The sequence below is a fragment of the Rosa chinensis genome, chromosome 4 (genome assembly GCF_002994745.2).
Source record: "Rosa chinensis cultivar Old Blush chromosome 4, RchiOBHm-V2, whole genome shotgun sequence".
Taxonomy (NCBI): Eukaryota; Viridiplantae; Streptophyta; class Magnoliopsida; order Rosales; family Rosaceae; genus Rosa; species Rosa chinensis.
This window is the reverse complement of record NC_037091.1, coordinates 51,586,019-51,657,245: the sequence shown is the minus strand read 5'-3', so window position 1 is coordinate 51,657,245 and position 71,227 is coordinate 51,586,019. Positions and strand designations below refer to the sequence as shown.

At 38.3% G+C, this 71,227-nt stretch overlaps 5 protein-coding genes, 2 long non-coding RNA genes and 1 pseudogene across 8 annotated transcripts; 6 read left to right on the top strand and 2 right to left on the bottom strand.

Moving 5' to 3' along the window:
* Positions 1-12,704: 12,704 nt before the first annotated feature.
* On the bottom strand, positions 12,705-13,593 carry LOC112198292. The gene is made up of 2 exons (XR_002935929.2): positions 13,455-13,593; positions 12,705-13,358 (listed from the first exon to the last, which is right to left on the bottom strand). It is a non-coding gene; the product is annotated as an uncharacterized LOC112198292 (long non-coding RNA).
* A 24,389-nt stretch (positions 13,594-37,982) lies between these two features.
* On the top strand, positions 37,983-42,453 carry LOC112196765 (beta-glucosidase-like SFR2, chloroplastic). The gene is made up of 10 exons (XM_040519300.1): positions 37,983-38,224; positions 38,740-39,097; positions 39,188-39,326; positions 39,623-39,789; positions 39,966-40,187; positions 40,484-40,652; positions 40,755-40,988; positions 41,064-41,213; positions 41,324-41,453; positions 42,004-42,453. Exons 1-10 carry the CDS (start codon positions 38,053-38,055, stop codon positions 42,192-42,194), a joined length of 1,932 nt encoding a protein of 643 aa, XP_040375234.1. The 5' UTR covers positions 37,983-38,052; the 3' UTR covers positions 42,195-42,453.
* A 568-nt stretch (positions 42,454-43,021) lies between these two features.
* Positions 43,022-45,839, top strand: LOC112196766 (protein AGENET DOMAIN (AGD)-CONTAINING P1). Of its 2 annotated transcripts, none has more exons than XM_024337192.2 (4): positions 43,022-43,648; positions 44,120-44,329; positions 44,933-45,435; positions 45,569-45,839. In XM_024337192.2, exons 1-3 carry the CDS (start codon positions 43,214-43,216, stop codon positions 45,431-45,433), a joined length of 1,146 nt encoding a protein of 381 aa, XP_024192960.1. In that variant the 5' UTR covers positions 43,022-43,213; the 3' UTR covers positions 45,434-45,435; positions 45,569-45,839. The 2 variants fall into 2 exon arrangements, with proteins under 2 accessions (XP_024192960.1, XP_024192961.1); XM_024337193.2 differs by having other exon boundaries at positions 43,026-43,648; positions 44,132-44,329.
* A 760-nt stretch (positions 45,840-46,599) lies between these two features.
* On the top strand, positions 46,600-48,290 carry LOC112196767 (F-box protein At5g49610). The gene has a single exon (XM_024337194.2). The coding sequence runs from the start codon at positions 46,934-46,936 to the stop codon at positions 48,017-48,019; it is 1,086 nt and encodes a 361-aa protein (XP_024192962.1). The 5' UTR covers positions 46,600-46,933; the 3' UTR covers positions 48,020-48,290.
* A 1,517-nt stretch (positions 48,291-49,807) lies between these two features.
* LOC121052549 lies at positions 49,808-51,002 on the bottom strand. The gene is made up of 3 exons (XR_005809409.1): positions 50,753-51,002; positions 50,401-50,457; positions 49,808-50,019 (listed from the first exon to the last, which is right to left on the bottom strand). It is a non-coding gene; the product is annotated as an uncharacterized LOC121052549 (long non-coding RNA).
* A 4,716-nt stretch (positions 51,003-55,718) lies between these two features.
* On the top strand, positions 55,719-60,647 carry LOC112197536. The gene is given in 11 exon segments (XM_024338262.2): positions 55,719-55,924; positions 56,528-57,028; positions 57,030-57,452; positions 57,778-57,907; positions 57,993-58,444; positions 58,661-58,741; positions 58,842-58,940; positions 59,263-59,421; positions 59,578-59,664; positions 59,885-59,956; positions 60,069-60,647. Coding segments are annotated over 10 exon segments (2,208 nt in total). The 5' UTR covers positions 55,719-55,924; positions 56,528-56,632; the 3' UTR covers positions 60,378-60,647.
* Positions 60,648-63,586: 2,939 nt separating this feature from the next.
* On the top strand, positions 63,587-66,230 carry LOC112197843. Its single transcript, XM_024338740.2, has 5 exons — positions 63,587-63,948; positions 64,306-64,360; positions 64,483-64,539; positions 64,855-64,932; positions 65,672-66,230. Exons 1-5 carry the CDS (start codon positions 63,658-63,660, stop codon positions 66,067-66,069), a joined length of 879 nt encoding a protein of 292 aa, XP_024194508.1. The 5' UTR covers positions 63,587-63,657; the 3' UTR covers positions 66,070-66,230.
* Positions 66,231-69,107: 2,877 nt separating this feature from the next.
* On the top strand, positions 69,108-70,352 carry LOC112199510 (annotated as a pseudogene).
* Positions 70,353-71,227: the final 875 nt, after the last annotated feature.

Sequence of the window (71,227 nt, the reverse complement as noted above, 5' to 3'; positions counted from 1 at the left end):
GCGGCAGAAAATAAGAAAAATGTTTTTTCTTCTAGGGTTTTGATTTTTTCTTTCGGGAAGAAGAAAGAAACTAGAGAATTGAGGTTTTTTTCTTTGGCTATTGGCTCTGAGCGTGCTGATAACGTGTTAAACTAAAATGCAATTGGAATTGGTCTACTCATTTCATTCATAACCCCTTTATATAGGGATAGGATTACAATGGAAATATCAATTACATTGATGATACTAAATGCTGATTGAGCTGTGATTTGTAATTGCTTGATTCCCTCTTCGTCTGTTTCTTTGACGAAGGCACATAATGTGTTTTTCCTTTAACATTTTTTGTATTTTAAATTATTTTTCTCTCCTTTTTTTATTTTTCTCTCTCTTTTTATTTCTTATTTTTTCTGCTTCTCTCTCTCAGCTTTCTCTCTCTCCCCTCTCTAATCAATAAGCCGATCAAAATCCAAGCCTTCTTTCAGTCAAACAAGCACGCAATTTAACCCTGCAAAATATAGTTGTCAGTATAGAATAAGTAGGGATCGTTCTAGCCGGGGATTGATTGTACACCTGTAATTGTAAAAACAAATAAAGAATTTAAAAAAGTATAAAATATTATTTACAAAAATAAAACAAAGAATGAAACTATACACATGAAATTAAATGGGGGATTAGGATTTTTAAATTAAAAAATAAAATAAAGAAAATCTAAAAACACATGTACAAGGGTGGAACGCAAGGAACAAAGATCAAAGCACAATCATATGAATGAAATCCAATTACAATTCCTATAGTTGATTATCTATGTCATGAGAAAGAAGTTGACCATGTGAAACGTTAATAAGCAAACGATTTCCCATATTTTACTTTCCTTGAATAATTAATCTAAGTGAAAGCACCTAAATTAATCCTATTGAACATGCAATCATAGTCTAGAAAGCTAGCTAATCAAAAACACATGCATTCAACACATTAAGAACAAAGAAAGGATGTCAACCAAAGAGAACAACCTAGTATGAAAAAGTTCATCTATTTGCAATCCTCCTTAATTGATTTCGACTTTTGTCCAAAGCCTTTACTACTTATGAAATAGGTTCACAAAACTATTAGGTGAATTGTTTACCTAAATCTTGCTCCAATTACATGCATATATCCTAAGTTGGCCACCAAAGAACACATACATATAAAAGTTTTCTGTAATCCAAAATCAATCAAGCAATCTCACATAAGCAACATAAAAATCAACATATAAAGAAATTGCAACTTTATTTCAAAACATATAAACGGGCATTAAACTTTGCCCTTAACGTCATGTTAACTAGAATTCATAACTCTACAAATTAAACAAAGGAAAACAAAAGAAAGTATGAAATATACCGTGAAAGATGGATGACAAGCCTTGAGACGAAGAACTTGAAGATCCTTGAAAGCAAGCAATCTTCTAGGGATGACACAAGGGTGGATGGTGGCTCTTGATGTATTGCATGACTTCTTCTCCTCCTTGCTTGAGACGCAGAGCTTGAAACTAGAGAGTCTAGAGAGTGGAGAGAGAGAGAGAGAGAGAGAGAGCTCTGATGTTATGGAAAATTTTCTGAATGAGAGAAGGTGTATGAAGTTGTGTAGCATAGGGGCGTTTATATAGGGGGAGGGCCAAGCTTCATGAATCTTCTTTTTAATTTCTCAAAGAATTATCTAGTCATGCCACACAACTTCGACCAATCATAGAATGCCATGTCAGCTCTGTTGAGTCATCCAGCCAATCAAAAGCCTCCAAAATAAGTCCCTAATATATTGTTGCCAAATTTTAAGGATTTTATTCTTAAATTTCGGCCAAATATCTAGGCATGAACCTAGATAATGTATCTGGACGCATTTTGGACCTTTTCTCCCTTAAATCTCTCTATGACATCATTATCCTTGATCCTCTCTTGATCTTTGAAATTAACTCCATGATTTCTATTTATTTTTCACAACAAAATATATTTTTTCCCCAAAAATATCTCTTTTACGTCCAAAATTGGGCTTTTTCCCATTTTGCCAAAATCCACATTTAATCTAGAAGGATCTTGGGCTTTCTTGAGTCTTCTTCAAGCCATGTGGTCTCCTAGTGCCTTTAGGACTCCTCACATTTCACCATTTTTCTTTATTTCTTCAACAATGCTTTCCCAGATGACTCAGGAGTCTTGCTTTGACAAAGTTTCCTCTTCTGAACAGGATTTCCTAGTTGAATCAGGATTTCCTGGCTGGACCAGGAAAACTTCATTTCTTCTTTTCAGCACATTCTTGCAGCCCTTGTGCCTTGCCTTAGCCCTTCCCAACGTTCTCTAGCTTTTCTTTCTCCTTTAGGCTCATTTCAGCTCCATTTGCTCCATGGGACCTAAAAATAAAAACTTTTATTAAAATTACTAAAAATAGAAACTTTCCTAAAAAAGAAACTTATTGAAAGAAGAAGGATTTATTTAAGGAAATAACTAAATAAATATGAGGAAATAACATTTAAAACGTCGCATTAAAAGACACTACTAGGGCTGGATATGGAGGTATTTTTAGGAATGCAGATGGAACTTTTATTGGTGCTTTCTCGGTCGGAGTTGATGTTCCTAGTGATATTGATGCTGAGGTGCTTGTTGTTATTGAAGCCATTCATGTGGCTTGGGTTAGGCATTGGACTCACATATGGTTGGAAACAGACTCAATGCTTGTACTACATTATTTCTGTGCCCCAAGTCTTATTCCTTACAGACTTAGAACTCGATGGTACAATTGTTTGCTTCAAGCTAGCCAACTTACTTTTCATGTATCCCATATATATAGAGAAGGCAATAGTGTTGCAGATGCGCTAGCTAACTATGGCGCTTTAAATGAAGGATCTATCTGGTGGGCTTCTCTTCCTTCGTTCATCAGTACTCAGTATAGTCATGATTATAATTCACGTGCTAGTTATCGATTCTTTTAGATCTATCTTTTTATTTGGGCTCTTTTTTAGAGTTCCAAGTTGTACGAACTGGTCTTTTTTTTTTTTTTTGGGTTTTTGGGAGTGCTCTTAGTTGAACCTCCCATTCCTTTGCTCTCTTTGTATGGCACAGGTTTTATGTCCCCTCCGTTGCATAATTTATCTATAATAAATGGAACCGGGCGTGGGGCTGAGCCTCCTAGCTAGGCTGGGTTCCAAACCCTTAAAAAAAAAAAATTCATCATTTGGGTATTCAATTTCGCCTTCTTTTCCTTCAACAATCGTCATTTGGGTATTCAATTTTCTCGATCAAGAATTGGGGATTTTTGAAAAGGGCTATAAATCCATCTATGGCTACCAATTCATGTTCTCTCTTCCGAGAAGGTGAGATCGGCGACTAGCATCTCAATCGACTCACACATGAGAAGGGATAGGTACCCTAGCTTGGAAGCTTCCGAAGGACTCTAGTAAATCTGTCGAGGCCAGGTTGATAACCAACCTCGTCAATGGTGATGTTTCGATTGAGATAGATGATCTAAACCAGAACAGCAACGAGAGCTTCGAGTTCGGAAATTGACGAGGGAGGCGATACCCGAGAGGACAGGGAGGGATGGATGAGCACAGATCCCGATAAGGATAGTCCAGTGTGGGATGAGAGTCACCCCATTGACCCAATTAATTTTGGATAGACTGGTGAGGGATGTGAAGTTTTTTAACTTGTGAACAATTTGTAAGCATTTTGGTTCAGTCATGGAAGAAAGTGGAATAGTGATCTAAGTAATGGAGTAGTGATTTGAGCGGCGACAGTGACCCTACTGTGGCCAAGGACCTCGTCAACCGAGCAGTAGAGACAGAGAGAGAGAGGGGCACAAAAAATTGATTAAAAAAGAGAGGAAAAAAAAAAAAAAGGAAGTGAGGGTATAATAGTCATTTTAGACATGTTGTGAACCTGTAATGTGAGAATTAGAGAGAATAAGGACTATCCAGTTTAATTTAAAATGCGAGGGACTAAACTGTTTTTCAGAGAAAAGTTTGAGGAGTAACAAGTATTTAATCCTATATATAAAACCGCCAACACCCTCTGCATGCTTCCAAGCACCATTTGAGTTAATCTTCACCCACCCAATGATCGGAGGATGCCAGACAACCTCAATTACTCTAGGGGTAGTTATGAATGCCTTAACGATTATCAATTTGGCTAAAAATTTGTAGAGGTTATCTACTCATATAGACTTAAAAACTAAACAGTTGAGGTGCAAATATGTGATTGAAAAGTTAGTCTAATAAGTTATCCCTTAAAATGACAAAAAAAAGGGATCCCTCATATATATCACTTTGGTTGTTTTTCTTTTTCTTTTTCTTTTATGAAGTTTTGATATATCGTGAATGCCCCACCTTAAATCAAACTTTGGCTCCGCCATTGCTCAAACTCCCATCTGTATCCTAATAATTTGTTTAGTTTAGCTTAGTTTACTTTACTCGCTTTAGTTGTTTCAATTTGACTCGAAACTATTGCCAACATCAAAATCAAATCACTACACACCATCTTACACATACTCACAATGAACTTGGGTTAACTTGTGAGTCTATGTTTTTTATTGTATATTTGCATAACCTTTCTAGTTTTTCCTCTAGGTCTTTCCTAGTTCGAGTGGGATTTACCAATCCCTTGGGTACGATACAACTTACTCTAAAGTCTAAACCCCCTACACTGTAACTTGGCCCTTATATATATATATGAGGGTGACTTCAATGATAACAACGACATTCAGAAGAACCATCGCTTACTGTGGTTTTATTGATTTAGGCTTTGTAGGCAGCAAGTTTACTTGGAGCAACAAATTTATCAAAGAGCGATTGGATAGAGGCTTCCAAACAACACAATGGAGGAGTTGGTTTTCATACAGCCAGGTTATCACCATGAACCCTGCTGAATCTAATCATTACATGCTGTTGATTGAAGGTAGTACTGTTGAAAAACTCTAATACCAAAAATCCAAAAATGATTCCTGTTTGAAGAGATTTGACATGGACATGAAGAATGCAGTGCAATCATAAAGAATGGGCAAAGCTGTCCACTGGTAATGCTTTACGGTTGCTAGAGTTTAAGATCAAAACAACGGGTAGAAACTTATGCAATGGCTTAACACATAATTTAATAAGCAGAAGATTGAAATGCCTGTGGTGCAAAAAAAATTTGAACGATATCATGAAGCAACCTTTCTATCCGGTGCAATATGAGAAGCAAAGATCGTTACATATTAGATATAGTCAGCTTCTTACACAACAAGAAAAGTACTGGAGACAATGCTCTAGGGAGTGTGACTCAAAGATGGAGATAGAAATTTTGCCTTCTTTCATCGCTGTGCTAGTAACAGGAAGAGTAGAAACATAATCAAGGGTCTCAATGATGAACATGGTGAATGGCAATCTGAATCCGTAGATATTAAAAGACTACTTCTGGACAATTTCAGCAGTGTCTTCTCTACTGCAAGCACTGACACCGAAGCTATCAGGATTGTTATTGATGCTACACCTGCAATGGTCACTGAACATATGAATGATGACTGTGTGAAACCCTACATAGTTGATGAGATAAAAGCCGCTTTGTTTCAAATGCATCCTTCCAAAAGTCCAGGACAAGATGGTATGTTCCCATTCTTCTTTTTTTCAGAAGTATTGGCATGAGTGTGTTGTAGTTCAGAATTTTTTAGAAAAGGGAGAGATTTGGAAAAAGTCCAGCTTTACTCACTTGTGCTCGATACCTAAAATCTAAAATTTTGAAGATGATACGCTCTTTAGGCAATAGCCTTGTGTAATGCAATTTGTAGAATCAGCTATAAAGTGGTGGAAAATAGGTTGAAACAGTGGCTGCTTGACATCATATCATCTCTGCAGAGTGCCTATGTTCTAGCGCATTTAATATTAGTTAATACACTTGTGGCTACGGAGGCAGCACATTTTATGCATCAACTAAGGCATAAAGAAACACGTTTCTTCTCTCTAAAATTTGACATAAGGAAAGCTTATGACCGTCTGGAATGTCTGTTTTTACGGGCAATGTTGACCAAGTTGGGATTCACTTCTAAATGGATTACAATGATTATGAATTGTGTTATCTTTTGTTAGTTATTCCATCTTTGTAAACTAACTTCACAGATTATACCTACAAGAGGGATTAGACAGGGGATCCACTTTCACCCTAGCAACCTTTTTATCCTCTATGCAGAAGACATGTCTGCATTAATAACAAGGGCAGTTGAGAACAATGCCCTTTCCTGTCTTACTTTTTGTCCTCAAGCTCCCTCTCTGCATCATTTTTTCATTTTTTTTTTGTTGATGGCAGTTTCTTGTTTGGTATAGCCACAGAAGAAGAATGCTATAGTTAAAGAGAAATTCTCAACATCTATGAAAGAGCATCTGGTCAGAAGATAAACTTTCAAAGTAGCAGTTAGTGTGGTGTTCAGTAATAATCTCAAGCAGGAGAAGCAAAACAGATTGGCCTTCAATTTAGAAGTGAAGCGTGTTGATGAGCATGACATGTACCTTGCTCTGCCTCTAAGAATTGGCAAGTTGAAAAAATCAATTTTTAAGTTTATCAAAGAGAAGTTGACAAAGAAGCTGATCAGTTGGAAGTCAAAAATCCTTAGCAGCGCAGGTAAAGAAATTTTAATAAAGGCAGGTGCTCAAACCATGCCTTTGTATGCAATGAATTGTTACTTATTGCTGAAGGGTTTATGTGATGATATTAATCAATGTTGTGCATCCTTTTTTTGGAGTGATAATGATCAGAAAAAGAATATACACTAGAGGAGTTGGGGAAGAATGTGTCTTACCAAGAATGAAGATCGCATGAGGTTTGAAAATATTTATGCATACAATCCAGCAATTCTTGCGAAGCACGGATGGAGAGTTGTCTCCAATCTTCAGTCACTTATTACTAAATTATACAAAGCCAAATATTTTCCTCATATATTGTTTCTTTTGGGATGCAGAACTTAGGGAGGCTCCATTTTTCTCTTGGAGAAGTATTGTGAATGGTAAACCGGTGCTAAAAGCTGGGGTGCAGTGGAAGATTGGTGATGAAAAACATGTGAACACATGGAAGGATAGGTGGATTCCTGATCGTCCACAATTTTTAATTCGCAGGCATATAAGCACAAAGTTTGAAACGGTGGCAGACTTGATCAATGAGGACACTGGAGCTTGGGTATCTTTGTCCATGCTCTCTTCCCTCAAAATATTGCGGAAAAAATTCCGTGTATTCCCTTAAGCCGGCTCCTCCTCAATGACAAGCTTATATGGAGCTTTGAGAAGAATGGCTTCTCTTCTGTTAAATCAGCATATTGAATTGCTCGTGAACATGTGCTTGAAAATGTCCTCACTTCTACCTCCAATGGGGAGCCTTTCAAGGAATTGTGGAGAAGACTTTGGAAGGCCAAAGTACTTGACAATGTACACATTTGCATTTGGAGAGCTTGTAACAACTTTTTGCGTACAAGAGAGAGGTTACTTACAAAAGGCTACAATGGAGACACTAGCTGAGTGCTTTGCTCTCACCGACTTGAAGACTCTGCTCACCTATTTTGTAAGTTGGGCTATTGCTATGCACATATTGTTTGCTCCCATTTCAATTTACAGAATAGTCCTCTACCTTCTATAAATTTCAAGGAATGGATGCTTGAAAATGCTTTGCATCTCATACCGAATATCTCTGACAAACTGTTAATGATCATATGGGCAATTTGGAGAAACAGAAACAACGCACTATGGTCTGGTATTGCATGGTTAGAAGAATTAAGGCCAAAGTACCATAACCTAAATGGGTAAAGAAAGGCAGGAGAAAATGGCAGCCGGCAGTTAATGGAAAGTGGAAACTTATGTGGATGGTGCATTCTTGCCTCAACAAACACATGGTGGAGTGGGAGCCTGGGAGGTATGCTTCGAGACTCATCAGGGTAGGTTAAAGCTGTGTTTGCTTGCCCTATCCAGCATGCTGTTACACCAAAACAGGTCGAGCTTCTAGCCATCAAGGAAGGCTTAGATTTGCTTCATTCTAGAGATGCAGTACTAGAAGGTGATTGTTTGGAAGCTATGTTAGAGGTACTGTGTACCGATCAGTGATCACGAACTAATAGCTCATGGAGGAATTATTGATGACATAAAGAAAGCTTTGAAAAGAATTAAAGGAGTGCTAGTTTGCCACGTTCCTAGATCATGTAATGCAGCAGCACACCGATTGGCTAGAATAGCTAGCCTTTGAAACTAAACAGCGAATTATTAGGATTGATCAAGCACCAGAATGCATTCTTGATGTGCATCTATCGGTATGATTGTAATCAAATCATTTGAGTCCGTTCAATGAAGTTTTTTCTTTGATTTAAAATATGTAGACAATTCATTTCTCATTTAACCCTAAAATGGTTGACAGTTGGATGGTTTCTCCCATTTTTTTTCTAAGTACTTACAATGAACAAATGACCAACCCAAAAGATCAAAAGCCATGACTAAATAAATTATTTAACAAGTCCAATAGTCCATGCAGTTTGTCAACTATCAAAAAGAAAAAAAGTCCATGTAGTTTGTCCAATGGTTACAAAATAGAAAAATGATTGTGACAAATGTGCGCACGAGATTAAGACATGCATCCATGGGGATGTCCTTTTCGTAGGATATCTTGTTATTCAAATGCAGAAGTAAATTAAGATAAGTCATCAAAAAAAAGTAAATTAAGATAAACATGATCTTTGCATTTTTAATATATACACTATCGGCACGATGGTGATGCATTGATGCTAATGGGTACATAATTGACATTAGAGCCCCTTTTTCTATATATCTTTGTAGAATCCATTCAGCTCCCTTTTTTTCTAAACACTAATTAAGCTTGATCCACCAAAACTTCACATGTCTAACAAGTTAGATCGATTTTAAAGTGTTCTATTCATAGAAATATAAATTACGTACCCTTTTCAATTTCCTATTGAGAGAAACTAATCATATTGATGCATCTGTTTTGTCACTTTGTGTTGAAATCAATGTCCATTACAAATTAGCCGAAATGACTCGAGATGAGGATATTATGATGTTTTGTTTTGGCAATCATACACTATAGCCGTTAGACTTTTTTTTATTTCCCCAACTTGAAGGGAAAGAGAATATGAACTTGAGAGAAAACTACTACTTTACTAATTTGAAATCATACACTAATAGTTATATTGTGTTGTTACGTTGACAAAAAATGAAAGTTCTACCAACCACGTGATGTTTTGGGATTTTTTATTATATTTGATGAAAGAGTAGATAATACAATAATAATTAAATATTACTCAAAGTATCACATACACTAAAACATAATGGAAGTTATCATTAACAAAACTATAGATTTCTAAATGATTTGAGTTAACAATTTTTTAAATCCAATGACTTAATCAATAATCTTGATTGAAAAGTGAATGCTAGTAATCCCAAACCCAACACTTGAATATTTGATTAGGGAAACTGGACTCATTTGGAGCACTAGAAACTCCTTCACCTTCTCCCAAAAAGAAAAGGTGCATGGAATGAGCAATTATATAGCTCTAACAATAGACCAAAAGCAAAAAGAAGTGTGTGGGTGTGAATCTCACCATATATGTATATAAGTTCAGACAGGAGAATTGTCAGTCATGTACAAATTTGTTCACAAAAGGTAATCTCAATTAGACATGTTCTTAGGACTGTTCAATAGATTTACTTTATTCTTCCTTTTCCTTTCATACTTTTCCTTTTAAAACTCACCATAAACATTGGCTGGGTTCTCAGCAAATAAAGGGTTGGTTGGATTGGGTCCCTTCTATACCCCAATTATAGATTGGGCGTTCATTTCCAATGTACAGTAAGTGGTCATTGGAGGCCCAATCTAGACTAATGAGCTACATTCAAACCATATCAAATGGGTTTATTGTGTTTTTGGTCTGATTTGTTTCATAACTTTCATTATTATTGCTTCAAGAGGGTTGGTAACTTGGTATCATCTCGTATCTTTTAGAGGTTATTTATGGGGTAAGGTGTTATGTCCTGCTCCTTCATGTGGTATATTCAACATTACAATAAATGGCAGATGAAGGACCTTTCAAAGAATGGTGACCTCTTTAGGAAGAGGGTTTGTTTTCATTTTCCTTTTGTGAAGAAGGATGTTATTGAACTAGGTGGCAACGTGAAAAGATGATTTCACCTAAAGCTCTCTTTACCGAGAAGAAACTACTTCTTTTCTAGAGTCTCCTTTATGTACTCAACTGAGCTTCATTTCTCTTGAATTCAAATATAACGGTGAATAGATTGAAAACCGCATCCTAAGCGTGAAGGGGGTAAAGCTTCATCGTGATAATCAATATCAAGGCTAATTCTTGACCATAGACTAAAGCGATAGAAGAAGAGGTTCTCACCAGGTAGAGCTAATATTTAGAGCGCCATTCAAGCCTAAAATAGATCGCACTGAAAACTTTTTTCTTTTAACCACACTAATTTTTGAATAAATTAAAAAGTTATGTGATATTAGCTCCTTTATAATAGTTAGGTAGTTAACTTCGCTTTTTTGAAGATTAAAATATTTGGGCAATTCTAAGTTTAAGAAAGTTTGAGAGGGTGAAATAATTTTATCATTTGGTCAAAGAAACAAGGACAAAGCAATATCAATAAAAAAATACTATAATTCTTTGAAGTCATGGCACTACTCGTCCACTCACTTTTTATGAAGTTGTAACTTGTAAGCAGATAGCTCAAATTTGCTTGAGGCTAGCCTCTTTCAAGGCATTATTGAGAGGTCATTCCCCTCTACTTTTCATTAGTCTTCAAAGGAATGATTTGAGAGAAAGCGAAAAATACCCAAGGCGAGAGAGAGAGAGAGAGAGCCATGTTAGCATGTCACCCAAAGTTGGAAAAAAGCTTGAAGCAAATGGACCCAATGTTGGTCATACCAAACACAAAGAAAGCTCAAGTGGGATATGAGGGAAATCATGAGTTTTTGCCTCTATTCAAGTTCAACTTTTGTGTAGTCACGTTCACATTCCTTCACTACTCTCTCTCTCTCTCTCTCTCTCTCTCTCTCTATAAAAGGCCAGAGAGCGTTTTGGAGAAGGTTAAAAAGGATTTCAGCTTTTCAATGCCCACTTGTGGACACCATCATTTTGTGCTAGAAAGTCATCCCCAGCCTCTGACCTCCCTTTTAGTCCTCAAACAACCTGTTCACAAGCTTATGGCAACAATTAGTACCAAATTTGCGTCGATCTTAGAATTACTTTTGACTGTGCAATTTGAAATGCATGACTGCGTCGGCCAAATTGAATTTCTCACCCCTTTTTATGTATGTTTTCGTGCTCATATGATTCAACTACATTAGTTACCTTTTACATATTTTCATTCTCTTCATTTAAAATTGATTTTTAATAATCTTCGATAAAGAGTACTATTTACATTAATTTTAGGTTCTTGCATTCTTATGCGGACTTAAACTACTTACCCCGCATAGGAGTGCAAAATGTTGGTGAGATAATGCTTTCCGACCTTACTAACAATTCTTATCCCCATGAATTCGAGTGTCTAGTACTCTGTTTTTGCTGTTGTTGGCAATGCGGTCTGGTACTCTAGGTAAGGCATCTTCAGCCTAATTGCTTGAGATAGAAATATAGCACACTGTGCTCAATAATGACATTAATGAAACATCATTTTCCTGACAGATGCATAGGAATGAAATGTACACGAAGAGGGGCTAGTAGTGTATGCAGTTGCCAACTAATGATTTTATCAAATAGGAATGCTACCTAAGTTATTATAATGTGGTCTACAAGGCCTACAAAATTTTGCATATGATGCTAACATGTTCCCAATGTAGTATGGGAATCTAGATCAATAATATGCAAATTTTAAGAAAAAAAGAAATTAACACATGCAGTTAAAGAAATATTTTCTTAAATGATGAATGATCATCATTTTGACCACAACATCAGTCGGGTAAAACCTTCAATTTGAACCATACATTGTTCTATGTAATATTATTTATGAACTTTATATCTTATCAAATAGCAAGCAAACCCTAAATTTAAGTGAGTTCCGATCCATCAAGGTTTTCCATCAATTTTGACCAAGACTTTTAAAATTTGTGAATAGCTGAATGCCTGAATTTAGGTAAAGGAGTTTACAGAGCCCTTAAAGAACACGTGAAACTGCCAAATTACTGTGCTCCTCACCCATTTTTTCATGTCTTGACGTCTTCTTGTATGATAGGAACTTAGGAAGAAAACATGTCAACATAAATATCATAAAGGAAATTTAGAAATCCTTTCTCTCTCTCTCTCTCTCTCTCTCTGGGATTTCCTGACTCTCATATCAGACCTCAGAACATTCATGAGGTATATATGTATATATATCTCTCTTTCTCTCTCTGAGAATACTATATATTAAACCCTAAAGGGTGATCAGCTTTTGTAAGATCACAAACTTTGTTGAGGTTGAGATTGAGCTAGGTCTCCCTCCAATTATAAGTCTTCCCATTAACAACAATAATACAGCGGATATTTTTTTTTTCTTCGTACAATATTGGAGCAGTCACGAGTGGGAAGGTCTCACACACACAGATCTGAGAGAATATTTATTCTCTCTTACTTTCTCACCCCAACAACATATAAAACAACCAGCCCTGTGATATTTTTCTGCAGCAGCATATTTCGACACTGCACACAGTAATAATAACAACAATACAATTCGAAATTCATGATGGCCTGTACAGAATATATAGCAAGAAAGAAACGAAGCCACATCTTTTTTATTCTGATTTCAATTTCTTCTCATAATAACAACAAGATAGAATGATATATATGTCATTAATATTCTGCTAGTACTACACCTTTTTCACTGCTCTCTAGCTACTATGGGAGGACCACATTACAATTAGCATTTTCATCATCTCAGTCCTTCCCAGATTTACAGGCGAGCATTGATGCCTAGCTATATCACACCTTTGATTCGTACTTATGTCGGTATCGGGGAGTGTGACAGAATTGTATATATAGATATATAGTTTCCGAACAGCTCAGGAGGGATAGACAAGGAAGGAGAAGAAGGGTATGGAGGGAACGGGAAGAAGCGGAGGCCAAACTCTACATCGGAGAATTCCGGTGCAGAGTTTGTTAGAATACGGATGAGAAAGACAACAGACCCGGCGTGAGATCTTACAAGGTCAAGAAAAGGTCTTACAAGGTCAAGAAGAAGAAAATGGTTGGATGAAGGAATAAGGATGAAAGAAAAAGGAAGAATCAAAGCTCAGGTAGGATAGCACCCAATTCACATCAAGTCGAACCCATCTCACACAACAAACTCTCAGCACCCCCAAATTCAAAGCCTTCATGCTTCAAGCTTTCACTTTGGCATGAGACAGATGAGTAGCCACCTGCATACATGTACGAATGCGACAATTAGGTTTTAGCACAAAATTGGATACATATAAAAGCGAAACGAGTACACTTTGGGATATAGGGTTATATACCTGGTAGAAATCGTTGTCTGGCTTTTATAGCCTTCATGTTAGGTGAAAGCTCCTGACCTTCCCGCATATATATAAAACGAGAGAGAGAGAGAGAGAGAGAGAGAGAGAGAGATAGATGAAGAAGGGAAAAGTATATGGCATTGAAAAAGTGAAGGGGGGTGCGGCGAGGTTTTATATAAGGAGGGAGGGAGGAATCGGTTTGGGACTGGCAGTGGGCTGACAGTGACAGGTCCGAAAGGCCCAGAAAGAATGTTAAAAAAAGGGACTCTGGGGGTGACGTCAGCCAGAGAGCGGCTTCTGCCCGGGCTGCCCGGCCGACTGACCTCTATGGGTGGTAAAAACTGTGAAATGGTATCGAAGGGGGAGTAAATAACGGTCGGTGAATATTTACCTCATTGGGAAAGTGCATGGTGTCGTGTCCGTACACCGTCAAGAGGACCCATTTTGATTTTGAGCTCTGCGTTCCACACGTGGCGTTTTCAGGACCGTCTCGTGAAACCGCAGGTGGGATTCGCTCGTGTGGCTCCTAAATTTTCACAGGCGTATTCACAATTTACCCCCGGCCCCCGGTAGGGTAGAGCGTACTGAACTTTGACTATTAGCCGGGCCATCTCTCTCTCTCTCTCGTTTTACCTAAGGTTTTAAATTTATCTGAAACTGTAGAAATTTCCGTCCAATTTTCCTTAATTTTGAAGTATTAAAACAAAATTCATATGTTATATCATTTTCGTTAGAATTTTCTCGAAATTTTCCTTACATTTTCTCGAAATTCTTAATTTCCTAAATATCTACACACAAAATATATTTAAAAATTCACACCGAAATTTTGTCCGAAATTTCTGTGAAATTTGTATGTCACCGACAAAGAATTTTTTATTTCATACTTTCATAGAGAAAATATGAAATTTTGATTTTGTTTTTTGCAATCAAGTTGAATACAACAAAAAACTTTTTGATTTTATCTGCTACAAAGTTGAATGCTCCAACCACAACATGATTCCCTTTTTGCTTAGTCTCAAATGTTGTATGCTTCATACAATGAAACACCATATTGGGTAATTCCACAATATCCGATATATGGATTGCATGTGGAAATGGATCAGCATATGCACAATACTCATGTGATGAAGTACTAAAATAATTTCCAAAATTCATGTACAATTTTCTAATTATTGGTGAAAAAGGGGTGATGGCCAAGCCTCCCACTTGGTTCCAGCTATAAAAATAATAATCAAATAAAAGTCAAGCATATTCACATTATCAATATACAACACATTTATAATTACACATAAATAAAAACACTAGTTTAGCAACCTACTACAGTACTAGTTAATTACTCGTCTATATTAAATATCACAATTCTATTATAAATGTATAATTTTAAAAATGCTACATTGTAAATAGGTTTACTATAGGTTAGTTTAGTCTATGTAAAAGTTTTATTTAAAAATATTATTTTATAAATGCAATTAATGTGATTTCTTTATTATTAACCAAAATTTCCTTAAATAACCGAAACAGAAATTTGAATTCTTGGTTTTACCAAAAGGAGCTCAATGGTTTAATATATATCTTTGGCTAATGTTTTGGTTTATTTCGTTGATTATAAATTGGGTTAAATACTGCTTACTCCCTATACTTATAGGGTTTCATCGTTTCAGTCCCTGACCTTCGAATTTCACCTAAAAAGTCCCTGAATTCCCAATTTCCTCCCAATTGGTCCCTGCCGTCAAGCATCTGTCAAAAACTCCGTTATCTTCCCCTAAAAAGTCTATTATACCCTCATTTACTTTAAAAAAAAAAAATCACTTCTTCTCTTTTTTTATTATTATTATTTTTTCTTTTTACCTCTTCTTCTTCTTCCGGCTCTCTCACCTCCTCATCAAGATGGTTCCAATCCACAGACCTTCAAGAGGTGAAATGAAAAAAAAGAAATAAAAGAGAGAGAAAAATAAATTTAAAAAAAACAAAGTAAGTGAGGGCATAATAGACATTTTTGGCAACTTTAACAGAAAATTTTGATGGCATGGACCAATTGGGAGGAAATTGAGAGTTTAAGGACTTTTTAGGTGAAATTCGAAGGTCAAGGACTGAAACGATAAAACCATATAAATATAGGGAGTAAATAATATTTAATCCTTATAAATTTAATGGTCAAGATGAAGAAAACGCGTACTATTCTAAAATTATAATTGAGAGATCATTATCAAAATTATATAAAATATTAAGAGATTTGATGCAAATTATATAAATAATTTTTTTATTACTTTATATATAAAAGACATTAATCTCATATTTCTATGGTGATAACCATATAATCTAAGATTGAGTGTGATTACAGAAAAATATTGAACATTAAGTAGATTTATACTAACAAATTGTAAAATGTCTCAAGTTCGAATTTTACTAATGTGATACACAACAGAAATAAAGAAACAAAAATATATCGTACTTCCACTATTCACTATTATTGAAACAAATACGCACAGCTAGCACTGTGGCCTGTGTAGAAGTCTGGAGTTGCGAAAAGAGGAGAGGGGACATGGAATCTTGGTAACTACAAGAAACCCTTAAATTGAGCACCATGCATATTGAACTTGAAAATCTATGTAATTTTCCTTTCACTTCTCTAACTTAAACTAATCAAATGCTTATAGAGAAAGAGCTTATTATATTAGGGTTTGTGGGAAATGGAACCTGCAAGGGCGTGCGGGGAAGAAGAAAGCAATACACTACAAAATCACAGTCTCCCAAGATGTGGTCAAAGTAAGGGAACTGGTGAAATAATCACAGCTTCCTTCCCTAGTTTCTTGGCCTGCGTTTTCTTCATTATATTAATCCCCTAATGTTTCACAAAGTTTGACTCCTCTCAGTCTCTTACTGGCTTGTTCTTTATGGAGCTGGCGGCAACTTTGAGCCACATAATTCAGGATTGCTCCCACTGTAAAAAACAGGCATAACCTGCAGTGATTTGGTTCTTGTATGTAGAAGATAGAAACACCTCCATTGTTTATTGTCTAAACTCAGAGTTTTTTTTTTGAATATTCGAGTTCAGAAATTAAGTGCACGCCATGAAATTCTGAGCTCAAATTCTCTGCTTGCAGTTGCTTTACAACCATGATCAGTGTATTTGACAACAATGAATTCATGAATTTTTGTTTTTTTAGTAGCAAGTACATCATAGTTTTTTTTTTATTTTTTGCTTTGATTATTCATCCTTGCATCAAATGTATAGAAATTAATTGAATGTTAAATGACACTCGATTACTTAATTATTTATATTGGTAATTTAATCTCCGAAATTATAAATTTTTTAAAATAAAAAATCACTCCGGAAACTCTAAATTTTAAAGTAATACAACTATATATATATATATATATATATATATATATATATATATATTAGTTTATGAGCTGCCTCTAAGGCTCTAAGCTGGCTTCTAAGGACGGCAGCAGGAAAATACGGTTGACCGGCCTCTTCCACCACCTTATATTCCTTCTTGCCATCTCTCAATTTAACTTTTATGTCTTGGCTTTTACCCTAACTATTAATGCCATAACAGAACTCTCCTAATTGGATATTGTTGATTATTCAATTTTCATTAGTTACAAACTCAGTGACTTGGTAATCTGCATGTTATATGATTAGTGGCACCAAAACCTGGGCACCACTTATACCCTTTTAGCTATACGCCAATTCCCAAACCCTCTAAACGATATCCTGTGCTTAGAAGCCCTTCATCGAAAACACGGGGTGCTTAACAGTGAAAATCTACACCAGCCAGCTACCTATAGACTCTGAAATAATCGAAATCGAATATCCTCTTTGTGCTAACTGGTTACCTTCACTTTTCCCACACTAACACCTTTACGTCTGGGTATACGTACGCGAAAATGAATGAGTGGAGAGGGCTGAGGCTGTACAAACAGTGGAACTTCGACAAAGGCCATGAACAGTTTCGCTTGCCTAGCTCAGAAGAGGAAGCTGATATGACCAATGAGTCGTATGATCGACATGATTGATGATTTAATGTAGAGACGTACAAGGAATCACAGGAATACTAGGAGACATGCACTAACTGCGGAATTTTGTCAAACAGTTGGTGTGCATTGGTCATGCAATAAGCTCGTATATATTATGGAAGGGTTGAAATAGTGTGAAGCAGACGAGGCTTTTGCGCCAGTGAGGTGCCTATATAGATATGTATAACCATCTGAGGAAATTAATCATGTAGAATTTTGGGGTAAAGCAGATGGTACTACTCGATATGTCCAAGGTGTGGAGCTGTTTTGGTATAGTATTAGTCTTGGACTTAGTTAACTTTGGTGAGGAAAGATAGGAACAAAAAAGACCTGCAAAGATTCTGCAGAGATTGAAAGAGAGAGTGAATTATTTGAATTTGGGTTCATCCATGGCAGGTCCACCTAGAAATTTCCAGGTAAATGGATGACACCCATTTCGTTTTCAATTTCATTGTGCAGAAGAGAGCTCTCATACTCTTTTGAGATACTTGTATAGTAAATGAAATAATGTTACAAGTAACAAGTGGTAGGAGTACCAAGGAACAAGACAATACTGATGCATCCATCAGTGGAATAGATTATCACCATACTGTGTATGGGAATTGACAAGATGATGATTTTGATAGCTAGGTCCTATATATGTCATCAAGTTACCTGTTAATTAATGGGTCTGGATAATGTTGATTTGGGGTTTATCATTCATTATGATCATCATGGTTTTGCTTGGTGCTTTCGTTTTCTCAAGGGTATTCCAAGGTGTTTGTTGAAGGTGAATTCAAATAGATCAGATCCATAACAGGTTGGTTGTTCCTTGGCTTGTCATGTGCAAAAAATAGTTGAAGATTTACAAGATATATATCTCATTATCTCATGTGTGGCATGATGCTAACATTTTGGAGCTCAAGCGTTTATATAGATTGTAATTAGGAGTTCTCTCTCTCTCTCTCTCCTCTTTTTTTCTTTTTTCTTTTTGTTTTCTTAACCCAAAAAAAAAAAAATTAATACAGAAAGGCACCCTTAACATAATTTAAACCTAGGGTTTTTATCCATTCACCCCATTTCTAGAGATTCTTTTTCCACTTACCTCATTAAGTTTTTTTAATTCTCTCTTACCCAAAATACTCTAAGGAGGTTTTCCCTAATACCCCATTAAATTTTTTTTTTTTTTTTTTTTTTTTTAATACCATTTTACCCTCACCCCTTTGTTACTTAGAGAGAGAAACCATAGGTAACTTCGCCGGAGCCCGTTCACATGCCGCCGGAATCCAGTCACCATCCGGCGAAAGTCCGGTCAACTTTCGCCGAAATCCGATCACAAGTCGCTGGATTACGGTCACTGGCCACCGCCCACTAGATTTTTCAGAAAACCTCACCGGAAAGGTTTACTATCCTAATAGACATCTATTGCCCCCCAATAGAGGCAATAGAGGGGCTATTGCCCTCCTCCAATAGAAGTCTACCAATCAACGTCTATCAGCCATGTATTGCCCCCCAATAGACATCTATTATCCTCCAATAGAACTTTCGGCTGCCAGAATATGAATAAATCTCCCAAAATTACATAAATAAAATTTTGATTAAAGAAAAAAATAAGGTGATTACATCAATTCAAAATGTCTATTGCCCCCCAATATAACTCTTTCTTTTTTTTCTTCCTTTCTGAGCTTCTGTCTCCATTTACCAAAAAAAATAAAAAAATAATTACATTTAAAACAGATTGGGAAAAGAAAGAACTTCAAAGTTGCAAAGATAACTGAAACGCTGCCGTTCTGGTGGTCTTGTGGTTCTCGTCTTCTAGGTTTGATTCACCACTCCCTTTTGCGGTGGACTGGCCATGCATAATTTTCGTCTGCCCACTTTCTCCAAAGCCAAAGCAGATTCAACAGAATTTGAGATGATTAATCAAACAGTGGAAATTCGAAAGAGAGAGAGAGAGAGAGAGAGAGAGAGAGAGAGAGAGAGAGAGAGAGAGAGAGAGAGAGAGAGAGAGAGCAAAATTCGGATCGGCGCGGTCATTGCTCGACCCGAAAGAGACAGTGAAGTTAAACTCCCCCTCCTCACTGTCCACGTCAACGTCATCATCATCAGATTCATCGTCTTCCCCATCTAGTATCTTACTGCACTTCCACGTCTAGTCTGCCTGACCGATCATAGTTGACCGATTTGGACCTCTGATTCCGACGTCATTGACCAAGTTAACCAACGTGAATGTCCAAGCTGAAGAAGCTCCGGCTGACTGGGCCGATCCTGACGAGTTGACTTAGTTGGAGGTGGAAACCTCGCTCTTTACTAAGAACAATTTCGAGGGAGTTTGCCGGCGAGCATTGCTGACTCGTCGAACCTATATGGAGCTCCGAGCTAGCTGCACGGAGGCACGAACTCGTTGTCGGCTGCACGATCAATGGTGCCGCCTCACGACAATCGCCGGCTGCACCTTCACGGCTGAGAGAGAGAGAGAGAGAGAGAGAGAGAGAGAGAGAGAGTGTGTGTGTGTGTGTGTGTGTGTTTCAGGAGGAGAGAGAGGAGAGAGAGATCAATGGCATATGGTGTAGTTTATTGATTTGGCTAAGGGTAAAATTGTCTTTTTATGTTAAATTAGGTAGCTGGGAATAAAAATATGTTGATGGGGTAAGTGAGATAATTTTGACTAATTTTGATGTTTTGGGTTAAGAACCCTTAAACCTAATTGGTCAAGATAATTATGTAATATGGCATATATGGCAAAAGATTTCGCCAAATAAACTTTTGGACATTATATCCAATATTAGCTAACAGTTTACTGCAAAGGTTGCTTCCCTTCAGATGTGCTTGAATTGTATAGAATGATTTCTTAGATCCAATATTTTGATATAATGATCCCAAATTTTGATTTTCCAATAGCTATAGATCTTTTAATTAATACTATCAAAAGAATTTTTGAATCTCCTTGAACTTGAATTTGACTAATTAAAACCTTTAATTTATCAATGACCTGCCTTACACCTTCCCTAATAGCATAGCTTCAACCGTTAAGACATCGAAAAATCCATGAAATTGTCAGATTGTGCACGTCTAGAAGTGTGTCTCAAAATAAAACTACATGCAGCATGGTTTCTTGCATAAGGAATATGGTAGCAAAAAATAAAAACATTAATTAGCAAGAAATTCTTTTTTGTTTGGATCATTAGAATGAAAATAGAATCCAACCAGTTAGTGAAAGATTCATTCCAGTTCAAAGGATTAATAAGAGGACCATATATGAGAAGTAAAAAAAACAATTAAATGAGAGTCTGTTTTACTTCAGGAGAAAAAATATCGAGCTTCAATTCATGTTGGGTTTGAGTTAGGTATTTTCTAGGGCTGGCCATAAACTGATCCGGATGTGTAAAACCGGCCGAACCGGCCGGAAAAATCGGATCGGGGACAGAACCGGATGAAATACGGTAGAAAAGCTCTCTATTCTGAACCGGATCGGATTTTTCCGGTTCGAGACCGGGTTCAGCCTCTGAACCGACCGGACATAACCAAACCGGCCGAATAATTAATTATTTAATTTTTATTTAAATTAACATTAGTTTTTATTTAAATTAGTTGTCGAATTCTCATTGGATGCAATCAGGTTGCACATAAAATCTATTGTACTTGATTCCTCTCAAGAAAACCCTAATCTCTCTCTCGGGTTCTCATCTCTCTCGGGTCTAGACTCAAACGACCCTTTCACATCCGTGGACCAACGAGACCAACGCCACCGACCAAGCCGGCTAACAACGACGCCGACCTGCACAACGTCGAGCCTAACCTTCAAATTCGATCTGTACTTCTAGGCAAAGCCTTCGATATGCACAACGTCGAGCCCAACCTTCAGCCTTCGACCTTCGATCTGCACAACACCGACCTTCAACCCGCCTTCGATCTGCAGTTCTGCACAGTGCCACCGTTGCCAACAAACACCGAAACCGCACTAGGCTAAACTGAAAATTCAGGTAACCCGAATACGTCGGCCCAGTCCATTATAAAACAATTGTCGGTCCAAATTTTAGCCCAACTGATCAATGCAGGTCGAACTCGGGTTGGGCCCAAAACAGAGCCGGCCCGACCTGCGCCCACCCTTAGTATTTTTTATCGAAGATGAATGGTTGAATTCTAGATCGATCGTGCATGCGGTTCTTAATAAGTTATATTGTACTTTTGGATTTTTTGGTGGTTTGCGTAACGATCCCCACTCGTCGTTGGCAACAATCTATTGCTGTACCGCTTTACAGATTATTGGTCACTTTTTTAATGTGGGAGCTTTGCTTTCCAATAGTTTTAGATGCAGACATAAGTTGCACCTGCAATCAATGCAAACTAATTCTCACATCGAAAATTAGGTAACTATATATCCTAAGTTCTATATCGAAGACTTGATCAATCAAGTAATAATCCAATCAAAATCTTTCTGCTAACCAATTTAAAGAACCCAATTTGGGTTACCACGTCTTCATGTAAAGAGGGATTCTCGTTCTGATACCATGTTAACTAATGAAAAACCTACATAGTGAAAACAACATATAATTTAATTTGGATCGACTCTATCTATTTTTGTGTGTGCATGAGAGAGAGAGAGAGAGAGAGAGGGAGAGATAATTCAGATCTTTTTAGTATAGTCTCTAACTCGTGATGTCTTTAAAGTTCATTTTTGATTGTGAAATCAATTTGTTGGTCTATGATCATTCTTTTTCTTCTTCTGGCTACTTTTAACAAACATCAGACCAGCGTGTCTAAATTAACTTCTTATTAGTCTGAAATGACACTAATGAAGCTACAACTTCTCAAGTATTGACCATGGAGTCTCTGAATCCAACAAAAAGTCCGATCAATGACTAAAGGAACATCGACATACCAACTAGGTAATGGCTCTGAGTTCATGAAAGAAGTACATGTGCTCAGGTCAACTTCGTCTTCTGAATAGTGTATACACGTAATAATTTCGGAAGTAAATCGTCATCACTCATCAACAATATCCTGTAATGAACAAAAAAATTCTCTCAAATCATAGGAGAATGGTAATTAAGGATGTCCTTGGTTCGTGTGCTTAAGAGTGATAGCTTGCTTGCACCTTTGAGTTGACGTGGGTTTAATCTTGATCTCTAAATTTGTATTAGTTTGGTTTTATACTTGTTCTTTCTGAGTTTCTGCTGTGTTATGTGGCTTTACTTTTAATGAGTATTTCCTTTGTCCAAAAAAAAGGGGGTAATTACATATATAGATTTTTAAATTTGTTTTAATCCTTTTATAATTCAACAGGAGTACACAATACAACCCACCCACGCGGGACCGACAAAAGAGTTATAAGTTATAACCTAAGCAAACCCAATTTTTCAAACTGTTAAGCACAGTCAGAAAAACACTTTACAAAACCCATGAGTACCAAGAGGCATAGGAAATGGAGTCTTGTCTGTGACATCTCTTCTAAGCAAGCAGAGAGGCCGTAGACGCCCCATCCATCCTGAAAAATTAGAAAAGTAAAAAGAAAACCTACAGTTCAACCCAATTAGAGGCCCAAACCCATTGATTAATATCACCCACAGGTTTGGGCACCCCATTCACACTGTAGCCGGCACCACCAAGGGAAGATCCACTGCCCACCACAGGGCATCCACCATCGCATGCAATGCCATCGAGGCCACCACTTCTATCGCCACCGAGGCCACCAGATGCAGTCCTAGGTCCAGCTTGGAGGATAAAGCCTTCCTTAGCCAGCCACAATCCCCGCGGTCGACACCCTTCCTCTGACAGTCTGCCACATACCAGACACTGCGTCACGGGACCTCACCCTTCCGCCGTCTTCTGCACCAGATGGGAACAAACACTACTAGCAAAATAACAATACACACGGATTTACTGTAGTTAAAAGCCACAAAAATCCATGTGAAATAGAAATACTAACAGAAATCCGTGTGAAATGAGCATAATCGGGCCCACAATAATTTATACAATAACAATATCAACGGAAATTCGTGTGCATAAACAACAGTCACAGATATCTGTGTAAAAACTAAAACATTTTCACACGGATATCTGTGTGAAAATCAATTCACACTGATTTCTATACGTATTATAAATTAGTTTATTTCGAAATAATTAATTTTTTATGTTATGTGAATTATGGAGGGACAGATTTCCGTTACAATAAGTATTTGATACAGATATTTGTGTGAAAAGAACATAATTGAGCCCTACAGTGATTTATACAATAACAATATCGACGGAAATCCGTGTGAATAAACAATAGTAACAGATGTCTGTGTAAATGATAAAATATTTTTACACGGATATCTGTGTGCAGATAAATTCACACTGATTTCTGTGTGAAAATCCGAAATTAGTTTATTTCGGGATCATTAATTTTGTTTGTTATGTGAATTACGGAGGGACAGATTTCTGTTATAATAAGTATTTGATACAGATTTCTGTGTGGAATGAGTAATACACACGGATTTCCGTGTGAAAATATTGACACAAATATGTGTGTGAAAAGTACAATGAGCTACAGAATTCCGTGTGAAAAAGGAGACTACACACAGAAATCCGTGTGAATAAACAACAGTAACTGATGTCTGTGTAAAAACTAAAACATTTTCACACGGATATCCGTGTGAAAAGAACAATTAGCTATAAAATTCTGTGTCAAAAAGTATAGGTATATATAAGGTTGACCACTTATTTGATGTCGAAATAGCGGCGGATTGAGTTAATTTTTTTACACAATACCTATTAATACACTATAAATAGATGGGTAATGTCAAATTTATTGATTTTCAATTTTTATTTTTTGGTTCGCACAAAATTCTTATATGTCTACTAATGTGATATAACTAGTTTATTAGTTGTAAATAGAAGTATACCTTCTATGAGCAACAATGTGGAGGAAATAGACTTTATCAAAATCGACCGTTGGATGTTTTCATGATTAGAATAAATAGTTATGGTCAAAATTTCAGCTATTTTTGTTATCGTTTAGGTCTCGATCTACTATATCAACCCTGAACCCTAAATACCACATAAAACTACTATGTTCATAACCGCTCATTCGCAACTTATTTTTTCGATCTGTCAGCTCTCATACTCTCATGAATATGAGGTATACCAAATAATGTAAAATTTTGAAAAGTTTATCTCCTCGTGGTTTTACTCCCCTTAGAGAAGTATAGGTGTATATAAGGTTAACTACTTTATTTGATATTGAAAGAACGGCGGATTGAGTTAATTTTTTTACACCATACCTATTAATACGCTATAAATAGATGGGTAATGTCAAATTTATCAATTTTCAATTTTTATCACATGTATGGCACAAAATTCTTATATGTCTACTAATGTGGTATAACTAGTTTATTAGTTATAATGAAAAGTATACCTTCCATAAAAAACAATGCGTAGGAAATAGAGTTTATCAAAATCGACCGTAGGATGTTATCATGATAAGAATAAATGGTTGTGTTCAAAATTTCAGCTATTTTCGTCGTCGTTTGGGTTTCGATCTAGTAGGTCAACCCTAAACTTTAAATACTACATAAAACTAATATGCTCATAACCGCTCACTTGTAACTTATTTTTTTGATCTGTAAACTCTCATGCTCTCATGGGTAGAAGCTATATCAACTAATGTAAAAATTTCTGAAATTTTATTTCCTCAAGGGTCGGCTCCCCTTAGGGAAGTAGAAGCGTTTAAATGGTTGACCGGTTTTTGGTACAGACATCTGTGTGAAATGAGTAACACACAAGGATATCTGTGTGAAATGTTAACATGGAAATTCGTGTGAAAAGAACCATCAGCTACAAAATTCCGTATGAAAAACTCTATTAGCTATAGAATTCCGTTACAATAAGTGTTTAATACGTAATTATCTGTGAAATGAGCAACAGACGAATATTTGTGTGAAATGTAGACACGGATATCTGTGTGAAAAGAAAAATTAGCTACTAAATTCCATGTGAAAAAAATAGAATAGAGACAGAATTCCGTGTAAACAATAATTAACATGACAGTTATATATTACCGAGATAAATACACACGAACATCAGTGGTAAATATATATGTATCTCACACGGATTTTCGTGGTAAATTTTTTCCCGCTCACATTTTTGGAACAAATTCAATTTCCCTCCCCTAGTAGTATTACACACGGATTTCTGTGGATTTCTGAGGTATATACACACGGATATCCGTAGCAAAGGTAAATGTATTTCACACAGATTGGCGTGGAAATTCCGCTTATACCCAACAAATTGCAATCGAATGACAATTATTTAGTTTCAAAAAACAAGGACGGGCCAATTAATTTATTCCCGCTCAATATTTGGATATTCCCACGGATTACTGTGGGTGCTGTTGTAAATATTTAAATAACAATAGATGATAGCTATTGGGTTACCGAGGTAAATTCACACGGATATCTGTAGTAAATGCAAATGTATTTCACACGGATTTCCATGTGCAATACTATAAACACACAGATTTCCGTGCATAATGCTGCTTAAAACCAGAAAACACTTGACCAAAATCTAAAGCCTCCTCCGAATTCTCTCATGTCTCCCTCTCTCTCTCTGCTCCTCCGCCCACTGCTCTCCCTCTCTCTGCTCCTCCGCCCACTGCTCTCCCTCTCTCTCATATCCCAGCTCCTCTTCTCTGCCTCCCTCTCTCTCATCTCCAAATTTTTTTGGTTTAATGGAGGACAGAGGAACTAGATCTGTTTTCTCTCTCCTTCGACACCCACTTCCGGTCACCACCGTGACTCACCTCCACCATCACCGACCTCCAACGAGTTTAACGCAGCCTCCTTGAGTCCCTGCAACAACCCACGCACCGACTCTGCTCATTTCCACTGTCAAGCACCGCCTCCCTCCACTCCATTGGCATAGTCGACCCAGATTGCTCGCCTCCAGCGTCAAGCACCGCCTCCGATTTCATGTCTGTTTACTTGATTTTACTTTTCAATAGGCTATGCGTTTGTTTATGTGATCTGCAGTTTTGGTCTTCAGTTTTAATTGTGAAACCTTGTGTTATGGTTCAATTGTGAAGATTCTTTGCATTGTGAAACCTTGTGTTATGGTTCAATTGTGAAGATTCTAGTTAACCGGTTGCATAATATATTGAAACATATGATCATATTTTCCCCAGGTGGTTCATGGGATGAAGAGAACTGGCGATCTCAATATGGTCAGGTCGTTCAAGATGCAGAAGTGCCAATCCCAGAGTCTTCACTGATAAGTTTATGGGACTGGGAAATGGTCACAAAGCCAAGAAATGATGGAAAATGTGAGGTACCAAGGCCAAGGCTTGTTGGGAGGTTAGCGAAGCAGTCTGCTAAGCTGCATCCTTCTCTGCCATCTGGTGGTGATCTTTTAAAAACTGCTAAATTGCAACAGACGAATTTTTTTTTTAACATGCTGTCACTATTACACACTGAAATCAGTGTGAGTTAAGAGTATAAGAATTTCACATGGAAATCCATGTCAATAGTTATAAGTTTTGACACAGAAATCAGTGTGAGTTATATCCCGCACAGAAATCACTGTGAAATACAGTTTATTTCACACGGATTTCGTTCCATTTCGGTAATTTATATTTATGGAATTATAGTGGGGCCCACGTTAGTATTTCACACAAACAACATAATCCGTGTGAGATGAGTACATATTTGACACAGAAATCCGTGTGAGATAGGTACATATTTAACACAGAAATCCGTGTGAAATAGAGTTGTTCACACGGATTTCGTTTCATTCCGGTAATTTATATTTATGGAAAGATAGTGGGGCCCACGTTAGTATTTCACACGGACAACATAATCCGTGTGAGATGAGCATTACCCCCCCTCCAAACCGCACGGTAACACCAATCTGTGCGTGTACTGTGTGTAAAAGTTATCACACACTGAAATCTATGTGAGAAAGTCTTATTACCCACAGATTAAAATCCGTGGGTAATTGTTGTTTTGCTAGTAGTGAAACATATCCTCCAAAATGTGAAACAAAACAGTGGCAATAACATCACCATCGCCCAGCCTCGCACCTATAACGCGATCGCACTAGATCGCCCTCCTTGATCAACTGCTCGACGGGGCCAAACCTGATGAAATCCCAAGATAGGGAAAGCATCCAAAACCATGGATGAAGATGCAAGAATGAAAACCACGGTTTTCAACTCCAACCCTAGTAGTGCAGCTGCTACTTTTTTTATTTTTTTTAGAGGCAGAGTATATGAAAGAGATACATATATAGGTGAAAACTCTCCAAATGTAATAAGCATCAAGAACAGAAGAAATAAAGAAAGAACTAAAACCAATGTTCTAAAAATCACTAGCTAGTTGGGGGTAAAGGTGGGCTCGCGAAATTGAAAAAAACTGATTCGAAAGCCGAGCCGAAGCTGAAAGACCGCACCGAAACAAAAAAAACCGAACTGAACAGAACCGGTTCGGTTCGGTTTTCAATTTTAGGGTGTCAAAAACCGGTTCGGACCGAACCGAACCGAACATACTAAAACTACGTCATTTTGCCATTAGGTCGAAAACAAAGCTTAAGGTCGCTATATAAAAAGTCTCTCACACAGCCGCACTGCACGCCCTCACTTCTTTAGTTCCTCTCTCTCTCTCTCTCTCTCTCTCTCTCTCTCTCTCTCTCTCTCTCTCTCTCTCTCTCTCTCTCTCTCTCTCTCTCTCTCTCTCGTCTCTTCGATGGTTCTGCACTTCTGCCTCTCTTCCTCTCTTTCCACTAAGAGGATTACGCATACAAGGGAGCCTGGAGACGAGCCGTGATCGTTTGGTGCAGTCGATCCTCATCTAGAGTCATGCTTTTCCTTCTATGGTTTTATTGGATCTGCTATTGATCTGCAAAACCTATCGGATAGAAGATGCTGCTGCTGGAAGCCTGGAACAATCCAAGCTTCAGGTATGTTGTATCGAATTTCAGTTAAACATTATTCAATCATTCTGATGTTGTTGATGGTAATCCTGGATTTGTTTTGTATGTTCATAGATCAATGGCTAAACTTCCTCTGAGACTTTGGGAGTGGTGGATTTGAGGCTGATTTAGGCAAAGGCGGTAACTTGAGAAGAATCCTTATGTTTGTGCTTCTGCAATAAAGTAAGTAGCTTTCTCTCTAGTTCAATTTCTTCTGTAGATGATTAAATGCAAAAAGAGTTGTATGCTTATGTTTCACATTGTCTTCACTAATTCTGTAACATAATCTTAATCATATCTTAGTTCAATTGTTTCACCATGTCATTTCAGGGGCAAAAGTCCAAATCTGATCATGTTCTTTCTGCATTTTCAAAGATTAAGAGTGATCTGGAGTGGGTGCTACTGGTATGCTTATGTTTTCCAGATTCCCTACATGTGATGCAAGATTTTGTTTTCCTTATAAATTATTGTTCAAATGCTCTGTATATGTCATATTGGGAGACAAGCCAATGTTTCAGTTGCAGTGACAGATGGAAAACTGTAAGTTATACTCACTACCTGATCCTCTTCGTAGCCTAGTACTATTTTATCTTCCGAGTAATCAAATTGTTAATTTCAGGTTCTACCTGAAACACCTTTAACATTTTATGGGCCAAAAAGTCTTCAGATTCATATGGTACCCACTGATGAGGCAGATGCATTTTACCAGGTAATCAAGGTCCCACTTGAGATTCATATTCTCTGATTTCCCAACTAGAGCAGACTTATGAAGCATTTGAAATATATTGAAAACATTTAGCAATCAAATCCTACTGGCAATTAAGTTACGTTTCCAATTTTCCTTTATACTATGTTTTCATGCTTTGGTTTTCCATTCAATGACTAGTTAGGAACATGAGCTAATAGTAAACTCTACCTGGCTCCATTCATTCCACATTCTACATTGAATGTCACTTGAATGTCAGCTCTACTGTGGTGTAGACCGTGTAGGATTCATCGAGTATTTGTATTATTATTCTTGTTCAGATTGGGAATTCATTTATGATGCTTTCTTTCAGCCTGTGGAGTTGGTGTGCAAAGGGGCCTAAAAAAGACCGGCAAGGTTAGTCACTTAGTGTGTCTTCCATCATTTTTTTTAGATCAGATTCACAGGTTCCTCTTTTAGTTTAGTTTTTATGGGGTGCATCTTAATTCATTAATACAAATTTAAGTTCTACTTATGGATGAAGCCAACGAGACTAGCTAGTTTGTAGCATACATGATTTCCTCTTTATAGTTGAAATAGTAACATTCAATTTGGGTCGTGATAGAGGACAATGGAGCACACTGTAGGAAGCAAAAAGATTTTGACTTATCCAATCTTGTTGCAAGATGATGAGGAATTACAAGGTTTCATGCTCCTCCTCACTTTTTCCTTGATTATATATATCTTCTCGATGAATCATTCAATAATTACGGATCTATGCTATTTATGAATCATTCAATCTAACTCATGGTTTTATACAATGTAAGTTTGACTCTTAGTAATGTATATCTGTGGCATTTTCATATTAATATGACTTAGATTGACTCTCACAATATATGCAGGAGCTGTGATAGAGATTACGTTGGACAGATTACAAGCACCAGCTTAGGACGAGAGGGATCAATTTTTTTTAACTTGCTTTTGTTTTTTGGGTTTTTCTATTTTATGAGTTGTTAATGGTTGCTCTTTTATTTTATTTTTTATATCGACAAGGCTCCAATGGTCTTGATTCCTAATATCCCTAGTTTCTAGAGTAAAAAAAAGTAGATGAACTTGATTCCTAGTCTACACCAATGTGTTTGACGAACACTTGAAATTTTGGAGAGCAAGGGGCCAAAAAAAGACCGGCAAAAAGATAAAAATAACTAACTACCAACAGGGCGTAGAAAAAAAACCCATATTATTTTTATTTAAAAAATAAAAAAACCGAATTTGGACCGGACTGAACCGGTCGGTTCGGTTTCCGGTTTTGGTCTCTAAAAAATGCAAAACCGAACTGAATTCAAGTTCGGTTCGGTGCTCGGTATAGGCTCAAAATCGAACCGAAACAAACCAAACCCTCCACTAGTTTGGGGGGGGGGGGGGGGGGGGTTGCAGAGAGACCTAACCGTGGATGTTTATTTAATTTAATTTCATTATACAATAGATAAAATAAGTATAATTAAAACAAAAATACACTTAGTATTATAGTTTGGTTGAAAACATAGGGAAAAAAATATAGGAAAAAGTTATATGTGTTTTAGGGAATCAGGAATTAAGAGAAATTTGCTGTGTATTCTCATTGATAATAGGGGCCTCTTTATATAGAGGATTACAATGCATAGAGTTAGAATCATACAAGGAAAGAGAGTCTCTAGATTCTTCTAATTGAACCCTATTACCACCAGGTCAAGTAACCTAGAGTTTGGATTAAACACAAATAGAGATATCCTTAAACACTCCCCCTTGTGTTGTTCAAACGCGGTGCTTCTCTCGTTGCCTCGTTAAAAACCTTGCCGAGTAACAAAAACCCAATGGGACAAAAATAACCTTGGTCGAAGGGGAAAAAGAGCACAACACACCCTTCACGATTTGAGATGAACATGTAGACATCTCCCCTTGATGACTACGATCATGGGAGTTCAGATAATTTCCACAAGCCAATTCTTGCCACATGTTTCTCGAACGTGGATTTGGGCAATGACTTAGTAAATAAGTCTGCCGCATTGTCCTCAGATCTAACCTGGTTTACTTTGATCTTGAGGTACTTCTGTTGTTGCTGATTGTAGAAGAATTTGGGCGATATATGCTTGGTGTTGTCGCCTTTGATGTAGCCTTGCTCATTTGTTCAATGCAATCAGCATTATCCTCATAAATGCTCGTTGGCTCATCTGTGGTAGACTTCAAACCACAATTGCTTCGAACATGCGTAACTATGGATCGAAGCCATATACATTCACGAACTGCTTCGTGAAGAGCAATAATCTCTGCATGATTCGAAGAGGTAGCGACTAAGGTCTGCTTTGTAGACCTCTAAGATATCGCGGTCTTTCCCATGGTGAAAACATAACCAGTTTGGGAGCGACCTTTGTGTGGGTCAGAGAGATACCCAGCATCAGCAAAACCTTCCAAAACACTTATATTGTTTTGGGTTGGGGAAAGGGAACGCAGTCCACCATGTGTAGCGTCCCTGGCACTTGATGGGTCCGAATCCGTCATTTCTCTATAGGGATAGAACAAGCCCATATCAATCGTACCACTTAGGTATCGAAAGATATCTTTAACACCAGTCCAATGGCGTCGTGTTGGCACAGAGCTATATCTAGCTAACAAGTTCACTGCGAATGAGATATCCGGTCTTGTGCATTGTGCTAAGTACAACAATGTGCCTATTGCACTTAGATATGACACTTCTGCCTCTAGCACTTCTTCGTCGTCATCTTTTGGACGGAATGGATCCTTCTTTGGATTAAGACTACGGACGACCATTGGGGTGCTTGAAGGCTTAATCTTATCAGTGTTGAAACGCCTAAGCATCTTTTGGGTATAAGTTGATTGATGAATCAGGATACCATCTCTACGGTGCTCGAGTTCTAAACCGAGGCAAAACCATGTTTTTCAAAGATCTTTCATCTCAAACTCGGATTTCAAGTGTTCAGCGGTTTCCCTTAACTCTTGAAGGGTGCCAATTATGTTCATGTCATCAACATAAACCGCTACTATTGCAAATCCTGAACTTGTCCTTTTTATGAACACACATGGGCATAGTTCATTGTTGACATATTCCTTCCCAATCAAGTAGTCACTTAGACGGTTATACCACATCCGTCCGGATTGTTTCAATCCATATAGTGAGCGTTTCAATCTAATCGCAAACGCACTCCGTGGTCTAGAGCCACTTGATTTGGGTAACTGAATTCCATCTGGAATCTTCATATATATATATATATATATATATTTCCGTATCTAGATCTCCATATAGATACGCAGTAACCACATCCATAAGATGCATGTTCAGTTTTTCAGAAACTACCAAACTGACAAGGTAGCGGAACGTAATGACGTCCATTATGGGAGAATAGGTCTCCTCGTAGTCGATTCCAGGGTGTTGTGAGAAGCCTTGCACCACAAGGCGAGCTTTATATCTTACAATCTCGTTTTTCTCATTACGCTTTCTAACGAATACCCATTTGTGACCAACTGGTTTGGTGTTGGGCGGTATTGGTACAATTTTGCCAAATACCTTTCTTTTCGCTAGAGAATCAAGTTCTGCCTGGATCACATCTTTCCATTTTGGCCAATCAGCTCTACATTGGCATTCATCAATGGAGCGTGGTTCGATGTCATCGGTCTCAATAATCTCATGCGCCACTGAATACGCGAATACATCATCAATGATGATGGAATTTCTTTCCTACGTCCCATGTACACTAGTGTAATTTACAGAGATCTCTACGTTCTCATGGATAGGTTTTGACATTGAGGCGTCCCCCAATGATGTCTCTTAGACATAACCGTAATCCTGAACATTCTCATGGGACGGATTTTGAGTATCGATGATCAAAGGATTTATCTGCACCTCATTCGCTTTCTTTCTAGGGCAAGTATCCTTCGAACCAATTGGTCTACCGCGCTTCCTTGCGGGACCTGCGGCCATAGATGCCACATCATTGCCATGTTGGGCAATGGCGCCATCCCCTGATGTCACAGGAGTGGCGTGATGTCCAGTATTTGGGACATCGATCCTTGCAGGCACGTTTGCAGCAGGTATGTGTGATCTCATCACTTTGGCAATATCAGAAAACTCATCAGGTAGAGTGTCTGCTACGTTCTGGAGCTCGATTATTCTTCGTACTTCAAGTTCGGACTGTGCGGTACGGGGATCGAGATGAGACATAGTGGGGACAGACCACGACAATTCCTGTCGTTCCTGTTGAACATATGTGTTCTTATCTCCCCCTAACGATGGGAAGACTGTCTCATCAAAGTGACAATCCGCAAATCTAGCGGTAAAGAGATCACCTGTCAAGGGTTCAAGATAGCGGACAATAGTTGGAGATTCAAAGCCAACATAGATGCCCATTCGTCGTTGTGGACCCATCTTAGTACGCTGTGGCGGCGTAATAGGCACATAGATGGCACACCCAAAAATGCGTAAATGCGAGATATCAGGCTCGTACCCAGTCACTAGCTGTAACGCAGAGTGGGATTGGGTTGTAGTGGGTCGTAGACGAATGAGTGTCGCTGCATGCAATATTGCATATCCCCAAGCAGAAACAGGGAGATTGGTGCGCATAACCAATGTCCGCACTATCATTTGCAGTCGTTTGATAGTGGCTTTTGCGAGACCATTTTGGGTATGAACATGGGGAACTGGATGCTCTACATCAATGCCCAGTGACATGCAATAGTCATTGAACGTTTTCGATGTAAACTCCCCAGCATTATCAAGTCGAATCGACTTAATAGGATGGTCAGGATAGTGAGCCCGTAGACGGATAATCTGGGCGAGGAGTTTAGCATAAGCAGCATTTCGAGTGGACAATAGCGCGACATGTGACCAGCGTGTCGACACATCAACCAATACCATAAAGTATTTAAAAGGTCCGCATGATGGTTGAATAGGTCCACAGATATCCCCTTGGATTCTCTGTAAAAACGGAATGAGTATTTTTGGATCCTTTGCGTAGGATGGTCTCAGTCCTAATTTCCCGAAGGAACAGGCTTTGCAAAATGAGCGAGGGGCCTTAGAAGCAACCAATGAGGATTTTGGTTGGGCCTGAGCGTCTGTAGCGCTATTAGAAGCAAAGTGTGTGACTACATCTCCCATTATGGCGCCATCACTAGGGACAGGGGCGACCTTTCGGCGGTCCAAGACAGCAGCAGAGCCAGAAGCTGCAATTTTCGCAGTCTTGCTAAGTCCTGGAATCAATTTTTGATTCTTGCTTCTTCTCACTCTGAAAAAGGGATGCCCTTGTGAAGTGTTAAGTATACGGAGCATCATATCACGACCAGGATATCCTAATCGGTCATGCCAAAGCCAATATGTGTCTGAATCCAAGAGATCTTCTCTTATGACATTATTGGATTCAATTGGTCGAATTGTAGTGACATAAAGTCCACTAGATTGACACATAAGCTTCTCTAAGATGCGCTTCCGTCCGCAATCATTAGAGTTAATGCAAAGGAGTTCTATTCCGTTCTCATTATGCGTTTCCGCATGGAATCCGTTGGCTCTAATATCTTTAAAGCTTAATAAGGTTCGATTTGCCTTAGGAGCATAGAGAGCTTCAATGACTTTAATCAAGGTGCCATTGGGCAAAAGGAATTGGGCCATTCCATGTCCTTGAACTAAACTTGATGGCCCAGCCATCGTAGTCACAGATAAATATGTAGGCAACATCTCTAAGAATAATTGCCTATGTCGTAGAATGGTGTGCGTAGTCGCACTATCCGCAAGACATTGAAGTTCATCGATTCCTAAAAGAAAAAGCTGGTAATTAAAAAGGAGTCATAAAGAAAAGAACTCAACTTTTATTAATAAGCCAAACGGAATTACATCATCGTTTCTCTTAACCAAAGAAAATCTAATCCAATAAACTAGTTAATGCAAAACAATGGTAGTCGTCTAACTTCTTTCGGTAATTCCAATGTAAATGTGACCAGGTAAGTAAAGAGATGTCGGTGGAGCAAAGCTCGCTTAAGTACCACTTATCTCAAAACCTTTCTAGACATCACTTTTACATTGAGTACGCCTACTTTGAAGAAAGACTAATATCATTGGCATCTACTACAAAAGTAATATGGCAATTGCCTACATCTCTTGGAAAATCAAAAGACTTAATCAAAATCGCCAGTTTCTGGGTCTTGATCCTTGTAGTCTTCCACCCTTAGATCGAGATCTCCATCTTGATCTTCTTGTTCCATGTAATTTGCCTCCCTTGCTTCACGATACATCTTGTATGCGTTGGCAACGTTCTGGGATGCAGTACACTTCCTTGCCCAATGTCCACTTGATCCACATCGAAGACAAACATCTTTATGGTCAGGCTCCCTTGATCGAGATGCTTTTGGTGCATGTGTTGGACGACTATTATTCTTGGCGGCGTCACCACCATAGCCGGAGGCTCCGCCTCTCTCTCTCTTCACACGTTGACCTCCACGGTTCCGTGCACGCCTCTCTTGGCTATTTCCTTCCTCTTTAGGGCGAGAATATGGACCAGAGCGTCCAGAATTGTCCCTACTCTTAGGGTTTCGCTCCTTGCGTCCTCCCTTGGGGGCGCAACTATAGTTAGACTCCAGAATAGACTTAGTTCCCATGGGTCTAGCATTATAGTTCTTCACGAGTATGTTGTCCTGCTTTTCAGCTACGTTCATGGCGCCAATAAGCTCATGAAACCTCGTGATACGTCCTGCTTTCACATCAATCCGATAATTCTTTGAAATCATTAGGGCAAAGACGGGGAAGGTAGAGAGAGTCTTCTCGATCAACATTGTATCAGTTATGGTTTGACCACAAAACTCCATCAGGGATTTGCTATGAAGAGCTTCCGAGTTATAATCAAGCACAGACTTGAAATCACAGAAGCGGAGGCTATGCCATCGCACTTCTAAATCAGGAAGCAGGGAGTCACGAACGTTGCCAAATCGCTGCTCAAGTTCAACCCATAGCTTTTTTGGGTCTTCCTCATTGAGGTATTCACTTTGGAGCGCGTCATTCATGTGCCTTGTCATGAGAATGATGGCTTTAGCTTGATTTGCTTCAAAAGCAGTAGCTTGCTCAATGGAGAGCATGTTCTGACTAGGCTCTTAGATGGCTTCCAGAAGTCCATCAGCCTTAAGATGTTGGCACACATCTCGGACCCACCTATGGTATCCTGCGCCAGTTGTCTCTAGTGGAACAAAGTTTAGCTTGTTCAGGTAACTCATCCTGAAAAACAACACAAGATTAGGGTTAGTTTCGGAGCGAAAAAGGCTACCACAAAAAACTATTAAATTTCTGAGCGTAGTCGCTTCCAAGAAATTAGGGATTTTTCTGAGTGTAGTCGCTTCCAAGAAAATCCGATTCCAAGAGGGGTTTTGGATTAGATTGACACAATGATGTATGTGGCTGATCGTTTTCTTCTCAACAAACTCGAAGTTTGGAGGACTCTACAAGCTCCAAACTTGGAGTGAGCACGAACCCCCACAGTTCGGCTTTTTTTTGGTCTCCCCTATAAAGAAGAAAGGGGGGTAGAAGAAGGGATGTTGGAAGTCCCCGAGAAAAGAAGAAGAAATTAAAAAAACGAGAACTTTTAGAAAAAATTACCTTAAAAAAAAAGTGGCCGGAAAAGTGTTGACCGGTGTTGACTGGCCGTTGACCGGGGTGCTGACGTGGCAGATCTAGTGCTGACTGGACGCTGACGCAGGTGCTGATGTGGCGCCTAAGGTGGTTGACGTCAGTGGGCCGCGTTTCTGGGTTTAGGCTTCTGGGCTGCGCTGCTTCTGGGCCTACGCTGTGCCTCTGGGCTTCGCTGCTTCTGGGCTGGGCTTACAGGGATAGGGCAGAGAGAGAATCTGCAAGCTGAAGGTGAGGCGGCGGTTCAGGGCAGGAAGACTTCTGGTGAGCGGTTTAGAGACTTTTTGGCCGGTTCCGGTGGTGAAATTTCCGGTTTCGGGTTTCTGGGGTGGAGACGCTGCAGGTGGTGGAGTATGGCTGCAGGAGGTGGTGAGGAAGGCTTTGAACCGGGCAGAGGGACTTTTGCTACTTCCGGTGGCCGGTTCGGTGGTTTTCCGGCCGGTTCTGGACTCCTGGAGTTGAGATCTTCAAGGTGGGCGGCAGTGATTTCTGGGATTTGAAGGCTACGAATTTAGGATTTCAGGGTTAGGGCTTCGTGCTGATAACGTGTTTTAGGGAATCAGGAATTGAGAGAAATTTGCTATGTATTCTCATTGATAATAGGGGCCTCTTTATATAGAGGATTACAATGCATAGTTAGAATCATACAAGGAAAGAGAATCTCTAGATTCTTCTAATTGAACTCTATTACCACTAAATCAAATAACCTAGAGTTTGGATTAAACACAAATAGAGATATCCTTAAACAATATGCATATATAGTAATAAATACTTAAAATATATATATATATATATATATATTTAAGTATTTGACTAAAACAGATATTCAAATATTTATATAACTTGCCTAGAAACCACCTAGTGTGATAAGGTTAGTCGAACTGTCTAGCATATATCCCTCATGTCTAGAGTTCAAGTCCTAACTCCCACTAGTATTTGACCAACAAGTTTGAGCTGTCTTCAGGTTCGTGCTCTTACATTGGAGGATTAGTTTGGCTCTGTTGGGATACTCTCGTGGACCTCGGTTCAAATACTGACCGAATGAGTGTGTTACTAACTCTCTAATATAATCGAGGTACTTTTCTACCTCACTCCGGATAAATAAAAAATAAAAAAAAATAAAAACTGACATGCCTAAGCTCTGTGCAGACTAGAGACAGTTCAAAACCTGACAGCCCTTGGAGAGATTTTTAGAACACTGATCAAAACTTGCCACAGCTAACGTCTGTCAGTGCCACGTGGACATATATATGGCCACGAAGGGCCCTTAACTAGCGCCCACTCGTTTCGTCACTTATTTTCAATCAGAAATGGCGGTAGTACCTCTCTTCGTCACGGCAACGAAGCTCGCCGGATTATTGGCCACCCTGACCGTCGCTGCTAATGTCTTCTCTTTCTCACGCTACCGGAAGAAGAATCTCCGGCCGTTCCGCTCCCCGATCGACGAGTCCTCCGACCCTCTCGCCGACTTCAATCTCAACGGTACTGCTATTTCACTCTGAAATTTCTTATTACTCACTTGAAGTGGGTAGCTTAAAGTTCAATGTTCTCACAAAAACGGTTAACATGCTTCGAATGATTTAGATAAATATATACTGAATTATCACTAACACAGTTGCGCTTAGAGATTTTTTTTTTTGGATAATGTTAGCTTTTATGATGCCATCACTGTTTGATATTGGAATATAACTTTGGTGATGTGTATTTATTCATCCATATATTTGGAAATTAACTACGTAAGTATTCAGTAATAGCGAGTGTGATCAATTTAATGCTTGGAATGGGGTTTAGAGGCCAGGTTTGGTCAGTTAATGCTTGGAATTTGCTTCATAAAGCCTGAATTTGAATGAGATAACAAAACTGTTTGGAGTCATTATAATGAAAGTGGTTTGTGTTGTAATTTGTGGTTTTAGAAATCAGAACTCAGAAGCACTTGGTGTGTGTGCATTTGTTAGTGAGTTGATAATAGAAGTGTTGTGATGTGTGATTATGTGCAGAAGGGGAAGATGGGTTCTTCTTTGGGTTGGCGACGGCTCCAGCGCACGTTGAAGACGGGCTAAATGATGCTTGGCTTCAGTTTGCGCAAGAAAATCCTTGTGACAAATCAGAGTCTCAAGGTGATCGGCAGACAGCTGATGCTATAATGGGTTCCGCCACTGGCGATGGTGGGTCTCAGCCAGCTCCCCCATTGGGAATTCCTAAGAAAAAGAAGCCTCCTAAGATAGCTATGGAAGCCATGATTAGAGGGTATGCAAAGTATATTAAAGGGGACACAGGAGAAGAAGAAGAAGAAAAACCTGTCCCAAATGAAGAATGCCATCATAATGTAGCTGCATGGCACAATGTTGAGCACCCGTAAGCCTGGCTTTCTATCTCCATCACTTGCACTTCAAGTAAATTGCATAAAGTTATTTCTCAAATGGATTCTTCTTGAATTAATCACAGAGAGGAGAGGATAAAGTTTTGGTCCGATCCTGATACAGAGCTAAAACTGGCTAAAGATACTGGTATCAGTGTCTTCCGAATGGGAATAGATTGGTCACGAGTCATGCCAGAGGAGCCGCTCAATGGGCTTACAAAAACTGTAAGTCTGGTTCTGATTGCGTGTACTTGTCATGCAATTGGTGTATTATGATACAATTTGATTAAATCTAGGTAGGCAGACATTTGGATTCATACAGGATTCGACCTAATCTTCACGGTGCATGCATGCCTAACCTTTTCATAAGGATTTGATGTTTAAAGTTACTTTCTCTATTTGTGGAGCTTGTATGAGCTGAGTTCAATAGCATTAATGTGCTTTTCAAGTTAGCATCGATGCATTATAAGTGGACACCATTAAATTTGGACTGAAATTGGATGCATGATATTCTTCTTTAGGTTAACTATGCTGCATTGGAGCGATACAAGTGGATCATCGGCAGGGTTCACTCATACGGAATGAAGGTGATGTTGACTCTCTTCCATCACTCATTGCCACCATGGGCTGGGGAGTATGGAGGGTGGAAAGTGGAAAAGACAGTTGATTATTTCTTGGATTTCACAAGGTGAATCTTTGATTTAGTGGTAGTTACCAGTAGTCTTCTAAGTTCTTGATTACTTTGCATTACTTGCCAATGCTGTCTGGCTTCAATAGTGATTGATTTTGTTTTGTGGTAATCATGTATATTAAGTCTTGTTTCTGACTTTTCACTTTTTGATTAATCCTGTCTCCTTTTTGCAGGCTTGTTGTTGACAGTGTATCAGATATGATAGACTATTGGGTACCATTCAATGAGCCTCATGTCTTCTGTATGCTTACCTATTGTGCGGGTGCATGGCCTGGTGGCCATCCTGACATGCTGGAGGTTGCGACCTCTGCTCTACCAACTGGTGTTTTCAAACAGGCCATGCATTGGATGGCCATTGCACACTTAAAGGCCTATGACTATATCCACGAAAAAAGGTCTTTATGCCTCATATAAGTTCTCTAAAAGAGGAAATGCTTGAATAATCTGACGTGTATGTGTCTATTGCCTGCATAACTGACTAGTCAACAATTCATGTCAATAATGCTTTACTCTTTTCTAAGTGGGATATGTAGGTGAATTTTTATTCTTACCATTGCTTTTGTTGGTTTGGGAGGGTGGGTGGTGTTCATCTTGCCCTTGCTCAAAGTAGTTACAAACAAGTTACAAGTTATGTATATAATGTTTAAATTGAATTTTTTCTGAATTCTTTGTTCCTTCTTATCTTCATCAGTACCTCATCCAAGCCATTAGTTGGAGTGGCACACCATGTCTCATTCATGCGGCCATATGGTCTCTTTGATGTTCCTGCTGTTACACTGGCCAACTCCATGACTGTCTTCCCATATGTGGATAGTATTTCTGACAAGCTGGATTTTATTGGCATAAACTACTATGGACAGGTTTTCTCATCTCTCTAACTGAGTAAAATGCTACTGTCATGTTTCGCGTATAATATACAGATCACTATGAGTCAACTGTGACCTTATTATTCTGCCCATTAGGAAGTGGTGTGTGGTGCTGGACTGAAGCTAGTAGAGACTGATGAATATAGTGAATCCGGACGTGGGATATACCCAGATGGCTTGTACCGCATGCTGCTTCAGTTCAATGACAGATATAAACATCTAAATGTACCCTTCATAATTACTGAAAATGGGGTATCTGATGAGACAGATGTAATCCGTCGGCCTTACCTGCTAGAGCATTTGCTCGCTGTTCATGCAGCCAAGATCATGGTAATCCCCATCACACTTCTTAGTTGTTTTTCAAATTAATTTTTCCTTTATTCGGTGATGATGGTTGGTTTATAGGGTGTCCGTGTGCTTGGTTTCCTGTTTTGGACTATTTCTGATAACTGGGAGTGGGCAGATGGGTATGGTCCCAAGTTTGGACTGGTAGCAGTTGATCGGGCCAAAGATCTTGCCCGGGTTCCACGTCCTTCATACCATCTATTTACTAAGGTTAACGAGTTTCTTCACTGCTCAGATACTTCTTTCTGCTCCGCTACCCACCCCCAAAATGAGCCTTAATTGTGCCCCATTAAAACTTGCATTGTTTGTTTCCATTACAGGTGGTGACAACAGGTAAAATTACACGTTATGACCGGGCACGTGCATGGCACCAACTCCAAATATCTGCTAGAGAAAAGAAAATGCGATCCTTTTATCGGGCTGTTAATAAAGATGGTTTGATGTATGCAGGTAAATCATGCAGCTCAGCATTCTTTTAATTTCAAGTAACTGTTCTTATCTTTTTCCGCCTTAAAATTGAGGAGGATGCATTATTTTGTACAAACAATCCATCAATATAACCTGTCACGAACTAAAATTCTACATTGAATAGTAGACACATCTTTGGTATCCTTCTGTAAATGTGAACCGTGACACCTTGCAAGTCGGTTTCATGAAAGTTCTGCCCCTGGTTTGGCCATGCAACGGGGTCAGGTCCACAGATGCTATCGCTGATATGTAAACCTCTACCAATAGGGTTATCAGTCTATCACTGATGTGAAAAGCTACCATAGGTTCTAACAGAACTTTGTGGTGGCCGCCTAGAAATGATGGTTCGGTTCCTAAGTTAGGGTCTTTAGTCCTCACACAATTTGATACTGCAAGAACATTGAAATTCAAATTTACAGTGATGCATGCAGAAGCTCACTCTTTATTCCCCATTGTTTTTTAGTTTCTGTTTTTTTATTCGCAATTTTCATATCTATTGATGAATGGACAACGTATTTTTTTCTCTTAACAGGAGGCCTTGATGAACCTATACGGAGACCCTATGTTGAAAGAGATTGGCGATTCGGACACTATGAGATGGAAGGTCTTCAGGACCCCATTTGTCGCTTGTGGAGATTCATGACCCGACCTGCCACCCTAAAATTTAGGAAAAGGAAACCCCAGATGGATGAAGAGGATGAAGCTCTATTGGCTCTCCAGTAAGGCGTAAACTCTGAACTCAAGTACGAGCATCTTTTGTGATTGTGCATACTTGTGGTTCCGTATAGTCTATCTTACAAAGCTTTTCTTTTCATACGCTAGGCCTCGCCTGTAAGATCAGGTTTAAGGTGAAGGATATCGATCCATTAGTTATCAATGTCAAGGCACATTGATGTAAACTGTAATGCATGACTATTGCAAATATTGATCTTCTGGTGAAAAACTTATACCTTAATTCATCGTAGGCCTTTGAATGGAATAACTAAATGGTGATCTACTTTAGCAATCCCTTGTCACCGGTAAGGAAAAGATGACATTCATTCGGTCTTAGCTTTGGTAGGAACATTTGTGAAACGATACGATAACCCTAATATAAATTTACAGTATCTTTGGTTTGGAAACCCATCAAGGTTTTTGGTTCATCATATAAGAGGATGAACAAAACAGGAGATGACATTCTCCAACACAAATTAAAACCATAGTCTGTAACACAAGTTTACCACCAGTAAATATGCGACTTTGACTGTTTGACCAACGATTCAAATTTTAATTGCTTTTTTATTTTTTTATTTATTTATTTATCTGGCGCCTAGCATAAGATAAGCAATTTCCCTCTGCCACGTGGGTCACCAAGCCAGGCCTGTACCCCACGCCCAGCTGGAGAGGACTAAAACCCCTAGATGAGTCTCTTGCTCTCCAAGAAACAAACAAATTTCTCACTCTCAAATTATATTTATGTAATTTCACAAATTAAATTTTAGCATGCAAAATATTCACAAAATTATTTTGTCTCATCCATTTTTTTCTCATTTTACACTGATCCAAACCCCTAAAACCCTCAGACCCAAAAAAAACCCTCCATTTTCCTCATCTGGAAAAAGCATAACAAATTCCCCAGTTTCCCAAAACACACATTATTCTCATTACAAAAAAAAAATTGAAATAAAAAAAAAAAAATCTCATTTCCTTGAATTTAAAGCTCTTGGTTGGTTGAGCTCACTAGCAAACCCTGACCATCACCAATGTCAGAGACCCATTTCAACAAGGGTGACCAAGTCGAGGTCACAACCTCCGTCCACGGCGGCTCCACCGGCCCCTACTACCCAGCCACCGTGCTCCGTCCAGTCATCAAAGACAAGGCCCGCATCCTAGTCCAGTACCAAACCCTAACGGCCCACGGCGGAGGCACAAAGCCCTTGAAGGAGATTGTGGAGGTCGGCAATGTGCGGCCCATGCCTCCCCGGGAGCTCCACCGGCCGTTCAAGGTCGGCGATGACGTGGACGCGTTCAGGGCAAAAGGGTGGTATCGTGGGACGGTGAGGGAGATTTTGGAGAATTCAAAGTACTTGGTGGTGTTGGATGGTAAAGCTGACCTGGAATTTGAGCGTGACCATTTTGATTTGAGGGTTCATAGAGAGTGGGATGATGGGTCTTGGGTCCCTCCTCTTCCACAAGAGGTATAATATTTGGTTAATGGGTCTCTCTGTTTTTTTTTTTTCTTGTGATTCTAGTTCTAGGTTTTTTATGTGCTTGTGGAATTGTGGAAGTTGGGTTTGGAATTGATTCAGGGCAATGTTGTAAGAGGGAAATGTCAGATGTAATGTGTAGTAGTGAGAGTAGTCCTTCATGTTTGGAAGTAGAAAAGGGGATTGGGTTTGAATTGATGAAGATAATTTGCTTTATATATGTGTTAGATTCTTGGTGCTAGTGGTGGGAATCCAATTAGAATAGTCTATTTTTATCAGGTAATTGACCATGTGCCTACAAATCTGTCTTGGGTCAACAAGGAACAGGGTTTTAAATGAAAAGTTAATAATGGTTTCCCCCTTAGTTTATTGAAGTTTTGGTGATACAGTGGTTCCAAATGCTTGAGATGTATTTATTTGACTATTTTCTTGTATGCATTATGTGGGCTCACTTCATGAAAGCTTGAATTGCAGCAAAAATCATCTGGGGTGGTGAAATGCAGAAAGATAACGTTGAAAATAAAGGATAAGAAGGAAACTATGGGAGCAAACTTTGGAAGGGGGACTCTGGAGGATGATGAAGATGATAAGGAATTCGAGTCTGAGCAGTTTAATTTGAGGCTTCACAGAGAGTGGGATGACCGGTCTTCAGTCCCTCCTCTTCCAGAAGAGGTACTTTTTTTTTTTTTTTTAACTTCTCCAATTGTTTTGGTTAATGGATAGTTTTTTTCTCAATATTGCCACTGGTGCTTTATGTATGGTTGTGATTCTTGTTCTGCATCTTTAATTTCCTTGTGAAATTATTGAAGTTTGCTTTGCAATTGTAGTGTATCGGTCTTGTGTTTCAGGGCAATGCCAGTATTGTTTGTTGAAGTTCATTTTGTCTATGGTTGTGGTGTTTTCTGGTACCAGGAAATTTCATGCAAATACCGGGCACTATTAGTAATAGTTAGATTGTTCCTTCATGTTTGAAAGTACAAGATGGAATAGCTTTCAAATTGAATTTGTTCTGTGTGGTCCAATTAGAATAATGTTTTCCAAGCAATGACCATCAGCCTAAAAAAATCTGCCTTGGGTCATGAAGGAAAATGATTTAAATTAAAAGTCAATTTTAAATTGCACATGGTGTCAATAATGGTTTGCTTCGTGATATTTTCTTTCTGATATTGATGTTCTGGCAATTCAGTGCTTGATAATACTTGCTGTTATGTATTTTCTTGTTATACATTTCTGGGTAATCGATGTATGCTCACTTTAAAAAAGCTTAAATTGCAGCAAAGGTCATCTGGGGTGGTGAAATGCAGAAAGATAAGATTCAAATTAAAGGCCAAGAAGGAAACTGTGAGGAGAAACTTTGAAAATGGGACTCTGGTGGAGGTCAGCAGTGATGAGGAGGGTTACAAGGATGCTTGGTACACTGCTAGAATAGTTGACTACATTGGAAAAGACAAGTTCCTGGTGGAATACGTGTCCCTGGTAACTGATGATAGAACCCAGCGCTTGAGAGAAGAAGCATCTTCAAGTCACATTAGGCCTTGTCCTCCTCCACTTCCACAACTTGTCCAATTCAAAGTTCTTCAGAAAGTCGATGCTTGGTACAATGAGGGATGGTGGGAAGGATCCATTTCCAAAGCTCTGACCGGCTCAAAGTACATGGTGTATTTCAGCTCCACCAATGAGGAATTAGAGTTCAAGCATTCCAATTTGAGGCTTCATCAGGACTGGTGTAACGGGCATTGGGTAATGGATCCATGCCAGGACTTCTATGGGTTGTAATGGTAAGTTTCAAAACAAATAGGCAATGCTTCTGATTTTTGGCTTTATTGTGTTTGCCCGTTAAGAATACATTGCATGTGTGTGATGTAAGATCTGAGATAGCATCACTTATAAGAGCCTTTCTCATTGATACAGGTTTCCTGATATCCAAGTTATTGCAAGGATTTCTGCTAGGCAAAAGGAGACAACAAAACAATCTGAGGAGTCTTGTAGGCTGTTCGATATGCTTGTGTTTAACGTAGAAAAATGCTTGTGTTTAGTAGCTTTGTTCGATATGCTTGTGTTTAACGTAGAAAAATGATCAGGAACAACTAACAACTGCTCCAAATGTTATTTATTATGGAGATTTACCTTGTGATTAATGTCATATCTGCTTTATCGAATTTAAGTTTCTTCTTCATGAGTACGAAATTTCTTCTGTTTTGTTGAGATTTGCATTTTACATGTCTTGAATCATAAAATCAGAATGTTTTGTTGACAGTGTCTAACTGAGCAAGTTATTCTGCAATCTGGAATCTTTAGTGCTTCTAAACAAACGATGAGTAATCCTGATTATGCACCTATATCCTTATAGTTAATCTTGTCCTTAAGAATTGTGAATAAGATTTACTTCCACTTCACAAATGACTGCCTGAGGTGAATAAACATTTGCAAAATGAACTCAAATTTGGTTCACGTGTTCGATGGCATTTACTTCTGCCAAGCTAGTCATTTCGATTCATTTGACATCACATCTCGTTAGTTAAAGCAAATACACACGAATGAAGTTGAGACAAGTAATATATAATGATGAGATCGGGCTAGACATAAAATACACGAATAAAGATAGGTTCAACGGCAAGAACCGCCAACATAGACAATTTAACATCCAAAAGACGAAAATGACTTCAATAATGATAAAAGAAACACACGAGTACTAAATATATATATGTGGTGTGTGTGAATGAGAAATACCGCTAAACTAATCGTATCGTTCGTCGAACACAGAGTTATAAAAAGTTGGAGCAAAAAAGTTTTATTTTAATTTTAATTTGTTTATGAAAAGTAACGGTAGAACACTTGGGTCGCCCAATCTGTTGGCCCAACTGGTCAGTATCTTAAGAGCCCAGAAGCCCATCATTTCTGAAACTCAATCACTGCCGTTATAAGTTATCATGAAACTCCACTTTTTATCCACAGATCCTTGAAATTTTGCTTCCAATCCTTTGTAAATCCCCGTTCCCACTTCCAACCCATAAACCCAACGATCCCCATCTTCTGTATACTTATATATTCCCCGAATAGAATCAAAGATGCTCTTTTCCTCAACCTTTTTGGGTCAAAACGAACAAAAATGGCGCAACTTGAACTGAGAACCCACCTGATCCCAATGCGTCGAACGCAGTTTATTCAGGTACCCACCTCGGAATTCTCATCTGGGTAAGCAAATTCATCATCTTTTTCCTAATTTATGAAACTGGGTATATTGGATCTTGTATATATATTGGTTGAAATCTGACCATGAATTCGCAAAGACATGGCTTTTTCCCGGACGAAGTCGTCCTTCAAATTCTTTCGAGGCTGCCGATTAAGTCACTTTTCAGGAGCAAAACTGTGTGTAAACTTTGGTATAGATTGGTTTCTGATAAGTATTTCATTCAGCTGTACAATGAATTGGCTGTGAAGAACTCTATGTTATTGGTTGAGGTCTCTGAGTCGTCTGGGTTGAAATCGAGTTTGATTTGTGTTGATGATCAGAAGGGTGTTTGTGAATTTGACTTGGATTTCTTGAAGGACAGGGTTAAGGTCAGGGCATCGTGTAATGGTTTGTTGTGTTGCTCTAGTATACCTGATAAGGGTGTTTACTATGTGTGTAACCCTATGACTCGGGAGTTTAAGCTGCTTCCGAGGAGTAGGGAGAGGAATGTGACTCGGTTTTACCCTGATGGTGAGGCCACTCTAGTCGGATTGGCTTGCAATTTGGCTTCTCAGAAGTTTAATGTGGTTTTAGCTGGCTATCACCGCACTTTTGGTCATAGGCCGGATGGGACTTTTAAGTGTATGATATATGATTCTGAGACGAACAAATGGAGGAAGTTTATTACTTTCCAGGATGATCAGTTTAGCCATATGAATAAGAACCAGGTTGTGTTTGTGAATGGTGCGCTGCATTGGTTGACGGGTGGTGCTTGTTCTTGTATACTTGTGCTTGATTTGGAGTATGATATGTGGAGGAAGATGTCATTGCCTGATGAATTGAACTGTGGAATGGGGAATCGGTTTTACTTGTTGGAGTCGGATGGATGCTTGTCTGTGATACAGATTTCGGATACTTGGATGAAGTTTTGGGTGTTGAAAGACTATGTGAGAGAGGAGTGGCGTTTGGTTGATACTGTCAGTCTGAGATGTATTAAAGGACTTGTTCCAGGGATTTTCCCCATATGTCAGACTGGTGAATATGTTCTGTTAGCAACACATAAGCAGATATTGGTGTTTCATCGCAAAAGTCGCGTGTGGAAAGAGATGTACTCTGTGAAGAACAGCTCTACACTCCCATTGTGGTACTCAGCTCATGCATTTCGGAGCACGATTTCTTCTTGCCATTAAGAGATGAACTACTTCTAATGAACTTCTGTACATAAATGTCCCATGTTATTGCTGGTTTGGTTATGAACCTGACTTGTGCTGTATAGAGTTTGACATGGATCTGTTACTTCATTTTGTTTTTATGAATATGATGTTAAGCTTATCCATCTTGTATTGTTAGTATTGGAATACCATGATTTGTGGTTGTTTGGAAAACTGATTCATGTAAGAGATGCATTACCTTCCTGGCTGCAGTTATTCTATACAGTCTGGCAAATATTGCCTCTTTATATATCGATAGTTCTTGTAATATGTTCTCCAGCATTCTTTGTGAGTTTGTGTAATATAGAGGTGAAGTAGCCTTGGTTTTTACTTTTTACCATATCTTGGAACTACATGTTTTATTCCACAGGACTCTTTCTTCATCATTACACTTACTCTGCGATAGGTAAATAACTCCAGACTAGAATCATTTGATTTATATTTCGGTTGATAGTTCAAAGGTACCCCAAAGTTGCTTTCTCCGGAGACCTCCTGCTATGGTTACGAGTTACGACTTACCATACTTGATTACATTGCTGGGGTAGCTCAACCTAGGAACATTTCTAGCAGTCTGATCTCGGCTTTCATTTTTGTTTTTCGTTTTGGGTCTTGGCCCCCAGTGTACCAAAAAGAAAAAAGGTACCCCAATTTTTCATATTCGAAGATGTCAAGACATGGTCGCACCTTTTGACAAAACATTCGACAGCAAAACCTCAATAAAATTGTAAATCTAAAGGTGTGCAACTTTGCCGATGGAATAAGACTCATGTACCGACGGTCGCATATTTGTTGGTAAAAGTCTAAAAGATTAGTTCAATAAAAATAAATAAATAAAAGAGAATTCACTTTTGTCAATAAAGTATTGAGAAATTATATACACACATCCTATTTTACTTAATACACATATATGATTTTTGTAAAATTTTAAATCACTATTTTACCATTTTTTCTAATTATAAAAAGTAAAAACCCACAATCTCCCCCTTCATATGCTCAATGGCAAACAAACAACTGATGGAGTGGTTCTGAGTTATGCTCACGTATTTAGTTTTATGATATTATTTTGATCAAAATTTATTTGAAATGCATACAACTACATATGCAAGTCTTGTAAATTATTGCAGTATTATTTATTTGAACAAATGAACATGTTTATCAAAACAGTAGAACATATAGAAGAAAAGTTGAATAAGTTTTTTCACTATCTATTTGAGTATTTGCTTGGGATTACTAGAATTATCAAACAAAAAGTGAATTTCATCATAGTTTAATAGTATTATAGTAGTTCATTGATTCATATATATCTGGTAGGTTTTGTCTAGTAAACTAAAGATTATGAGAACCATGGTGCCTTTTTCAGAATGAATAAGCAAAATTTTCCAATCCCGTGACAAGTTTCACCTTGGAATTAAATATATTCCCTTACTAGCTGAGCTTAGAAACAGAGAGAACCAGATAAAAACAAAACGGATGTGGGGGGGGGGGGGGGGGGGGGGTTGTTATTTGTAGGGGTGGGTTCGGTACGGTACCGGATCTTGAAGCTCAATACCACGTACCTTACCAAACTAAGTTGGTACACAAAAAAGCCTACCATTACCGGCCACAGAAGTCGGTATACCAACTTTTCGGTATACCGATATCTCGGTTTGGTTTCGGTTGGTTGGGCCTAGTACCGAGTTTAAAATAGGGCCAGATTTCAGTTAAGGCCCAACTAAAATTTTAAAAGCCCAAACCTGTCAACAAATGAAAAAAATGCAATCCTCACATCAATTTGAAGGGCCAACCTGGAAATGAAAAATAAACTAAAAACTCTCATACATCAACTTCACTACTTGAGTTCATCACTTATTCACTCATACATCAACTCCCTTCATCACTCCATAGTTCATACAATTTTTAAGTCAATAATTCATAGTTCACAGTTCACCCAAATGAGGCCTTGATTAGTTGATTCTGCAAATTCAGTTGAGTACCTATAGCTGCAAAAAAGAAGAAGATAGAAACAAAACATACAAACATCAAACATAAATATAACAGTTCACAATAGCTTTCAGTTTCTGTCAAATGCACCTATCATCAACCTAACGAGGATATTATTCCTAAAATTTCATAAAAATGGAATCTTTCACTGTATTTCATGCTTTTTCCTAAGCACACATTTGGCAACAGACACAAACCAACTTCAACTTCTTCTACAGAAGTTCAAAACTTCAAATATCTTAGAAAACCACAACACAGGTCTATCATAAAACTAAAAAATCCACAACCTTTCTCACAAATTCAAAAAATTTGATGCATTACAAAGCAGGAAACGAAAAAAATAAAAGAACAAGCTTTACCAACAAAAAAAAAGCACATACCCAGAGCTGAGGCTTCACTCATCTGAGAGCTCCTCACGTCTCTCCTTCTCCATCAGCCTAAAACAACCAACAGCAAAAAGAGCACATAAAATTAGTAAAACTATTAGAGAATCCATAAAAAACCGGGTGCTCAAGCAAAAATCCAAAAGGGTATTCCAATTCACAACACCCACCAAGCATGCAAGCAGAATCAAGAAAAACAAATCCTGAATCTAGAATTGAATCAAAAAGATTAAGTCTTTGGATATCAAACTGGTATAAAGGGGACAAAAAAACACAAAAAACCCAGAAAAAAGAAACGTATTACTAGCATCTTCATGAGTCAAACAAAGATCTGAGCAGCAGCACTGACCAAAAAGAGAGTACGAGGACATGAATCGAATGAATTGATACGAGATTTTCTGGGTTTGATTCGAATCGAACTTCAAAGGAGAGGTCCAGAGGCGGAGAGTTCTGGGTTTGAATCGAAAGAACTTCAAAGGAGAGGTCGAGAGGGCGGAGAGGCGGAGATTTATGGGTTTGAATCGAAACGAGAAGCAGAGAGAGGGCGGAGCCGCGGAGAGGCGGAGATCGGGAGATGTCTGGGTTCGAGCCTTCGAGGCCTCGAGGGAAAGAGTGGCTGAGGGGAAGAGTGAGGGAACTGGATTAGGTTAATAGGTTCTGTACTCTAATCAACGGTTATAATAAGATTTGAAATCAAACTATGAATGATCAACGGTTTGGATCGATAGATGTAAAATATATTTAAATAAATAAATAATATATATAATATACGGTACGGTACGGTATACCGTATTTATCCGAAAATTAGTACCAGTACCGTACCATTATCTGGAAATCGGTTCGGTACTACCATACCAAAGTCTCGGTAACTGACATAGTTGGTTACCAACATTGTTGGTTCGGGTGGTAATCGGTTGGTTGGTTTGGATCGGTAGAATTTGCCAGCCCTAGTTATTTGCATGAGATCGGAGAAAGAGTGTGGTAAGGGAGATAGAAAGATGAGGAAGGGTAAAAGAGGAAAACTATAGGGAAAAAATGGCAAACAAAATTTGAGAGGTGTGTATGAAGAACATTAGGATGTGCAAATAAAATTACTCTAACGTATTTGTTGGTAAAAGTCTTCTATAAAAAAATTAATAATAATAAAAAATTCACATTTTCCGCCATTTCCCTCAATATAGTCAAATTAAATTTTGATGGTTCTGTTGCTCAAAGTATATATGTTGCTAGATGGCAATGAAAATCTACTACTTGCTGGATTGAGAAAAGTTGGAGAAACTGTAGGAACACTTGTTGAAGCTTTAGCATTATGAGAATAAGAGAAGCTGCTAAAAGGTAAGCAGAAAGTTCTTCAAAAGATTATTGTGGAAGGTGACTTGAAATTGGTTATTGATTATGTCAAGAGAGTTTGTGGCGTTCCTTGGAGATTAAAGGCTTCATCAAGACATCCGAGGATTTGATACTTTTACAATCACACATACCTTTAGAGAAACAAACTTCAATAAAAAAAACGCATTAGCAAATTGGTCATTCAAAGCCAAATGGAGAAACTTGGGAGACTTATGTTCCTCCCCTAGTTAGAAGCGCTATTCTTTTCAACTAGTTTGGGTCAGATTGTAGTAAAGGTTTTTGAATCTAGTTTGATTTTTTTTTTTTATCAAAGATGAAAAAGAAAAAAAACTACAGTAATTTAGTTTTTAAAAGAGATGCACCGTTAGTGATAAAATATCCATTACACATTTGTTGACAATTTTTTGTCACCAAAGACTTCCAATGTTATTTTATTTCATCACTTTTTTTAGGTGGAATTCTCCACTCTCCAACACTAAGCCGCTGCGATATTGTAGGCACAACACCTCTAGGCAAAAAAGGCCTCCAATTTGAATTTAGATCCGCTTCTAATATTTAATAAACACAAACCTTTTAGGCAAAATATGTCTTCAAATGATCTAAAACACCCAAACAAAAATGATCTCATAATAAAAACACCTAAACCAACAAGGACGTAGCCAAGATAAGGGCTACTTGGGTTGGGTTACAGCCCAAGAGAAAATTTGGGCCAAAATCGACCAAGTATGGGTATAGCCCAATCAAAAATATAAAAAATATATACTGATGCTTTGCGGGCTGTAGGTCGACTCTCAGACTCTCCCCTTCTCAGCCCCATTTTGCTTTAGCCTCCCAGCCTTTTAGAGTTCCAGGTTCGATTAGCGAGTCCCGACAGTCTGCCAAGCCACCTCCACTACTCATGCCTGAGCCACCTCCTCTGCCACCGAGCCACCTCCACAGCTCCACTGCGAGTCTGCGACAGTCGCAATGCGACTCTTTCAAGGCTTCAATCCCAGATCCCAGGTATTGGATTTGTGGTTGATTGATTGTCATTGCTGATGGGTTGATAATTGGGAATGTTTTGGATTTTTGGTTGATTGATTGTCATTGCTGATTTGCTGTAGTGGGAAAGGGTTGTTGTCTTGTTGAATGTTTGATAATTGATTGTCATTGCTGATGGGTAATGGGTTGTTGATGATGCGTTGATAATTGGGAATGGCCGAATGGGTTGTCAAGCTACAAGGCTACAATGATGTTTGGTAATGGTTTGGAATGGGTTGTTGACTTGTTGATGATGCTTGATATTTGATAATTGATTGTCAATTTGTCATTGCTGATGCCTGATGATGTTTGATAATTGGGAATGGCCGAATGGGCTGATTAGAATTTTTTTTTTCTTTAAAAAAAATGGTGTTTTACAACACCAAGTCACCAACCAGGTTTAAATTTGGGCTTGTTTAGTTGTCAATCTCAGTTCAAAATATTTGTGGGTCTACTCAGGTGCTTTGTGCAATACTGGGTTCCAAACCTCCAAAAAAAAAAAAAAAAGAGTTCTTGGAAAAATTTTTGTATGTATAAAATTAGCCCAACCCTCCTGTCATTCCTAGCTACGTACCTGTAGACAAATATGATCAATAAAGTCTAACTAAATTAAGTGAATGAGACTTGTAGATCCAATGAAAGACATAATTCACAAGCATAACTCAGCTCAAATCTCCATTTCCTCTAGATCACCTTCCAAAGAAAAACCTACATAACCTAATTTGTTGAATCTATGAATTCTTGCTGTTATAGTGTCACCTAAAAAAATCATCATAGCACATAAAATTTCTCTAACAAAGTGTATCAGAAAGCCACTCAAAATATTGTTACATCGATAATGCAACCTAGTCTCCTCAGTCCTCACATTGGGCGTTCAATCCAACTGTAGTATCCTTTCTCCTTGTCCAAAGGGAAAGTTGCATGATACCTCCAATTGCCTTCAGTGTCGCAGGTAAAACACCGGCATCGATACCCTTCAAGAACAACTATCATGTTTGCAAATTTCCTAGCCTCTCCTACTGTTGGAACTGCCATTGCCGACCACTGCTTACACCCATCCTCTCGAAATTCCTGCTCATTCATCGACAATACTTGATTTCCCAAGCTGTTAATTCGAGTCCATTCATATTCGGACAGATCAAATCGATAAACTTGCCAATAACTTTGGTTAATAGCAGTATACTTGTAACATGTAGACCTGATTGCTAAGAACAGCTCCCCATCAGTCGACTCAACCAAGCAGTAAAACATTGGGTTATATTTATGAAAGTAATTATCGTTCTTTCGAGTCCGATTAATTAACTGCGGCATCGGAGGCAGCTAGTTTCAGTAACGAACTTTCAGAGTATCTATAGTTCATCACAGTCCAATCTTGAAGTGTGACATTGAAGGTAGCCAATTTCAATAACGAACTATCATTCTCATTATAATAAAGGCAGTGTAAAACTCCATCAATGCAGACCAAATCACCAATATCAGCAGCACTAGGACCAGTTGTATGAATTGTACTCCGCCTTCCATCTTTGAGACTAAAAGTATTTATGTTGAAGATTGTTCTCCAATCACCAGAATAGCCAACTCCACGTCTTTCGGATACAACGAAGATAACACAATCAGGAGAAGTCGGCGGAACAGTGAACAACACTCTAGCTACAAATTCAGTTTCGAATCCAAGCAAGTTCGGATACCCAAATTCTAATGGTAACAAAGGTAGTTCGATAATTTCATTAAGAAAAGGATTGTAAAAAAACAATACACAGCTTCACTACTAACCTTCGTTTCTAACAAAAGCAACCAACCATATCTCGAAGCACAAACGCTAGCAGAATCTAAATGTTTTACCTCTTTACTTACAACCGTTTAATTTCTTTAAGAGAGTACTAGTAATTAAGTTTGTTTGGTCGACTGTGCGCGAGGTTCAAGCATATTGTTGAAGATTGTTCCAATACGTATCGTACTTCTCCAAGGGGCATGCGCGGTTAGCCATGGCATATACATAATGGTGTGGTGTCGAATAGCTTCAAGAACGACCGGTCTCCAAGTCTTGCATACCACACCAAGGCGAACAAGGTCCTTAAACGAAATATGTTCGACAATTAGGGAGAAGATATCACCTGGAAGAAGAACAGACCATGAATTTGACATATATTATGAAAATTGTTGAGTGCTCTGTTGCCCTCGCTCTAGAGTTCAGTTATCCGCGGTATTTATACGTTCTAGGGTTTAGGTAGAGTTCTATTCACATACTTAATAAATTATGTATTCAATTGTGCTCAACTGATGTTAGATTTAGATTCAATGGTATTCTTCACTATGTGATCTAAATCTAACGATAGTTGAGCACAATTGAACAGAGAATTTATTGAGTAGGTGAACATGACTGATTTAAGTATTTGCTGAGAGGCTAGCAGATAGTACTGCTGCTCATCAACACCCCCATTGAGTTCATACGTTCACGCATAACTTCCATGCCAAGCGTGGCACGTACTGTCAAAATTACCGGCTCAACCTCAAGTACTAATTACATGCACGACCTTGACTGCTATCAACTACATATATTAATTTAAATTTAAACTGGATTAGTTGAACCTAAATCAGTCAACCAGAGCAATCACAACGTTAAGTCAAAATAACCATAAAGTGGCTACAATATTATAGGTCGGGGTTACACCAACGTCAAGCAAATACATCTCTTTAGATCCTCTCTCAACCTTTCACTGAACTTAAAACTTATAGCGGTCGGTCACATCCCTAGTGCTCAAAATAGTCAAATCGACTGATAACGCCAATGACACAGGCATCATTTTCAGTTTGAATCTCTGTTTCCTATACAGTAAGGTCTTGTAACCTATGATTTGTTTCCGTTGCAGAGGGTACCCTGTTCTGCTTTGACCATAACCAAATGTTACTATTGGGGCGCGTGGGAGTCCAAAGCCCGTAACGTCCAGGCCCAATCCGCAATGGGGACACACGAGAACTTCAACGTCTTGGATGAGAAAAAAGTGAGACGCACAGAAACAGCGTTGCCTCCAGAGAACAGAGAGAGACAGCTTCAATCAGTGTTGGTCTGATTCTTGTTATTCCCCGCAAACAATACGCCACTCTGATTATTCTCTCTGCTTCATTCTAATCTCTGCTGTCAGAGCACCAGGTATGTCTCTCTGGAACCCATGTTTCAATGTTGTCTAGTTTTCATGACTGATTGTGTAATCTGGGTCTTGCTCGATTTCATCGAATTTTGTTTGGTATGCAATTCCGTGTTGAGCCTGCCCAATTTGGGGTTTATTCTCATTTGAGGCTTTTTGGGGCTTTCAATCTAAAAAGAGGGGTTTTTTGGTTTTCTAAATTCCAAGTTTTTTTTTTTTCAATTCATGATGGCGTTTGTAATACCATACAGTGTAATTCTTGTTTCTTGCGGTAGGCGAAAAAAATGCAAAGTCTCGGAAACTATAATAGTGCTTACTTTGCATGCTCTTGTTTATGATTCTTGGGTTTTTGTTATGACTCCACCAGTTTTGATGTTGATTTTGGTTCAGTTTTTGTGATTTGCGCTTGTTTTGCATACTGTTGTTACTGGTTATTCTGTTCAATACTAGTCTAAGTGAAGATCTTGTTATAAGTAAGCTTGACAAGTTTAGAGATGTTGTGGATATATGAGTGCTGTTACTGTTTTTCCAGTCCAGTAGGTCTGGTTTGTTTAAATGCTTAGCAGGTAAGCGTCTGTTGTGACTTTAGTTTTCTTCATTATTTGCAGACTATGCTTCTCACATGGTGATGTGGAATCTAGCATGCACGGCATGGCTGCTTTGAGTATCACATAAATTGGACTTCTCCTTAAGTGTACGTCAAGGAGTAAGTAATGGCTCGGAAGGCTAATCAACAGAAGAATGGGGTTGATCGGCAGACGTCGAAGCAAAAGAAGAAGGGTTCGGAGTCAGGGGGTACACCCGCAGAAACAAAAGCGAATGGGAAAGCAAGTGAGGTGAAAGTTTTCCCTGGAGAAGAAATCTCAAATGGTGACCAGCCAAGCAGTCCTCTTTCAGCAGGTGTGAGTAAAACCAATCATGCTGGAGATGAGAATAAAAGCAAGCAAAAACCTGGGAAGGTTTTGAGGAAAGAGAATCAAGGGACGGATCCAATGCCGGGTCAAGGGCAGTCGACGTCTTCAGGAAGTGATTCAGGAAATTGCAATGGAAATAATGAAGCTCCAAGCATAAGAGAGCATAATGGGCCGTTACCCCATAGTGAAATACGTCGCAAACATGCAAAAGAAAATCAGGTTACTCACTGAATCGGCATGTAAAAATCTGATGGGGAAGATAGAGTCTTCAGATAGCGTATTGGTTAGAAATTTGAGGGCATCAACATTGTCCTTCTTGAAAGTGGCTAATGAATGGCTGCAGAGGCACAAACCAATGATTCTGACTGTAACAAGTAAAGTACAGAATGGTCGTGATTATGTCCAAACAAAGGTTGATCAGGCATATCCTATAGTTAAGAAGTGGCTTACGCAGCTTTGGAGTGTGCTGTTTATTATATCAATGCTTTGGTTCAATTTTACCTTAAGGGGTATCGATTCCTTCGTACGCATGGGGACAACATCCTTGTTTTCAGTTATATGGTTCAGCATTCTCTCAGTAGTTTCTATGGTTGGGATGTTTAAATTCCTGATTGTCTTGGTAAGCCCTAGTATTGCTAATTTTCTGCTGAGTCTTGACTACTTAATAATCAGAAAATTACTATGCCTTTTCAATGATTTATGTTTGGGCTTATTTTCAAACAGAATGCACCCCGTTTATGGTTCCTTGTAGTTTCCCACCTTTTTGGCTTATTCTAAACGATTATGACTTTTTGAGCATCCAGAATTTCCGAGTATATAAATGTATCCTCATGAATTATTACTTGCAATTAGGGCATGCTGATTAAGTTCACCTTACCATTTCTTAGCTTATTCATTTGTATTAGTCTCCGATGTATTCATACTTATTGCTTGAATATAACCAGGTCTCAGCAGCTTTAATTGGAGTTTTCATTGGGTTCATGCTTGCAATTTTATTGGTTGCTCTTTCTGGAGCTCTTTTCTTGTGGCTTTATGGAAGCTTTTGGACAACAGTACTTGTAATCTTCTTTGGAGGTGATTTCCTCTACTCTCTTAATCATTTTATTCAAATGATTTGATTATCAGATCGTGCTGAGGTTCTTTATTCTTCAAATTTCAGGTTTGGCATTCACTCTGAGCCATGAGCGCGTTGCACTGTTAATTGCAACTGTGTATTCCATGTATTGTGCTTGGACGTATGTTGGATGGCTGGGTGTGCTCTTGGGGTTAAATTTATCTTTTATCTCAAGTGAGTGTCTAATATATTTCTTAAAGAACAACGTAAATCATAATACAAGACCTACCGGATCCCCTGAACAAACATCTGGAATGCACGATCAACAAGGCTTCTTCAATGGTGAGCATGTGCATTCCTCATCCTCAGAAAATGGCCCATGGTTTTCTGCTGATCGTAGCCCTGGAGTGCCTTCAACCAGTGGGGCTGATTCGGAGTTAACTTCTGAAGATGAAATTGTTCGGCTGCTAAATTGTACTGACCACTATTCAGTGCTGGGATTCTCTCGCTATGAAGACGTAGATATTTCTTTACTGAAGCGAGAGTATAAGAAAAAGGTAATTGCCGTTCTTTGTAATGGGATTTATTTTCCAAATTCTTCTTGGTTTTCTGGTAAATATGGTGTTCTATGTAGTTGAAAAATCTGACTATCTTGTTATGATATTTAATGAATGATTTTGATCCTTCCCGGGATTGATCAGGCAATTCGGGTCCATCTCCATATATGTGACTTAAAATAATTGTGTTATTTGAATTTTTATGTTGCTTATCAGGCAATGTTGGTCCATCCTGATAAGAATATGGGAAATGAAAAGGCTGCTGAAGCTTTCAAGAAACTACAGAATGCATATGAGGTGATTCTTGTGATATATCCTTTGAGAATTTTTTTTTTTGCTGTTTGGTTTTTCATTCTGCTTAAATTGTTGTACCATTTTGCTGTATATTTTTTTCTAGGTTTTACTTGATTCCTTGAAGCGAAAAGCATATGATGACGAATTAAGGAGCCAGGAACTGCTGAACATTTTCCGTAGGTTTAAAAGTGCTTCACAAAAGGTAATAATCTTGTCCTCATATGTTACACATGTGTTCAATTTTGTAATCGGTGTGGGAAAGTGAAATTGTTTGACCAATTTCTTCAATATTCATGAGGAACCTGAGAAGTTGAATCGTGAAGTGATGCCTGCCACTTGGTTCCAAATCCAAGGGGGTTCTATCCTTAACTTGGATTTGTCAGTAGAAAGTATTCTTATGGTCTTTCTAGTTATAGCTTCTGCCATCAAGTATTTGTTTGTTTAATATTGCTCTTAGGGCTGTATCACTGGTTCCAAGTTTCCTATCTGCCTTATCTAAGCTTTTAATGCAATATATTTCCCAGGATGGAGGAAACGGTTTCTTCCCCTCTGGATTTGGAAGCCCAGAGGCTGATGGTGAGGACCCATTTGGAGAGTCAAGGCGAATTGCCTGCAATAAGTGCAACAACTTTCATACCTGGTCACTCACCAGAAAATCAAAATCTAGAGCAAGATGGTGCCAGGTATTTCATTTATTTTTGAAAGCTTCTTGATGTTCTATTAGTTTGCATTTATCATAATTATTTTGATTATGCCCATGATGCTTGTTTTCCCATAAACAGCTGGCATTTGTTGTTATTGGTGGTAATGTTTTCACTATGGTTTTTTTGTTTTTAAAGGATTGCAAAGATTTTCATCAAGCGAAAGATGGTGATGGATGGGTTGAACAATCTTCACAACCTTTCTTCTTTGGATTATTGCAGAAGGTACATGCCTTTATGTTGGAAGCTTGTTTTTGGAATTTGATGTTTCATGTGTCTGCTCATAACTTGATTTCCCTCTTTAACTGATATTGAATGAGTCATTGTTTCGTCAGTGGAAAGAAAAGAAATCAACATTTAAAGAAAGTGGAAAACGGTGATTAGCATTGATGTGAAAAGTGTCTAATCCAAGATACTTGTTTTAAAAATAATGTCAAATGTGCAGGTAGATACTCCATCTGCATTTGTTTGTGCAGATAGCAAGATATATAATGCTAGCGAGTGGTATATTTGTCAGGTAATCCTATGTTAACATTTTTCTTAATTAGGTGGGAGGTGTCTCATACACAAACTCAGAGGTATTGCAGTTATTGAAAGTAGATTTACATAAAGCTGAGTTTTTGTTGCAGGGAATGAGATGTCCAGCCAACACACACAAACCTAGTTTTCATGTGAACACTAGTGTGACCTCTACGAAGCACAATTCTGGAAAGGGAACAAATTCAGGACAAAGAGGCGGGCGGATGCCAGCATCTGTTGAAGAGTGCATGACAGAGGAAGAATTTGTTGAGTGGCTACAAAATGCAATGCAAACAGGCATGTATGAGAATTTTAGTGCCGGCACCTCCGCTGAGAGCCCTTCTGCCAAATCTGGAAATGGTACCAAGACTAGTGGCAGTGCTAACAAGAGAAAGAAAAAGGGAAAGAAGCAATGGTGAGTATAGAACCTGTTGTTCCCCTTGTTTATTATGTCACCAGTCTTTGTGTAAGCATTACTGAATGTGATAAAGAAGGTTCATAATCTATTTCACTGGTGGTGTATCGTCTGTTTTCCAGAAAAAGCAGGCCCGAGGAAAAGTTTGACTCCATTAATATGGCATAAGTATAGAATCAATCACAATTTAGCCTGGATACTACAGATCTTCATCAATCTTCTTCTTGTTTTCCATTTATTTTCACTCTAATTAGAATCTAGATTCTGACCGGTCTATCTGATGAGAAAGATCCCTACATCAAATGGGAATTAGGTTGTGAATAACTTATCCATGGTGGCGCAAGGAGATCTTGCACTGCATATTTTTTGCACTTGGTTTTGTGGAGGGATCCAAATGAATCATGAGTGAAGGAGGTGTATTACTGAAACCTGATGTTGGATGTAATCTACTGGTTAGCTTTTATCTGATGAGATAAAGAGTGATAAATATGATAGCTGGCATCAGGATCCGATTAAAATGTTCTGATCTCTTTTCTAATGTGGAATCCATGCTAGACTATGCTTACAAGGTTATTAGTTTGGGGGCAACTGTGATATATCCTCGTAATTTATGTTAAAATTGTTTTCCGAACTTTTTTTTGACAAACGAGGTCTTTGATAAGTCGTCGAAAGAGCCTGACTGGATTAGTGCAGGAGGCCAGGACTAGGAGAGTCATGGTATCCTAGTTAATCCAGTGTAACACAGCTTACTAAATAGAATCGTATGCTGTCCTCAAAATATAAAGTAAAATAAAAATAATAGAATTGTATGCTGAAATGATTTAGTTGTTCATCAGTATGTCATGCTGAAATTCATCAGTATGTTGATCAAAGCTGTTGATCTCTACCAGAGTAAACATTGAGTTGTGAGAAATAGACACTCATAGCGAGGGCCATTAATTTCTGTTGCAGAAAGATCTGCTGGGAAAACAAATCTCTGCTATGTTTAACCTTGAGTTGTAAACCAGACTCTTATCCCAGTTTCTCATTATTAAGTTGCGGAAACTAGGAGCAGAGAACATTGAAGCATGCAACATCACGTTATGTGGTTCGAGGAAAATCGGTGATATGTTCTGTTCCATACTCAACGGGAACAAAAACAACCAGAATAATTCTACAGGCATCTTATAATGCGGTGTCCACTGATTCCAGAAGAGAAAAAAAACAGGTCTAATCATATCCCATACTTTTCAATCAATCAGTAGTGAAATGCAAAGAACCAATAAACTAAATGCAGATTGATGTTCATTAGGTAATCAAGCACCGTCCTTCCAAACTTCCCCTGTAACTTTTATAATATCTGAATAGCTAGACGACCCATCCTTCTAAACTTCCCCAGTTATTCCTTTCTGAGCAAGCTCTGGCCTCCATTCCTCTGTAGTCGAAACTTGAAATCAAGCTTACCATGAGGCTGCCTCTCCGGCCAATATTTCAATCCCTTCTCCTGCTTGAACTACTGTGACAAAAACAAGGAGGGTAAAAATCTGTACATTTAAAATCAAGTTTTAGATATTTTGCACTCGTACCATCATCTGGTTTACGCTTGTAGACCCCTTCTCCTCTTCATACACACAGAATTTGAGGCAGCCATCAAACCCAGCACAACCGCTCTATGAGATGCAAGTTTCGAACTCTTAAGATCTTCTCTATGCAGTTGGTATGCAAGTTTTGAACTCTTAGAATCTTCTCTATGGAGTTGGTATGCAACTTTTGAACCCACCCTTAGAATCTTCTCTATGCAGTTGGTTATTTGAGGCAGCCATCAAACCCAGCACGACCACTCAATGAGATGCAAGTTCCGACCTCTCAAAAGCTTTTCCATGCAGTTGGTTAATTTGATAAGACATCTAATGGATCTTCCCTAGGACTTTTCTTTTCAGTTGTAGGTTGAACTTGTGTTTGTTTCACAGTAGTCTTTTCTGTGTCTGATGATGATGGTTCGTCACCCATAACTGACTTCTCTTGACTCAAATTCTTGGCCTCAACAAAAGCATTTATACCACAGAGTGGAGGAAACTCCCGAACAGCTTCTACTATTCTCCGAGGATAATTTTTAACAATTGAAGGTACCTCTTGAACAGGTCTCGAATTGTTCAAGTGAGCAAATAGTCCACAGCCTGGTGGGAAATCACGAACAGAAGAGACTCTGAGTTTCTTATACTTGGGCAACAATCTTCCCAATTCTTCTTCACCATGACTAGCATTTGTCGGTACAATTGTTCTAGGTGATTCTGAACGCTGCAGCCCCTCGACCACCCCCATTCCAACTCCCAACTCGATTCGATGTAATGGAATGCTCAAGAACCTAAAAGCATATATAGTGATCATTAAAACACGCGCATTTGCAATGGTGTCTACCAACAAAGAAATCAGGTAAAACCTAAAAATAGCAAAAGAACATGTGAGCTGCATCCATTGATTATGCTTATTGAATATAATGAAAGGGTATTATCTCAGGTCATGAAGTTCCCAACAATGCTTATTTTCTGTTACCGATTATGATTATTGAATAATGAATATAATGAAGGGGTACTATCTCTCTCTGGTCATAAAAGTTCCCAACTTCACGAGTACAGAAAAGGTTGGGCTCTGATTGCATACAGTGGGACATTTTGCTAGCTAGAAACATTGAAGCACCGACACTGCCACAACTTAGTACTTAATCTATAATAAGCAAATATAGCTATCATGGGTTTAGGGTTTTAACTGACAAGAACCCATCTGAAGTACAATTTACTTATTACTACTTAAACATATGAGATTTTAACATGAACATCAAAGACCCAAGAGTTGCATCAAAAATTTAAAATCACTGAAGAGGTAAAGATTTACTATATCTAAATTCCCAACCCTTTTTCTTTTCACTACCCATAAAAAAAAATTACCCATATTGGTTTTTGTATCTGTTCTTTTCCTCTGTTAGGGTCTATGAAAATTTCTTCATCACCAAAATAAATAAATAAACATATATAAAAACCCATTGTCTGTTCTTATAGAATTTGCAGGAAAAGTAACCTGAGAATCGAGAGGCAAGAATGTTACTGAGAGAGAGCCAATTTACTATACCTAACCTGTTTGACTGGACCGAATATAACAGGCCCCCAAAGCCCGACCCGACATGAAGTTGCTAATTTTTTTAAATACCCTCAAAACTGAACAGAAATTACAAACCTACCCCAATCTCCCTGACTTGAACCTCTAATTGCATATCCTGGAACAGAGTGGAGCTCCAAAACTGGTTCTCAATGGCCTCTGTAGCTTTCTTCACTCCACCGGCTCTGAAACTGGTCACCGGAAATGGGTCTTCTCGGAACCAGAGTTCTTGCTCGGAATTCTCAAATGGGTACCCTTCGTTTTCTTCTTCTTGCAGACCATTTAGTGCTCAGAAGCTCTCAGTTGGGCCCAGAAGGTCAGTGATTGTTGGGGCGAAGAAGAACAACAACAACAAGGAGAGGAAGAAGGAAGATAAGCATAGCTTTGTGTCTAAACCTGATGAGGCTACTGGGCCTTTTCCTGAAGCTGTGCTGCTTAAACAGGTAGCCTTTGAAATTTTGACCTCTTAATTTGTTGGTGCTGTTTTTTGTTTCTGAAATTATGAGAAAAAGTTCATGTTGGTTATCTGAGATTAAAGCCAAGTGAATTGTGGTTTCACTTACCTTGGAATTGTGGGTATAGGGTTTCATTTCATTTTAGTTCTTGTTGTTTTGGACTATAATGTTTCACCATTCAAGTATGAAACTTGGGTTCAGACTAGGAAAGATTTTCTTTTTCTTGATAAGTAAATGAAGTTGGATAAGATAAGGTTTTGGTTGCCTCAGCTTAAGTTACATGTATTATTAGTGATTAATACAATTGAGATTGGTTTTGAGACTTAATTTTGTTATGAATTGCAGTCGAAAGTTCAGGAAGATGGGGCACTTCTCCCTGAGTTTGCGGACGCAGATGAAGGTGAGTGATTTGGAGTCGAATCTGTTACAGTTGCTTGCCATAGAACAGGAATTGCCATTCTTCCAAAAAAGTATTTTCGCCATATGGACTGCTGTAATTAATTTTGTTTTCATCCTGTGCAGAGGAGGTCTATGAATTTCTGAAGCTTCAGCTGCAAGATGATCTGGATGAGGAAAGACGTAAGTGTGCCTCATGCTCATTCTTCTCAATATTAGGATTCTCCTTTGGTTCCTGGCAGAGCAGGATAGTGCATTTTACACTTGTATGCACATGCACTATATCTGTTCATTTACACTGTACTTCAAATACTATTATTTGACCTTGTGTGATTTTTGAGATGCAACGTGCCAACATAGCATTACTTGATTTAGATGATAAAACATTAAAAAGTAATGGTCTCTTACATTAACAACGGACAATGTTAGTTATATGTAACTGTTTTGTTTTTAAGGGGCCTGGAAATGTCTTACAACTTACTGTTTCCCTTGTTACAGTGCGCCACTATGAGGTGGTTTATCTGATTCATGAGAAACATGCTGAAGAGGTGGGGAGTGTGAAGGAGAAAATTGAAGGTTAGCTTTGCTCTTCTGCTCTGATAGTATTGCCCACATCATTACTGAACCAAATATGATAGAATTGGCTGTGACTATAACCAAAAAAGAAAAAAGTTCTTTTGGAGTGCTTCTCCAGTCTTCTTATACTATCTTGTACTATGTTAAAGAGACTTGAAACAGAAGAAGGGTTGAAAAAAAGAAAAAAAAGAAAGAAAGAAGAAGAAGACAGAAAATTATGGTATTACTTTGGTTTTTAGTTTTTGTTTTTTTTTTGTTGCTTCTTATTGCCCGGCAATTTGTATTTTGTAATATCTTCCTTTTCAAACAACGTTTCATATACAGAGTAGGCAATGAGCTGACAATGTGTCTCTTTGGGCAAGAATGTCAATAGTGGGCTCTGAGATAATCTTTAGCTAGGTTGTTTTAGGTGTCACACACTCACACTTGAAGGACTTTCAAATAGTGGTCAATACTCGCTGTCAGTATGGATAGATTGCTTTCTTTGGTACATGCATGAATTTTTTTTTTTATTCAGTGAACATGGAAAAGCAGATTGTAGTTGCTCCCTGCAGAAATATGTCGACTCTGCAAGTTGCCTGGCATTGCATAGAATGAAAATTCATCAAGGGACTTGCTAACTATTTGTTGATGCTTCCGTATGCCTATTGCAAGTCTAGCAGAATGAATTTTCTCTTTGAGTTGCGGTTGACATGTGCCACGACTTTCCATTGATACTTGTGTATGGATTTACTTGCAGCTTTTCTAGGGGAGAAGAGAGCCAGGATATGGAGACTGAGTGATTGGGGAATGCGAAGACTAGCATACAAAATACAGAAAGCGAAGAACGCCTACTACGTTCTGATGAACTTTGAGATAGACGCCAAATGGATAAATGATTTCAAGAGCCTGTTGGACAAGGATGAAAGAGTCATTCGGCATCTGGTGATGAAGAGGGATGAGGCTATCACAGAGAACTGCCCTGCTCCTCCTGAGTTTCAGTCCATGAATGCAGGTACGGATTCTGAAGAGGATGACGAGGATGAGGATGATATGGAATATGACGACGAAGATTACGATGATGAAGATGGGATTATCATTGTTGACGCTGACAATGATGATGTAGAAGATAGTAAACTACTAGAACAACTAGTGTAGGAAACACAGTAGTAAGATGAGAAAACTAGCGACAGAGAAGTGAGAATTAGAGAGTTTTGAGAATTGAGTTTTGTATAAATTTGTTAAAACCATAGATTTTTCAAGTAATATATATAATTGTCTGTACCCTTATTTTAATTTATGTATTAAGTATTTCGAGATGACTTTAAATTGCTGAAATCCTGAACGTGCCAGAACGAGACAGAGTGGTAAAAAACTAGTGACTAAGTAGAGATGGTATTCACATCATGTTAAAAAAATAAAAATAGAGAGAGAGAGATGGTATTCACACTCATTTTGTAAAGGGAAAATTTCGCAAACAGTACACCAAGTAAAAACCACTAATAATTCTTATACATAAAGTTTCAAACCAAACATTTCAGTACACGAAATCTGAAACTCGACCCACTATCAGTACATGATGTCAATTTTTGACATCAAAATGTCCATTATGCCCTCAGTTTTTTTTTTAATAATTTTTTTTCTGTTATTTTTTTTTTCCATCGTTTTTATCTCTTCCTTCTTCCGGGCTCACTCCCTCGCTTCCAACGCTGCCTTCCTCACCTCCACGCTCACTCCCTTGCTTCCAACGCCGCCCTTGCCCTCCAATTGAACACCCATTCCTCCACCCGAGAACAGGTTCTGCTCTAAATTTAGTAGCTGGGTTTTTGAATTTGATTGTGATTCTTGTGTACAACTCTGAATTGTTGCATATCTTGTTCAAAGTTTGGATCTTTCTTATCTGGGCGTGTTGCTTTTAATTCGAATTAGGATGTTTCTCTATCTGGGTCTTTGATTTTGAAGCAGGAGTTAGATTTTCCCATTGTTTCTCTCTCTCTCTCTCTCTCTCTCTCTCTCTCTCTCTCTCTCTCTCTCTCTCTCTCTCTCTCTCTCTCTCTCTCTCTCTCTCTCTCTCTCTCTACGAGACAAATTGTGGTGTAGCTGTGGCTATTGCAAATTGTGTTAAAGTTCAGGGATTTTTCCTTGTTTTTGGTCCTGGTTGAGTTTCATGGTTGTAGGTGATCAGTGCCTTTTTATGTTTCCTTTGTTGATATAGTTCCTGTTTGTACTTGTGGACATGCCCAGTTGAGAGAGGTGACATTGCAGGAGGAAAATGCTGCATATGAAAAGGCTATATCAAACTGTGAAAGTAAAATACAGGAGAAGATTGAGGAAGCGGAGTTACTTAGGAGGAAGTTAGAGGTGAGATTTATGGTCCTACAGCTTATATTTGTAACTCAGCTAATATTTAGTCATGTGAAAAGTTCCCATGATGCTTGGAACTGTGTATCTGATTGTTGTGCCTTCTTCTAGTGATTGTAATTTGTAATTCAAAAGTTTAGACTTGAAAAGAAATATGTCTTATAATGTTGAGGATATGCGTTGTAGTTAAGTTTTAAGCCAATTTGTTGAAATTGATGAATATTGTTATTAGGAATTGGAGGACACTGAAAAGAATTTGAGAGATGAGCTGGAAAATGCACAAACAGCATTGGATACCAGTCGATCTCGCAGATCAGATGAAGCTGTTGGCAACTCCAAAACATCAGTTGAAACTGGAGATGACATGGAATCATCAAAGAAAGCTATACTAGACAAGTTAAGAGGAGAGGAAAAGAGAATTGGTTCGTTGCTCTTTCTTTTGATCTTAAAATTTTCTCACATCTTGTTCTTTTTTCAGAGTGCGTGTGCACCTGTGTTATCTTATTTTGGTGGCTGAGAAGTTAACAGAGGTGGGTGAGCTCGGGCTTCTTCTCACATGAAAATAGAAGTGGGTTTCGTGGAGCCGGAAGAAGGAAGAAGAAAGAGATAAAAATGAAGGAAAAAACTTATTAAAAAAAAAAAAGAACTGAGGGCATAATGGACATTTTGGTGTCAAAAATTGACGTCGTGTACTGATAGTGGGTCGAGTTTCAGATTTCGTGTACCGAAATGTTTGGTTTGGAACTTTATGTATAAGAATTATTAGTGGCCTTTACTTGATGTACTGTTTGTGAAATTTTTCCTTTTGTAAATAAAATTTCATTTTAATCTTCAGTAACTGCATTATATGTTAAAAGAGTACTACTGTACACCACTTTTAGACTTTTAAAGTACTTACATCTCCCTAGTCCCTAGTGTAAGACAGTAAGACTTAATTGTGGTAAATGTTGTTAAGCTCTAGGGTAACAGTAAAGTCATTGCGTAAGGCCCTATATTGGTGCTTTGGGTCAAGGATCCTTACATCATTTATATTTGTACACTCGTTGAAGTGTGACATCTCTATGGGCTATTTTCTTTTAGTTTGCTTTCTGTATTTCTTTTTAGTATTGGATCACGCAGCAATATTTTTATGAACTAACCTCTACGTTTGCTCTTGGTTAAACTTCTAAATCTCTAACAATACGTTCGTACTTGATAATTGATTTTGGTACAGCAATCGTTATGAATCATTTATTTTTATTTTTTTGGACTATTTCATCAGTAGTGTAGATCAAATTGGTCTTAAAACAATGTCAATGTAAAGAACCTTTTCTTCCGGGCATATGACTTTCCCAAACTCTCCGAAAATAAGAAAAATTATCGTTATAGTAAATTAGCAAATGTATAGGATTCTCAAGCTATTAAAGATTAATCGTCAGTACGGAGAACGAGCAAACTTCTCTCTCTTCATAAAAATTCAAATATTAATTATGAAATATCCCATAAAAATCCAATCGTAGGCACCTTTAACTGGGATCGTCAGTCTGATTTCCTCTAACTTGCATGCAAAGACAAACTTGCTTCAAAAAGTTCATACACACATTACACATTTCCGTCCCAAACTCCTAATCTTCTTCATTAATCAGTAATTGTTCTAGATCTTCATAAAGAAAATTAGAAAAAAGAAGGAAAAAAAAAAAAACAGAGAGAGAAAAAGAACTTACTCATAAGCTAGGTGGTAAACCCAAGTTTGACTCTCCTTGTGCCACCTTTCCTAAGCCAAATGCTATAAATAAGAGCAAAGCCCACGAATGAGATCACACACATCTCAATAACAAAAACAGTCAAAGAAAAACATGGCACATTTTGCTCATACCAGCACCACCGCTATACTTGCTTTCCTCAGTTTCCTTCTTCTTCTTCCACATTCTTACTCTTCTATCCCAAAGTCAGATGTTGATCTCTTGGAGTTTCCTTTGAACCTTGAGTACTTAGAAGCTGAGTTCTTCCTGTATGGCTCTTTGGGTTTTGGCTTGGACAAAGTTGCTTCAAACTTGACATTGGGAGGTCCATCACCGTTTAATTGGTGCTAAGAAAGCCAAATTAGACCCTTTCACTAGGGATGTGATCAATTTGCATGGCAAAAGTTGGACACTTGAGGTTTCAAATCTTTCGATATATGTTTTCAGTTTCTTACCTATTTTTTGTGTTTGAGTATTCTTTTCTGATGGTTAATGTTATAGGAAAGGGGATTTGAACTCGGGACCTCGTTTTTGTTTGCAGAGCTATTAAAAAGACAGTGAAAGGGTTCCCAAGGCCACAGTTGGATTTAAGTGCAAAATCATTTGCTTAGGTGTTTAATCTTGCATTTGGGCGTGTTTTGAAGCCACCATTTAATCCTTATGCCAATAGCTTGAACTATCTCCTTGCATCCTATTTGATCCCTTATGTTGGTCTTACTGGTTATGTTGGAGCAAAACGGTCCACAACTCCAAGGCTCTACTTCTAAAAGGGTAATCTTCATGCCCAATCATAATCATGCTTGAAAACATTCCTTTGCTAAACAGTTTAACATGTTGTGTTGTTAGGCATATAATGAATCCTGATCAATGATGATGAGGACTGGTTTTAAATTTGTGTGTGTGGTAACCTAACATGTTCTTATGTTTCTTCTCTCATGTGTTGTACTTGATCTTTCAGCTTGTTGCGGGTCTTTTGGCTGTGGAATCAGGACAAGATGTGTGATTAGAACATTGCTGTATAAGAATGCTCTGGTGAGAGTGCACCCATATGGAATAACAGTGGTCGAGTTTACAAATTGGCTTTCTGATCTGAGGAACAAGCTGGGACAGACAGGTTCGAAAGATGAAGGCCCTCTGGTTCCAAAATATAAAGGAGCTGAGGGAAACATCATTGGCAATGTTCTTGCCGGAACTGCATATTCAGTAGCATATGACAGGAGTCACAGGACACCGGAGGAGATACTAAGAATTGTATATGGATCAGGTGATGAACATGTCCCTGGGGGTTTCTATCATAAAGGAGCTGATGGTCGTATTGCAAAATCTCATCTGCAAAATGGTACTGGAAGAAATAGTTGATGTAGGACGAGATTTTAGCCAACTTCAACAAAGAATCTCGAAAAGAAAGAAGCGTCTGCACATTAAGAAGAATGATTTGAATATTGAAAATTGGTATTCAAATAGGCTTCTTAATAATGAAATTAATCATAAATTACTCTTTTGGATATATCGGGATTCTCGAGCGAAATCTTGGTTGGGATTCCAAATATATGTTTGCGTAATATTCTTTAATATCTAGGATTTTATTTCCGATTTTTATTTAATTAGGTTTCCTAGTTTTAGTCTATAATAAATTGTTCTTTTTGTTTTCTAGTTGTATTAGGTTTATTCTATGTGCCCTATATAAGGCACCTCTTCGATTGTAATTTTCATTCAAGTTATCAATAAAAAACCAAATATTAGAGAATTTTCTCTATGTTTCTTACGGCTGTGCCCGTAATTGCTAGTGGATTCTAGCTCATCTCATATGGCTTTCGACGCTTGACGGAGCCTCTTACTATCGTGTTCACGCTTCCCGCATTAATAGTACTAGGCCATCTTAGTTTACCTTGTTTAGACATGTAGTTTGTTCTTTCTCTAGACAGAAATAAATATTCTTAATGATTTGTCTCCATCTTCATATTGTTCAGACTCCTTGTTTTTTCATTTCCACCACTAATTTACAAATTTGAAGCAGCTGTAAGATTCAGATGGATAGCCGGATCCACAGAGTTAAGAAGTTGCCCAATGTTAACTCACTCATAGACTGGGGGTTCATATGTTAGATAGCAAGAAAACATGTAAATTAGCTGGAAAGAAGAAGACACAGCTAAAACACATTGTTATACTGTGTTGAATAAATTCCCGAGTTTTCTACTACAAACACGTTACAAACACAATCTGATCGAAGAGGA

Bases quoted from the DNA above. Each gene is read 5' to 3' on its own strand.
- LOC112196765 (XM_040519300.1), top strand. From the start codon at position 38,053: ATGGCGGTAGTACCTCTCTTCGTCACGGCAACGAAGCTCGCCGGATTA. The intron at 41,214-41,323 runs GTTAACGAGTTT...TTTCCATTACAG, and splicing joins CATACCATCTATTTACTAAG to GTGGTGACAACAGGTAAAAT. The intron at 41,454-42,003 runs GTAAATCATGCA...TTCTCTTAACAG, and splicing joins AGATGGTTTGATGTATGCAG to GAGGCCTTGATGAACCTATA.
- LOC112196766 (XM_024337192.2), top strand. From the start codon at position 43,214: ATGTCAGAGACCCATTTCAACAAGGGTGACCAAGTCGAGGTCACAACC. The intron at 43,649-44,119 runs GTATAATATTTG...ACTTCATGAAAG, and splicing joins TCCCTCCTCTTCCACAAGAG to CTTGAATTGCAGCAAAAATC. The intron at 44,330-44,932 runs GTACTTTTTTTT...CTTAAATTGCAG, and splicing joins TCCCTCCTCTTCCAGAAGAG to CAAAGGTCATCTGGGGTGGT.
- LOC112196767 (XM_024337194.2), top strand. From the start codon at position 46,934: ATGAATTCGCAAAGACATGGCTTTTTCCCGGACGAAGTCGTCCTTCAA.
- LOC112197843 (XM_024338740.2), top strand. From the start codon at position 63,658: ATGGCCTCTGTAGCTTTCTTCACTCCACCGGCTCTGAAACTGGTCACC. The intron at 63,949-64,305 runs GTAGCCTTTGAA...TATGAATTGCAG, and splicing joins AAGCTGTGCTGCTTAAACAG to TCGAAAGTTCAGGAAGATGG. The intron at 64,540-64,854 runs GTAAGTGTGCCT...CCCTTGTTACAG, and splicing joins TGATCTGGATGAGGAAAGAC to TGCGCCACTATGAGGTGGTT.